At 46.3% G+C, this 70,739-nt stretch overlaps 3 protein-coding genes and 3 long non-coding RNA genes across 7 annotated transcripts; 3 read left to right on the top strand and 3 right to left on the bottom strand.

The window, feature by feature from the left end:
• Window positions 1-16,102: 16,102 nt before the first annotated feature.
• LOC120679233 lies at window positions 16,103-28,010 on the top strand. Of its 2 annotated transcripts, none has more exons than XR_005677053.1 (4): window positions 16,103-17,252; window positions 17,335-17,413; window positions 17,497-17,625; window positions 27,818-28,010. It is a non-coding gene; the product is annotated as an uncharacterized LOC120679233 (long non-coding RNA). The 2 variants fall into 2 exon arrangements; XR_005677054.1 differs by having other exon boundaries at window positions 17,497-17,576.
• Window positions 28,011-32,016: 4,006 nt separating this feature from the next.
• Window positions 32,017-33,204, bottom strand: LOC120678266 (BTB/POZ and MATH domain-containing protein 1-like). The gene is made up of 2 exons (XM_039959406.1): window positions 32,985-33,204; window positions 32,017-32,528 (listed from the first exon to the last, which is right to left on the bottom strand). Exons 1-2 carry the CDS (start codon window positions 33,202-33,204, stop codon window positions 32,017-32,019), a joined length of 732 nt encoding a protein of 243 aa, XP_039815340.1.
• A 15,870-nt stretch (window positions 33,205-49,074) lies between these two features.
• On the bottom strand, window positions 49,075-51,447 carry LOC120677277. Its single transcript, XR_005676242.1, has 2 exons — window positions 51,356-51,447; window positions 49,075-49,246 (listed from the first exon to the last, which is right to left on the bottom strand). It is a non-coding gene; the product is annotated as an uncharacterized LOC120677277 (long non-coding RNA).
• Window positions 51,448-52,776: 1,329 nt separating this feature from the next.
• LOC120679833 (protein FAR1-RELATED SEQUENCE 5-like) lies at window positions 52,777-56,913 on the top strand. Its single transcript, XM_039961498.1, has 8 exons — window positions 52,777-53,225; window positions 53,409-53,576; window positions 53,692-53,862; window positions 53,949-54,213; window positions 54,382-55,072; window positions 55,156-55,613; window positions 55,716-56,003; window positions 56,108-56,913. The coding sequence occupies exons 1-8, from the start codon at window positions 53,050-53,052 to the stop codon at window positions 56,720-56,722; spliced, it is 2,832 nt and encodes a 943-aa protein (XP_039817432.1). The 5' UTR covers window positions 52,777-53,049; the 3' UTR covers window positions 56,723-56,913.
• A 6,225-nt stretch (window positions 56,914-63,138) lies between these two features.
• On the top strand, window positions 63,139-63,695 carry LOC120679835. The gene is made up of 2 exons (XR_005677335.1): window positions 63,139-63,214; window positions 63,290-63,695. It is a non-coding gene; the product is annotated as an uncharacterized LOC120679835 (long non-coding RNA).
• A 2,254-nt stretch (window positions 63,696-65,949) lies between these two features.
• Window positions 65,950-70,069, bottom strand: LOC120679832. The gene is made up of 13 exons (XM_039961497.1): window positions 69,781-70,069; window positions 68,944-69,699; window positions 68,702-68,854; window positions 68,349-68,618; window positions 68,086-68,275; window positions 67,865-67,996; window positions 67,647-67,781; window positions 67,118-67,559; window positions 66,834-67,029; window positions 66,650-66,748; window positions 66,314-66,567; window positions 66,165-66,240; window positions 65,950-66,092 (listed from the first exon to the last, which is right to left on the bottom strand). The coding sequence occupies exons 1-13, from the start codon at window positions 69,787-69,789 to the stop codon at window positions 65,982-65,984; spliced, it is 2,823 nt and encodes a 940-aa protein (XP_039817431.1). The 5' UTR covers window positions 69,790-70,069; the 3' UTR covers window positions 65,950-65,981.
• Between the last annotated feature and the right edge of the window lie 670 nt (window positions 70,070-70,739).

Consider the following 70,739-nt stretch of genomic DNA (forward strand, 5'->3'; position numbering starts at 1 on the left):
TATAAGGTTTGAACTGAGTAAACACCCTGGGAATTCAACTCCCAGATCAATGAGTCTTTTTCCTATGAAAAGGAGATGCGGCTAGCAATAGCGAATAACTCCTCCCAGAGATTCATAAGATGTTCAGATACAATTCTTTCTAAAGGTCATCTTTAGGTTGGTACCATCCCAAACATTTGCAATGGAGGATCCTTTCTCATTAATGAGAATGTAGATCTCCCAGTACTGAATTGCAAGGCTTGAGGTGCCAAACCATTAATCCTCCCAGAACCTTATATTTTTTACCATCTCCCACTTTTCATTTATTGCCCATGTGGGCAGCCTTTGCTGCCCAGAGCACACCCTTCTGTTGACACCGTTTTTTGGCACGTGTCAAAGGATCGGTGGAAGAGAGAAATGCCTGGTTGGAAATAATGATGGTACACGGAAGGTGAGGATTGGGTACAGTTTGATGCCGATCAGACGTCTCAGCATTTTCTAGGCAAGTTTTGATACGAGATGGTCTCGATTTGGAAGGCGGTGTTTTCGTTTGTTAGAATAAGTTTCTTTAGATAGAGTCAATGCTTTGCCGTAATCGGCTAGGACTGTGTTAGCGAGGGGTATAAATATGAACCCCCGGCCATTGTAAAAGATTGATACACATTCAAATAAATAAATTTGACTATTTGCAATTTACTTTCTTGTCGGCGACTTCGCCACCTTTTTTTCTTTTCCTGCGAGTTCTTTCGAGCTGATCAAGGACGCCTCACATTCGAGCGACTTGGTTTGCTGGTGAGTTTTCGTTTACCGAGTAAATCTGAGCTTTAGCTTCCGGGCGCATCGCTGTCGATTTGTTCAGATCTATTCAAAATTTATTGAATTTATCTAAGCTTTGATCTCTGGGCGCATCGCTGTTTTCTCGTTTAGATTAATTCACAAACTACCCGGCTTAGTGATCTATTTAATCGGCTGTATTATCACGATAAACCTTGTAAAGCCGATTAGATCAAATCATAAGTTTAGTTTTGTTCAAATCCATACATCTGTGGGTTTGTACATTGTTACCTGGCACGTGTCGGCTTTAGATCTAGCCGTCTAGTTGCTCATCGGCATCAGCAGTTTATTGCCGTTCCGTAGTAGATCACTTTTATTACACGCTCATCTTTCACGATCTTTTGTCGTCTTCTGTATCGGCAGAGCCCTACCGATACACTCTTGAATTTGACGGTTTGCTGTTTCTTTGTCAATTTATAGGTCAAATTGATTGGCATGCTTGGTCTGTATTCTAAAGCTTGGCGAACAGTGCCTTCATATTTCAGTGTGTTGATTTTGCGTCAACATATCTTTTGGCACGCCTGGTGGGACCAGAAACATCAAGATGTCAGAGAAGGCGGAGATTTCGGGACATAACCAGATCCCAATTGATAAGGAAAAGTTGAAGGAAGAATACAAGGCAGAACTTAAAGCAATCACATATGCTTTTGAGCAAAAGTGCCTTTTGTCCTTCAGCACCAACAGAAGTGGAGAGGTAATCAAGAAATTCGATTTTCCCACTTTTGTATCACATGAAGAGTCACAGAAGGAGGACAGGATGATTCATCAGATGAATCAGGTGATTGGACATGCTTTCGTAAATCATGCTCCACTCATGGCCAACCACATCCACAATGCTGTGCTCAAGACGCTATAAGATAGAGGGACACCTGGCTTTATGGGACCAGCTTATTATCAGGGTAGTCAGATGGTCTTCTCTCCTGTTGGATCGGCTACTGGAACACCACAGATTGACCCCCAAGCTCAGGCAGAAGGGAAAGTCTTAGAGGTACAACCGATTAGCTTTGTAGCGACAACTTAGATTCCTCCAGTGTACACCAATTCCACTCCTGTGGCTACCTATGCACAGGGAGGTTTCATGTCAGGATACTCGGCTGGTTGGGATCCAACTACTGGTTTTAGTATGCCTCCAGAGTTTATGGTTCCATCCCCAACAGGGCAACCAAGTACATCAGTTGAAGCCGATGAATCAGCAAGTCAGTGCGTCGGCTCCACAGCCGACTCAACCTCAAGATACCGCACCAATGTCACAACCAGTGGTTACACCTACATCAGTACCTTCGCCAGCAAGTCCAAGCAACGTGTCGGCCTCGTGGCTGACACCTCAACAACAGTATCTGGCGATGATGCTGCAGCCCAAGTCTCCTACAGAAGTTCTGGCGAACAGATTTCCTCATGCTAATGGTGTCACATGGGTTTTCCATGATCTTGCGACTGGCGGCTTGCGCCATGTGGATGTGCCCAATGTACCTAATATTGCACAGCGTCAGCCGGGTCAGAGGTCAGCGCAGATTAGTCAAGGCAATGAGATGGTACTGTACCAATCACCATCCAATCAACCCCCTCAGCAAGCTACACAGACCACATCGGCTGCTTAGCCGATGACCTCGCCAAACGTCCAGCCAGCATCGGCAGCCTTGCCGTTAACTCCACCAGCACCACAGGCAGCATCGGCTGGTGGCCAACAGATCGACTGGGCATCTAAGATTGCTGAGGTGATGAGAGATCAGTTTGGTCTGAGGCCAAAGCAGCAGAATCTGATGTACAGAACTCCATATCCAGCTGCTTATGATCAACTGTCATTGCCCCACAAGTACAAGCTTCAGATTTCACCAAGTTTTCTGGACAGGGGGAGGTCTCCACTGTGGAACATATCAACAGATTCATCATGCAGTGTGGAGAGGCAGCTCAACAAGATGCATTAAAAGTGCGTTTATTTTCTATATCTTTGTCTGGATTGGCCTTTACATGGTTCACCACGTTGCCAGCCAACTCTATTATATACTGGGCCGATCTGGAGAAGCAATTCCACCAGTTCTTTTACTCTAGTGTAGAGGAGATGAAGCTGACCGATTTAACCAACCTGAGGCAAAGAAATGATTAATCAGTCGCTGCTTTCATTCAGAGGTTCAGAGATGTCAAGAACCGGTGCTTTAGTCTGGTTCTATCTGATCAACAGCTAGCAGAGGTTGCTTTCCAAGGACTCCTGCCACACATCAAGGAGAAGTATGCTTCTCAGGAGTTCTACAGCATCAGTCAGATGGCTAACAGGATGACAGGGGAGGCAAGACTGTATGAGCAGAAGAGAAGCAACTTCCAGAAAAAGGTCAATTTCGTTGACTGCTCAGATTCTTCTGACTCAGATGATGATCAGATAGTGGGGTCGGCTGAATGAGTTCAGAACAATAAGAAGCCGATCTCATGTCCTTTCGGTAACAAAGAACTCGAGAAATATGGGTTCGATATTACTAAGGCTGACAAGATCTTCAACCTGCTGCTGTCAGAGGGACAGATCAAGCTGAAGCCATACCATAAGATCCCGATAGATCAGGAGTTGAAGAATATCAAGTACTGCAAGTGGCACAATACAACATCTCATGACACCAATGAGTGCAAGGTATTCCGTCAACAAATACAATCGGCTATAGAGCAGGGTAGGCTCAAGTTTGAGACACCCAAAAAGCCGATGAAGATTGATGGGCCTCCGTTTCTAGCAAACATGGTAGATATTGGAAAGAAGGGAAATGCGTTGCAAACAAAGATGCTCACGTCGCAATCGGCCAAAAAATCTGGTGCTGTTGATCCCAAAGCACAGATAACGGCCGATAAAGTCAAAGGTAAAGGGCCGCAATAGAGAGAGTAATCAGCGGTGCCTAAGAAGAAAGTCACGTCTCAGATGCTGTTGAACAAATTCCAGCGTGATCAAGAAAGAAGACAGTACCGGGAAGAGTCTGCACGACGACGTGAAGGACATTGGAAGTGTCCTTTCTTTGTGTACTGTTGGGAAGAAGGGTTGACTCTGCCGATAGTAGATAATTGTCCAGAGTGCAACGGATTCTATCGAGAAGACCGATCATACAAGAATCCACATTTCGATCAGAGGCCTCGAGGGCCGATCATTAGAGAGAGAGAGAGAGAGGTGATGATAGACACATCTCTGTACATGATTGGCTGGGGGGGTAGGGTTTCAGTACATGATCGGCTGGGGGCAGGACCATGCTATGTGATCCTGCAGGAGGAAGGATTTCTGCTGATGAGCGGGTTGAACAAGCTGCTGCTGCTCAAGTTCCAGATGAGTACCCGCACCGTAGAGATCCAGAAAGAGTGCATGTTCATGATAACATTGATCGACCTCGATGGTGCCCAGGAGGTTTGACCAGATCACAGAAGAGGCGAGTTCAAAGACTGCGTTAGACAGAGGCACTGGAGGAAGAGGAAAAAAGAAAGGCTCCAAGGAGGGGAGTCAGATCTGAAGTCTGGCGTGTCAAGCCAAAGGCTGATGAAGAGCAATCATCAGTATCATCGGCTGCACCTATTAATATGGTCTTCATGTTACCTAGTGAGTTCATGGCTCCAGATAATGGTTGTGAGGAGTAAGACTTGGAAGAAGCTATGGCTCAGTTAAATTTGGAGCCTATACCAGCTACTTTTGAGAAACCAGAGGATGAAAAAATCAAACATTTTAAGGCTCTGTTCTTGAAAGGATTTGTTGATGGTAAACCTGTCACGAAGATGCTGGTGGATGGAGGAGCAGCAGTGAATATAATGCCTTAGGCCATGTTACGCAAGCTTGGAAAGAGTAGTGAAGATCTGACTAAGACAGACATGATGCTCAAGGATTTCGAGGGAGTTGTATCTCCGGCAGTGGGAGCATTGTGTGTTGATTTGACCATCGGCAGTAAGACCCTCCCTACTACTTTCTTTGTCATCAATGGGAAGGGGTCATACAGTTTGCTGTTGGGAAGAGATTATATTCATGCTAATTGTTGCATACCATCTACTATGAATCAATGACTTATACAATGGATCGGTGACGTTGTTGAAGTCGTTGCTGCCGATTCATCATTCAGTATTGCATCGGCAGAAGCTTGTGAGGAGAGCTATGAAAAAGTAAGGTATTTTTCTGGCCAAGCATGGGAGGCAGAATTTCTGAAAGTCGCCGATTATGAGATATCATCAAGCTCAGCGATTGGATCTACAAATGAGTCTTAAATGACATTGTAAAAGCTGATGATATAAACATCGGCTAGGTTTTAGTATAGCCGACAATGCAAGTGTCGCCTTTAGAACAAAAATGTGAAGGAAAGCCAATGATGTTGTGATAACATTGGCTATGGATGGCCGATATAATTTTGTATTGACCTTAGGGTGATTAAATCCAAAAGGAAAATGATGTATTGGATAGGAGCAGAGATTGTAAATTAAGTATTGTTTGCAAATACATCAGATTAAAGTTTGTCCAACACGACAAGAATGAGTGACAGTTCAAAGGGGTCCCAACTCATTCTGGATTACAGAGATAGCACGTAGACAGATATCATCGGCTTTCTAGATCTCTTGAATGTCAGCCTCGGCAGAACCTGGTGTTGCTTTGATGCTCTTATGAAGTTGACAGGTTTGGCGGGCTTGTTCTTGTTTCTCTGCCTCAAGTTGCTGAAGAGCCATTGGTAGCTGGGATAACTTGTTATCCACATCGGCAATCTCCTGGCTTACTTGTTCCAGTTCCTTGATGAGGCGCACCCGTTTGGCTTCTAGATCTCTTTTAGACTGCTCTATATCTTCCTTGGACCGAGACAGAGACTCTTTAGATCATCTCTTTGTTTGATCGTTTGCTCTTGGTGGAGTCGATCAGAGAGGCGCTTCTGGGTTTTGATAATAGAAATTTGATGGCTCTCAATATAAGCCACAGGGTAAAGTGCTTCTTCCAGAGATTCGGGGAAAACGCCTCTAAGAGATTTCAAGATAATGCGAATCGGCTCAGCATCTTGGACCAATCGGCCAATATTTTGGTTCGGTAGTTGCAAAATTTCTTGGAGTTTGGCCCTGGTCTCTTCAGACAGTAAAGCCGATTATGCTGAGGATGTAACTTCATCGTCTGCACTGATAGTCCCAAGCTGAAAGGAAAACAGACTGTTGTCTGGACTGTTTTGTGTCTGGTCAAAGAGGAAAGGATGTCATTATCTCTTTCTGAATTTTTAAAAGACGATGAAATGCCTTACTTGAATTCGAGGGATTTCATCAGTGATTGGTGCAAAAGAGGATGCAAGTAGCAATGCTGAGGCGCTAGAATCAAGGAGAGCATCTTGAGGGATGATTGGTAGTTCTTGTGCAATGCTTGATGTTTCCTGAATAAAAAGAAAATCAATATCAGATGCAAAGATAGATCAGAAAGGGTGTATAAGTTATGTTACCTGAACTGGTGAGGAAGTTGTTCTGGCCCTCTTGGAAGGAAGATGTTGAATCTGATATGATAATGCAAGTATCAGATGTTTGTCAGAAGTTTATGAATAAGCAAAGAGAATACCTGGACAATCGGAGATGTTTGAGGGGCAATCTCCTAAATTTCATCTTCATCCGTATCTTCGGCAGCTATGTCTAAGTATGCCGAATGACAAGGTCAGTAAGAAATGCATTACAATCAGAAGAAAGGGTAAAAGTTATCCATTACCTTCTGAACGAAGAGGAGAGGCATATGCTGAAACATCGGCATCTGGTGCCGATGTGATGGTCAGGGTTCGACTGGAGGAACCTGAAGTCTTCTGGATTATTTTCTTGGTACTAGTTATCTTGCGCTTTTTGCCAGCAGCCACATCAGCAAGGGTTGGTGCATTATAGCCGATAAGAGGGTATTCAGTTGGTGGAGCATATCTGATCGGCTGTCCACTTTTGCTTACTATTAGGGGTGTAGTACCATCGGCCTAATAAGAAGATTTATCAGGATACAGAAAAATAGTATAACATAAGAATGCAACGGGAGAAGTTTTATGTGTTTACCTCATCATCAGCACCTTGGTAGTTCTCATCCAAGGCAATGCAGTAGACCTTCAGTGATCCGCAGAAAAGGTGCTCTTACCATTCTGACCACCATTGTGTAAAAGGGATGGTGGTAAGTGGTGCTACTTGCAAATCGGCTAGCTAGGACATGTCAACGTCAGGCTCCAAATTCTTCAATCGATTGTATGTGAGAGCAGTGCCGATTGGGTTTCTTGCCTACACCTTGTCCGCAAAGTAGAAAAGAGGCGGTACTTGGGTAGCAGAACTCATAGCCAATCGCACTCTTTCCAGAGGTGAAATTGGCAGGTAGAATTCTTGGAGATATGGCCTCTCTCATGATATTTGTGGCTTCTTCATCATTTTTCCAAGAATCAAGATTGAACTTGAAAGGATTCTCATACTCTCTGTTGTCATCGTGGTATGCAAACCAAATGGTAGAATCTTCGGTGAAGCCATTGTAGAAGCATTTGAAGAAATCAGTTTTGCTGAAGACATTGGAGTCATTGGCAATCATGATAGTTGCTTCGCCGAAGGAAGTGCAATGGCGGGTGATTGGATCTTCCTCTTCATCAAACTCTTCAGATGGGAAGGACAATTCTGACAATTTGATGCCCATGGTCTTGTGCATGTACATGTTCAGCCATAGTTGGATGAACCACCAGGGACCTCCCAGATTGGAGATTGGTTGATCGGCCCTTAATTTGGCCGATACTTGGTGAAGAAGGTGATAAACTGATCCTAGCAGGTGTTTGCCAAGAGGCACTGGGTTTCCACTAGCCAAGGTTTCAGCCATCTTCAGAGTATTGTTAGTTGGGCCTACTGTTTTACCACAGAAGATGAATTTCTCCAACCACATGTTGAGGAAGGCAGTATGTTCCCTGACTGACACCGAGCCGGTTTTCATATTCTCAGTGACATATCCGCTCCAGCCACCGATGGCTCTGGTCTTTATCTTAAAAGAGGCCGGGTCCAGAAAATTAAAAGCTCTATCAGAGGCGGTGATGTTCAGACCCGTCAGCATCATGACATCTAGCAAGGTTGGGGTCATTAGGCCATGACCAAACAGGAAAGCGTTAACAGCATCAGACCAAAAGAAGGAAGCCGATATGAGCATCGACTCATTCTTAACCATTTCAGACAGAGATAAATTGAGGCATTGGCTGATGTCATATTGCTCCCAGGTGGCTCGGTGACTACCTGCTACTCTACGAAACCAATTTCTCCACCCAGGAGTGACATTTAGCCAAGATCTGAAGGCGAGGAACCAATCTGATGTCATGTTTGAAGCTTTCAGTGGGATTTTACCAGTTTCCAGATTGATTATATTAGTTGGATCTGGGTTTCCCATGGGGCCTAAGCAGACCATGCTGGGTTGCTCGGACAAAGGAATGAAGATCGAATTCCTAAGAGCCTAGAAATGATGGCGGGAGAAGGGAAAATCAAGAACAATCATAGGTCGCAGATTGAAATAGCAGTGCATGGGAATAGTGGGTTGTTGTACCTGGGGAATCTCGGAGATGGAAGCCATTCGCAGAACTTGGGAGGAATCTTGGGTGTTCGGAGAAGATACGTCGGAGTTCGCAGGCGGCGGCGCAGATGAGTTCTTAAGTGGAGAGGAAGATGGCCCAGGTGTGAGGGGTTGCAGAGAAGAGAAAGGGGAAGATACCCTGGTGTATTTATAAGGTGATCCCACCTCACGAGTCGAGATGCTGAATTGATAGTTGCAACAGCATGAAGCGCTTTTGGGGTGACTGCTTGAAGGAAATAATTATAATTGGGAAATAATTTCGGAGCAAAAGGATATTTCACTCCGAAACTGGGGGGCATGTGTTGACACCATTTTTTGGCACGTGTCAAAGGATCGGTGGAAGAGAGGAATGCCTGGTTGGAAATAATGATGGTACACGGAAGGTGAGGATCGGGTACAGTTTGATGCTGATCAGACGTCTCAGCATTTTCTAGGCAAGTTTTGATACGAGATGGTCTCGGTTTGGAAGGAGGTGTTTTTCGTTTGTTAGAATAAGTTTCTTTAGATAGAGTCGATGCTTTGCCATAATCGGCTAGGACTGTGTTAACGAGTGGTATAAATATGAACCCCCGGCTATTGTAAAAGATTGATACACATCCAAACAAATAAACTTTACTACTTGCAATTTACTTTCTTGTCGGCGACTTCGCCACCCTTTTTTCTTTTCCTGCGAGTTCTTTCGAGCTGATCAAGGACGCCTCACATTCGAGCGACTTGGTTTGCTGGTGAGTTTTTGTTTATCGAGTAAATCTGAGCTTTAGCTTCTGGGCGCATCGCTGTCGCTTCGTTCAGATCTATTCAAAATTTATCGAATTTATCTAAGCATTGATCTCTGGGCGCATCGCTGTTTTCTCGTTTAGATTAATTCACAAACTACCCGGCTTAGTGATCTGTTTAATCAGCTTTAAGCTCCTTGTTTATCACGATAAATCTTGTAAAGCCGATTAGATCGAATCATAAGCTTAGTTTTGTCCAGATCCATACATTCGTGGGTTTGTACATTGTTACATGGCACGTGTCGGCTTTAGACCTAGCCGTCTAGTTGCTCATCGGCATCAGCAGTTCATTGCCGATCCGTAGTAGATCGCTTTTATTACACGCTCATCTTTCACGATCTTTTGTCGTCTTCTGTATCAGCAGAGCTTTGTTGATACCCCGCGTAAGAGTGGTTTGGAAATCCAGCCGATACACTCTTGAATTTGACGGTTTGTTGTTTCCTAGTCAATTTACAGGTCAAATTGACTGGCATACTTGGTCTGCATTCTGAAGTTTGGCGAACAGTGCCTTCAGATTTTCAGTGTGTTGATTTTGCGTCAACACATTCCAAAAGGGTGAAACCCCCACCTCTAGACAACAGAAAATGTTAGGTTTATCAGTTTCACATTTGAAATCAATAATATTTCTCCAGAGAGTATTTTCATTCAGAAGGTACCTAGAAACCCAAGCTCCTAGGAGACACAAGTTAAGGTTCCTGAGATCAGGGAAGCCTAGACCACCAAACTCTTTCTTTTGTGCAATCAGCTGCATATTAGCCAAATGATAGTTGTGCCTATCTTCTTGGTCGTTCCCAAAGAAGTTTGCCATTTGTGAGTTAATGGCACAAATAGCCCACTTAGGAAATTTTATAGACATGTGAATAGATGGGAATAGTTGCTAAGCAGGACCTAATTAAAGTAAGTCTGCCTCTCCAGCCTGCTATCCTTTTAATTACTTTGTCCACCACAGGTTGGATATCTTCCTTCCTAAGTTTAGCGAAGTGAAGAGGAACTCCAGAGTACGTAATAGGAAGCTTGCTACTTTTACAGCCAAAAAGTCTGGCAAAATAGTTTCTATCCTCTTCATTCATATTTAAGGTGATAAGATCACTTTGTCATAATTAATCCTCATTCCTGATACCTGTTCAAAACAGGCCAGGATCCACTTGAAATTTCTAGCTCTATCAAGATCTTTGTCTAAGAAAAAAAAGGTGTCATCAGCATATTGAAGGCTGATCACATCTCCAGGGATAGCTTCAGTCACCAAACCTCTAATGAGGTTTTAATTAGCTGCTTTCATCAGCATCCTAGTATTTTATCCCGCCCTCCACCTCCTTTGCCGACTGCTCGTGCCCGAGCCGCCGCGTCCGTGGTGGCACCCTCCACCTTGTGGCAGAACCACCTGAATTATTTCGGCTCAAGTGCGCTGGCCATCACCATAAAGGCAACACCGAATCAAACGCACTTCAAACGGAACAATTCTTGGTCTGTCGGGTAACGTCCCGATACAACCACCTGGTTCTCAGATAGAACAAGCATACCCCGCACGAAGGCGAGTACAGAGATATTACAACCATATATTTTACAACACAAGCATATCAGTTATTACAACAAGTTCAAAGTATTATTACAAGTCCAAACTCAGTAAAACATTATACATAATATAAGTTTAAAGTTTAGAGTTTAAGCAGCAGAAAGAAAACACGATGGCTACAACACGTCGCAAAAGTATACCAAGCTAGCCCAAGCAAGGTATCACTCGTCGGGGTCATTGCCGGCCAGAGACGCATCCCACTCTACGGACCAGCCAGAGGGTAAAGAGCAGGGCCAAGTCAGACTAGCGGTCTGGTCCTCAAAACTCATACCTGAAATAGGATTCAATAGCAAGGCTGAGTATACTAATACTCAGCAAGACTTAACCGTCAACGGATATACTTAGTCCACTTAGCTAGACTATGTAGGGTTCTGTGAGGTTCTGGTTTTCCTTTTGCTGAAAAGCAATAAAGAGTAAGTCCTTAATTTCACATTTTAGCTTTAAACATTCTAGTTGATTAACCATTTCATGTAAGTAACTAATTCTAATCAACCATGGTAGAACTTCAGTCAAACATCAAGATTGATCATCATAACATTTCTCTTATTACTCTGTGTGGCAAAGGAATCAAGTAGTCTCAATATCCGCGAGAGACAGACGATTCGAATCGGATTTCCAACCTTGCAAGGTAAACCTAACACACACGTTTGGAACACCGTCGGGTCATTCTCAAACAACCGTTGACCTTTCATTCCGGCCTGTGGATAGGGCCACTCTCCCCGACTACAGGGCACCAACTTTCTCCCTGCACCCGTGGTGTTGCGCAACATAAACATAAAAACCTATCTCTAAGAGAGAGTGAAAGGTATATCCACTCACCAGTCCGATCAGCTACTAGGCTTACCGCGTACCATATTTACGGCATGTGGCTAGTACGTTCAAACACTTAACCACAGCTACCACACACCGCGACCTTAGCAGAATTCATCAATACAGACAGGGTCTCACCCAAGGTCATGATATCGAACATGACCCCGTCCGACGTCCTTATAGTGATTGCAGAAAGTAAACAATCAACTCCTATAAGCTCGCGAGTGACAGGCAATCACTCGACTTTTACCGGTCCTATAAGCATAGCAATTACTCGAACTCAAATCTAGTGTTCAATACATAGGTTCCTAGGATCATGCATCTAGGGTTTCAATTCAAATCCTAAAAACTGTAAATGCACAAATAAGTAGCATATAAAGTGCATAATTTGAAATACTGGGTTTATGTCCGGGGCTTGCCTGGGATTAACACTAGGTCAATGTTGGTTAGAGAACAATCGCTCGGCGAGCATCTTCCTTCTGTCGTGCACATCGGGATCCATCCGTCCATCTTCTAGACGTGTCCACCATTTACCGTCTTCTGACTCGGTTCCAACGTCACATCCTTCACGTGGTACATCTATCGTACCTAAATGAAATGCAACAATGCATATGTATGAATGCAAAGTTTCGAGTTGCTCAACAATATAGATGTTATTATTTTTCCTTCACGATAAAGTTGTAGTCTAACATAAAGTGAGTTGGATGTGAAACTTCTTAATTAATATTTCCTGGGCAGTCATTTATAGAGTAGTAATTTAATACCATTTAGTTCATAAAGGAACTAGGGGTGAGTTTCAAAACATTACCAAACCAGGCAACTCCAAAAACTTGATTTTCACTTAACAAACATGCATAAATCAAAATCCATAGTTTCATACACCCTCTGTTCATGAAATTTTTACACAAAAGGAAATTCATGACAAACAATCTACCATAAATATTTCAGTCCAATTCATGCTGTAGAAATACCATGAAAAAAAATCTTCTACTTAGCCTCTGCTGAAAACAAGATGAATTTGTACAGGTCAAAAGATGCAATTTATGGTAATGAAAATTTAACTGGAGATTAGAATCCTTAAGATAAGCTTGTGGTAAAAGTTTCAGAATTAAATGAGCTACACAGCAAGCATGAGAATTAAGATTCCTTTTCTAGGCATTATCAAATTAATATTCCACAGAGCAACCTACTCAGTTTCACTTGCTCAAAATTTACAGGATTGGTCAAATACTCAAAACCAAGCTTTAGTAAAAAAATATCAAATTTTTCTATGCAGTGGAACTGAGGTTCTTGATTTAGCATTTTATTAAAGCTATTAATTGGTTAGACTAGTTGGGATTAACAAAAATTTCTCAAACTTTTTATACACTAACTAGGTAATGAATGACATGCACACAAAAATTTGTAGTGTCAGGAACTAAGTGCAGCAACATGGAGAAAAGGATTTATTTATCCTAATCATAAAACAAAACAAAAGTAAAACAGTAGCTACACATGTCAACAAGACTCCAAATTTTTACAGAAGCCTACACTTGCATCCTAAATCTTACTATCCAAAAATCAACTACAACTCATGGCTAGAACTTGAGATCTAAATAAATGGCATTTAAACTTGCAATTAATCTAGAGCAAAAACTAGTGACCAAATCAAAAAGTGATAGTAATGAAAAGTGTAGATCTAGTTACTAGAAACTCAAAACATTTGGGTTTGCATTTTTCCCGATTTTTCTATGATTTTTAAATGAATTTACAAGTTTGCTGTTTGAAACTAAAAACTGGAAAGACAGATTTATGAAAGGGCCCTTGCATCATGCGCAGAACCCCCTGGGAACTAAAAACAAATTGCAATGAGGCCTTTGGCCGGAGGTAGGAGAAGGGGCGGGTGGGGCCGGCCGGTTTCAGGCGGTTTCTCTCGCCGGCGGCGAGGGATAGGGTGGGGAAAAGAGAGAGGGCGTCGAGGCGCACCGGTGGGTGGTGGTTTGGGGGCTCGGGATGGCCGGTGGCAGGCTCACCGCGGGCGCCGGCGGCCGGCGGCGGTGCTCTGCCGCTGCGGCGGCATTCCGGCGAGGCGTGGAGGTGCCGGCCAAGCCAGTGAGCTTCATGGAGAGGCTAGGAAGGTATTAGGGTACTGGATTTGGGCCATGGAGAGCGGCCGGCCGGCTCCACGGCGAGCAGGGGCTCGCCGGCGTTCATGAAGGTGGGCGGCGGCGCTTCGGTGGCTTGGGGTGGTGGTGGAGGGGTCGTAGAGGGCCAGTGAGCCGAGGGGAACCTATTCCCGAGGGTGGCTTAGGTCGAGGGAGGGCGGAGGAGGGGCTTCCGCGTGGAGGCCGTGGGCGGTGGCGATGGCAATTCGGGCGTGCAGAGGCGAGCCCAATTCGGCTCGGGGATGGGAAAGGAGTGGAGAGGGAGGTCAGGAACGTCTGCTATGCGGGCCAAAGGGGGAGGAGAGGGGCGAGGGCGCAAGCGAGCTGAAGAAGTTGCGCATAGCACGGCTCGGCGCGTCATCGCCGTGGCGCGTCGAGCGGCCATCCTCCGCGTGTGCGTAGGGAGGTGGCGCCGCGTGGAGAGGTCGAGAGACTTCGGGAAAAACTGGGGATGGGGGAGGGCCGGGGGCTCGGCACGTGGCCGATGGCGCCGGCGTGCGGTGGCGAACACCGTCATCACGGCGAGAAACAGAGAGGGAGAGATGGAGTGAGGGCAATTTGGTAATTAAACTAAAGTTCAAAAAATTCCAGTTTGTAAACTCAATTTTTCTCCTTCTTTTTAGCCTCAAACGAAAAACTTTTGAATACCAAACTTTCTTAAAATTTCGAGATCTACAACTTTCGTTTTAGGCACTTTTTCATTTGAAGAATGGTTTGAAAAATAAAATTTGAAACTTGAGTGCATTTGAAAATATCCTATACTTTTCGGAAATCCACTTTTTCTCCCATTTTTGTGTGGTAACTAAAAAAAACTTTGAACACGAAAGTTGTTCGTCTTTTGAAAACCTATAACTTTGGTTTTGGGCAAAAGTTTGTTTGATCTATATTTTAGAAATCATTTTCAAAGCATATTTATTTTAAAATTTGAAAGATTGTTTAAAACCTCGAATACTATGGTTCATTTGACCTGTCATTTTATGTGCAAAATTTCATATACACATAAACACACATTCATACACATGCATACTCATACATACACATATTTTATTATCCAAAATAAATGCATAATTTGAATTTTTCTTGTTTATTAAGTATGAAATCATATTTAATATTTCTTGCTTAGCATTTTAAAACTCTGGGATGTCACACACCTCCTCCGCCGGCTGCTCGCATTGTGCTGCCACGTCTATGATTCCGCCCTTTTCCACTGGTCTGCTGCATCTCGCGCCTCCGGCAGCCTGCTCGGGGAGGGCCGGTGCCGGCGCAGCAGAAGCAGAGGAGGGGGGAGACAGGATGCGGAGGAACAGGGGAGGGGGAGAGAAGGGAGAGGGTGGAAAAGCTGCGGTTGTGGACTCTAGTTTAATTCAAGATGCAATACACTCAGACTGAATTTTGCTAACAACAAAAGTGCTCGGATCACGACGTACGGTGCGTGCCGCACGCACCTGCGCCGTGCGTGATGAGGAGCCCCCACCCGGATATAGGCCATGTTTGTTTCCGCTTATAAGCGGATTCTAGATGAAAATAAGCTAAAAGCCCACCCAAACGCCTCGATTAATTTTTGCTTCTACCGGCCGCCACTTCCCAGGAAATCGTCAAAACAACTGAAGTCTCGATTCCCCCGAAGCATCCCGGACCTCGCGTACCTGGTAAGCGAGCGATTTTTCCCTCACTGCCCCCTCTCACCCTCAGCCCTCTCCTCTCGACGCCACTGTCGTGCACTACTTCTCCGCCGCCCCTCTCCTTCTCCGCCGCCCCTCTCCCTGCGCCGCCTCTGCTCGAGCTCCGGTGCCTACTCCGTGCCCCTGCCCATGACTTTGGATCTGCGACGCCGCCGAGCAGAGCTGTGCCGCCATCCCTGAGCTGAGCTACGCCGTCGACCTTTTTCCCCCTGACTGGAGCAACACCGCCGGCCCCTGACTCCCGCCCCTATCCTCTCCGATGTGGAGCAGTACCGCCGCCGGCCCTTCCGTCCCCCAACCAAGCAAGCAAGCTTCAAGCTCGGTGAATGCTTGTCTTGTTGCTTGTCTGCGGGTGCCGTGTTTAATTTGTGCTCGTTGCTTCTTGTCTTGTTGCCTCTGTTCTAGTAGTTCGGTGCTTGCCTTGGTTCTACTGTAATTCATGAAAATTTGGACAGGATGTTTCCTTTCTCATTTCTAACGGTGTGAATTATAATTTGTAATATAATTATATGGTCAAAATATTTAAAAAATATAAGAAGTATTGAATTATGTTTGTATTCCGTACAAAATAATATCATCAGCCTCAAGAGCATTTCAGACATTTTACCACTCAACTCAGATAATCGACTCAGAATAATCAGAGTTGCCAAACACTCAGCTTATTTAGATAGCCGATTCTTCAGACAACAGACTTATCTCAGAATCTTGCTTCTCAGAAAAGCGAGATCCAGAAAAGCGAAAACAAACAAGGCCATAGAAAGCTATATCACGAGCGACTCCTCAGTCCCCATCTATCCTGGGACTCGCAACGTTCGTTTGGGGCTCGAGGAAGGGAGAGACCGCGTGAAAGTCTGCGACGGGCCGTTGGTGACCGTGGACGTCCGACCTCCGGCACGACCACACACCACGCCGGCCGCCGGCCGTCGGGACGCCACCTTATGTGTCCATGAGTTCATGTTAGTCTGAAACTCTGAATATTGGAGCACGATTCGCATGCTTCTCTGATTTCCATGTCTCTCCATCGCCGATCAAGGATCAACTGAACAATCCTATCAATGTTCATGTTTTTTCTTCATTTTCAGCAAGCAAAGGAGGATCAGAGGCGTACGTCAGGCGAGCGGCGAGCCTAATAGTACCAGCAGGAGGAACGAGTTCAACCGACCCAATCCGATATCTTGTGCAGGAGTCAGGACCTCACCAGCGACCAGGTATTGATCGTGTTTCTGGTTTTTTTTCTTCTATTCCGTGTGACTTTCATGCCTTTTATTTCCACAAGCTCCAGCAGGAATGGTCAACAAGGACAATCAGCATGCATGGTAACAATATATACTATTTTTTTGAGTGGGAAGTGGATCCTCCCAAATTAGCTTGAAATACGCGAATCCAGGAGCCACATATGCCGACCTATAGCATCATATACAAAGAGCTCTCTCTCTCTCTCTCTCTCTCTCTCTCTCTCTCTCTCTCTCTCAGGCAAAGTGCTCTTTTTTTTTGCCTATACAAAGAGCGTTGAGCAGATGTATACGTACGGTTCCAACCCAACGGATCAGCAAACAATACAAAGCAATTGCTCAGCCCAAAACAACAAGCGGCCCACAAGGCCACGACAAACCACACAGCGCTTTTTTTTTCCTGCATACGAATTGCCCAACCCTCGGCGCATGGCCAGCAAGACAAGTCCTCCCATCCCGTGGCGTCCTCCACACGGTGTGCCAGCGTCGTCTTCATTTCATTCAACCCGTGTTCACACCGTGCCATCCTGGTTCCTGGATGCGACCGGCTACCGGGAATCTTCCTCTCCTTTCTTCCCCTTCCCCTTTCTTTCTCTCCAATCATCTCCTTCTGCCTCACCTCCCGCGTTAGTAGCTCTTGAGCTCTTCCGTTCCAGCATTGCTCCCGGCATGTCGTCAGCTTTCGCTTCCCGGCGTTGAGGTACTCTCCCCGTCCATTGCCCTTTTACGCAACATTTTCCTGCTCTTTTCCCTTACTGCTTCTTACCTAGATCAATTAGCAGCAGCTCTATTTCCAGCGGGTTCACATCGCACGGTACCTGCTGTGTGCTCTTGTTCTTCCTCTTCCGTGAACATCAGCAGGTTTGTTGCCATGTTTATTATGGTCTGTTCTTGCAATCTGCGTTTTCCATGCCCACATTGCTGATACACTGTTCTTTTCCTAGATCTGTTAGCTATTTTCAGCACGCTCCAATCGTCCTGCAGTTGAGTGTTCTTGGCCTGCCTCTTCAGTGAGCGTCAGCAGGTCCATCCCCGTGCTCTCAAATTCGTCTTCTGTTTACAGGGACCACCCCGTAAGTATGTACAGTAGTGCTTTAGATTTGTCATGCAGTGGAACCTACATGCAGTTCACTAGATGCTCTGGATTTGGTGCATCTTTGCCACAGGGACCACGCCACGGGCTAAATCTGCTTTGTCGTGATTTGTTGTCCTTGAGTGGTCCAAATCTTTGTTGGCCTTTTCTAATGCTGGGGACGCAGCCACAGAGGCCTTTAAAATTATATTGCTATACTTGAAAGTCTTAGATAATCCTGATTCTCCAAAAAAGCACACGAGATCTTGGAGTATTTTAAGCTTCTCTGACTTTATCACCATTTCCCTGCTCACGTGTGGCCTCACCTGAGGAATGTTGAGTACTCTATCCTGCTTGTGATGAGTGAATTGTCAACCGTGCGGTGTGATCATGCGCTTGGTCTTTGGATTGCAGGTACACGGGCGTCGAGTGTCGACGGGGAGCTGCCGTAGAGGTGCTGTGGCCGATGGACCGTGCGGTGGACGGCGGTGAAGGGCAGCCGGGATCGGAGCTCGGACCGGGCGGCAGCTGTGGCGTCCACTCCTGAATCGAGGGCGCAAGCGGCGACGGAAGGCGGGTTTCTTGGTTTGCGCCACAAAACCAAAGAGGCGGACGGCGGTTGAAGATGCCAAGTCGTGGAGGCACGGGCGTTGGTTTCGGGACTGACGGAGGCGACGGGCGTCGACGGCGTCTAGGGCCTCGCCGCGGGCGAGGAGGTGACGGGCGTCGGGCGGCGTCTAGGGCCGTCAGAAGGCCGAGGCGGGAACGGCGTCTAGGGCCACGGCGTGGAGGCGGGAATCTTCCCGCGCGTGAGGTTTTGACGGTTTTCTCAAAACCGGCCACCTACCCGGGTTTCGCGGACCCTCCAAAACCGCGGACCGGATCTTCGTCGACGTGGCGGCATCGCAGCAAAGACTTCGAGTCGAAGAAAGAAGCTCCGCCGTCGATCGAGGCTGTACAGCGGGGTGCTGCTGCCCGACCGGTCTGACCGGTCCCCTGGACCGGTCTGACCGGTCTGACCGCAGCAGCCGGGTATAAATACCCCCACTTGCCCGTGGCTGGATGAGTCTCTTGAGTCTTTTGTTTTCTCTGGGTTTTTCCTTCTCCCAGCCTCTGCTCTAGGTTAGGGCCAAGAACTCCAATGCAAAAGAGGGTTAGGTATAGCTAATCTCTCAAATTTAGAGGGTGGATGATGGGCGGATGGCTCTAGCTTTGTATAGGTGAATTCCTCTGAAATTTATGAATGAAATCCTGTTGAGATTCACCTTTGTGTGCTGAGTACTCGTCCTCTCCCTTCCCTTTGCATTTTGGTCTTGATTTCTCCTCTTTTGGGATGTTTCGTGTTTAGAGGAATCAAGCTCTTGAATTCGTGGTTTGATAGACTCGTTATGACGATTCTAATCTATCTAGCCTAGTGCCAAACCTGCAGGAATCGCGAGTTCTCACGGATTGAGATTTTTGGGTTCTTGAGAAAACCCCAATTCTCTTTGTTCTTACCTCGATTTCTCTTGATCCGTGAATCTTTTGGGTGAGATCTTTTGGGGGTATGTTCACGGGGTAGTTACGAAGCTTTCCTCCAAGTTTCGTTGGATTTGGACTTCGTTTGCTCGAGATTTGACCTTTTGAGCTTTGTTGGCGGGCTGACTACGAGAGACCGGTCTGACCGGTCTGTGCGACCGGTCTGCAGTTTGAAATTCCCAGCCCGACCGGTCAGACCGGTCCAGTACACCGGTCAGACCGGTCTGTGTGTGCTGTGCTGCAATTTGTGAAGTTTCATTCGCTTTGCTTCCGCGCTGCAACTTGGGTCTTCTGTTTCGAGATAGCTGGTCCATAGCTATTCTCGCTGACCTAGGTTCGAGGGCTTGCGGTGATTTTGGGACATAGGCCGACGTTTCAGATTTCGGAAGAAATTTTGATCGGCTCCCATTCAACCCCCCCCCCTCTGGTCGCCAGTTTCGGTCCCACAATTGGTATCAGAGCTCAGTTGAGGTTTTCAGTACCTTAACCGGTTCGAAAACCACTCGGCGACCATGGCGAGTCTTGGTAAGATCCCGGTGTTTTCCGGCGAGGACTATGCCTACTGGAAGGTTCGCATGAGAGCCTTCCTGCAGAGCATGGGAGCCGATGTTTGGGAGATTACCACGAACCAGCTTTACGAGGTGCTTGCTGTTCGGACCACACCTCTCCAGGTGACCCAGCACGAGGATAACGCCAAGGCCATCAATGCCTTACTCGCTGGCGTTTCTCGTGTAGAGTTCTCACGCGTCCAGGGCTTTCAGGAAGCCCACAAAATTTGGACGTGCCTTGAGAACTACCACGAGGGTACACCTCAGGTGAAGGCCAGACTATTCGAGACTCACCGGCGTGAGTACGAGAACTTCACACAGGAGCCGGGTGAGAGCATTGACATGATGTTCAGTCGTTTTCAGTCGATTGTGAACAAGATCAATGCGAACAGATCTGCTGGTGCCCTTGAGTACACAGAGCATGAGAAGGCCCTTAAGTTGCTTTACGCACTTGATCGCTCTGTGTGGGATCTCAAGGTGAATACCATCATTGAGTCTGCTGGTTATGAGACTCTGACGGTGAACGAGCTTTTCAGCAAGCTCAAGGCCATGGAGGTGGATAACCAGACACGAGCCAAGCTCAATGGTGCCCCTCCTTCCAAGAGCGTTGCTCTTGTGACTGGCCCAGGTGGTGGATCGGGCTCTAACGCTAACTCTGCTCTTGGTTTTTCTCTTGCCTCTTTGCCCTCTGTTTCAGATGAGCAGCTGGAAACGCTGGGCGACGATGACTTGTGCCTCCTCATCAGCAAGTTCCAGCGCGTCTACCACAACAGGCAGAGGAAGAAGAAACCCCGGGTGCTACAACTGCGGCGATCTGAACCACTTCGTCGCCGATTGCCCCAAGAAGTCCGGCGGTGGCCAGAACAACTCCTTCGACTACTACCGCCACCGCGACGAGGGACGCTCCAACAAGGAGCGTCGGTGCCACAAGCACCGCAGTCGTGACTGGGGAGGATGCTTCGACAAGGAGTCGCTCAAGAAGCGCTTCCAGTACAAGGCCAAGAAGCGGGAGAAGGCCTTCCTGGCGCAGCTCAGCGACCTCGACAAGAGCTCCGACACCGACCGCTCTTCTTCACCAATCTCCGATGACGACGACAAGAAGAAGAAGAAGCGGGACAAGGAAGCCACCGGCTTCATCGGCCTTTGCTTAGCGGCCGGTCGGCGCAAGAGCTTCTGCACCATGGCGGGCGAAGCCAATGGTGCTCATGCGTCTTCGGGTGGACATGCTACACCGACGCACTCCGGCTCTTCTCCTGGATCCGAGAGCGATTCAGAGGTAAACTCCACGATTGACCTGCTTGATACAGAGGTTAGGGAGTTGTACGCCGCTCTCGACATCCAGAAGAGGCTGCTTAAGGAAGCAGCTAGAGAGCGTAGAAAGCTTAGGGCTGAGCTGGCTTGTGCTAGGGAGAAATCTAGTGAAGATGAGTGCGCTGGCTGCATATCTCACATGAATGATCTTGTTGCTCTCCGTGCCAAACATGATGAGAACGTCGCGAACTTAGATGTTGCTAAGACTTCGCTTTCTGACGTGTCTCACGAGCTAGCCAAGGCCAAGAATGAGCTTGAACTTGTCAAGGACGCTCCCATTGTTAGTGATGTGCTTGAATGTGATGAGTGTCCTATCTTCAAGTCTGATCTAGCTTCTTTGCAGTCCAAGTTTGCTACTGTTGTTTGTGAACTAGAGGAGCTTAGATCTAGGCCTGCTTTGCTTGGCGCTTGTAAGCTTTGTCCCACGCTTAGGTCGGAGCTAGAGGAGAAGAACGCTTTGATCAAGTCTTTTGGAAAGACTAAGGTCGTAGAGTCTAGCCCACCTATTGACTGCTCTGTTTGCCCTGGTTTGATTGCTGATTTAGATAGTCTTGCGGTAGAGAAAGCCAACTTAGAAAATGAGAATACCTATCTTAGGGTGATTCTGAGTTGGGTTTCTAGCAGTGAGCCGCAGTTGGGCATGATGATTAAGCAGTTTAAGCGTGGTGATGGGTTTGGGGTCGGTTACACATACACGAAGTCAGACTTTGACAGGTTGTATGGTAAGATTGGCAAGGCTGCTGGAAACACTGCTAGCACGAGCACACAGCCTTCGCTTGTTGACCTCGCGGATGGTGTGCTTAAAGAACCACCGAAAGCACCTCCGCAGAAGCAGGTTTGGGTTCCAAAGCCCAATGAGCTGAGGAATTCCCTCGACACGCTCCCTGCTGCCACAGCTTAGGTTGCCCAGAAGAAGAGGGCTGCTCCTCCCCGTCCGCAGGCTAGGCCTCCACCTCCCAAGCGTGAGATGAGGTACCACTGCGAGTTCTGTGACAGGGAAGGTCACCTGGAGGAGTTTTGCTTCAGGAGAAAGCGGGCTGTGAGGAGAGAGCAGGAGAGACGGAATGCGGACATGTACTCTGCTCGGGTGCATGGTCCTTCTCGACGTGGTGATAGGCGAGACGCTAGGGCGCGCCGTGTAGGTGGAGGTCAGGGAGACGGTGGTGGTTACCGTGCTCCAGCAGGTGGTTGCTTTACCGGCCGTGCTCCTGGTCATTTTTAGTACGGCTATGGACCACGGGACCGAGGCTTTGGAGGAGGTTTTGAGGCTCCACGCTTTCCTCGCGGTGGTGTTCGTCAGTCACGCGGTAGACGGGACGGGGGATACACTTTGTCTGGTTTTGCTAACCCTTCTGTAGAGCAAATGGCTCGACACTGGTTTGCTTCTCACTTTGCTAACCCCAGTGTTGAGACATTTGCTCACCCTTTGTCTCACTACTGATGTGCAGGTCGGAGGCTTGGAGAACAGGTGGATCATGGACTCCGGTTGTTCGCGCCACATGACCGGAAATGACAAATGGTTCTCCATCCTCACCCCGATGCACTCAAAGGAATACATTGTGTTCGGGGATAATGGAAGAGGAAAGGTACGTGGACTTGGTGCTGTTCGAGTTTCTGATCGCTTTACCCTGAGAGAAGTTGCTTTGGTTTCGAATCTTGGCTTTAATTTGCTCTCTGTTTCGCAACTTCTTGATGAGGGGTTTGAGGTTCGCTTCAAGGAGGGTTGCTCGCGTGTTTTGGATTCCAGGGGAGATTTGGTTTGCCGGATTACACCTCGCGATCGGGTTTTCTTGGTTGACTTCTCTGGAACTCCTTTTGGCCCTTCTCATTGCTTGATGGCAGGTCCTTCTTCTGATTTGTGGAAGTGGCATAGGAGACTTGGACATTTGAGCTTCGATTTGTTGTCGAGACTGAGCTCATTTGGCCTGATCCGAGGATTGCCCAAATTGAAGTTTGAAAAGGACCTCGTTTGCCATCCGTGTCGCCACGGGAAGATGATTGCCGCTTCTCATCCGCCTTTAATCATGTGATGACCGCTCACCCTGGAGAATTGCTACACATGGACACAGTTGGTCCTTCTCGGGTGATGTCTGTTGGTGGGAAGTGGTATGTTCTTGTGATCGTGGATGACTTTTCTCGCTATTCTTGGGTCTTTTCATGAGAACCAAGGATGAGGCTTTCGAGTTTGTTCGAGACTTGATCTTGAGGTTGAAAAATGAGCTACCACAGGCCATGAGAGCGATTCGCAGTGATAATGGCACAGAATTCAAAAACGCTCGTTTTGACACCTTTTGCAGTGATCAAGGGCTCGAACACCAGTATTCATCTCCCTACACTCCACAGCAGAATGGAGTTGTAGAGCGGAAGAATCGGACGCTGGTTCAGATGGCGAGGACGATGCTCGATGAGCATAGGACTCCTCGCAAATATTGGGCTGAGGCGGTTAACACCGCTTGTTACGTGTCCAACTGCATTTTCTTGCGTGCTTTCATGCACAGGACTTCTTATGAGTTGCGGTTTGGACGCCAGCCCTGTGTTGATCATCTCAGAGTTTTCAGTTGTCGGTGTTTTGTGCTGAAAGATGGAAATCTTGATAAGTTTGAGTCTCGCTCGTCTGATGGTATTTTTCTCGGTTATGCTTCTCACTCTAGAGCGTACCGTGTGCTGATTATTGATACTAACATCGTCAGAGAGACTTGTGAAGTCACTTTCGACGAGACTGCACCGTGCAATTCTTCTGTTTTTAAAGTTACAGGAGATGATGAGCTCGGCACCTCCATCTTTGAAGATGAGGAGGAAGAAGTTGCAGATGGCGACGCTGAGGCTACCACACGTGCTGTGGACCCAGCTATCTCTGCCACGAGCTCGGACGATGACGACGGCCTCGATCCGACTACGTCTACTTCACGGGGGCTGATCGAGGAGGTGACTCAGGCTTCACCAGCTGCACCTGAGGAGACACCAGCTTTGGTTGATGAGGAGGCGACTTCGACACGGGAAGCACCTCGACACATTCAGCGCCGCCATCCACCTCAACAGATGCTAGGTGATCTCAACGAGCGAGTCACCAGGTCCAAGGTAATAAGTATCGCTGGCTTTGCGCATTCAGCGTTTGTTGCCTCTTTTGAGCCCAAAGATATTGGACACGCTCTTTCTGATTCTAATTGGGTCAATGCCATGCATGAGGAACTTGAAAATTTTGAAAGAAACCAAGTTTGGGTTTTGGTCGAGCCTCCACCTACTTGTAATCCCATCGGAACGAAGTGGGTTTTCAAAAACAAGCAGGGTGAGGATGGTTTGGTTGTTCGAAACAAGGCTCGTTTTGTTGCCCAGGGGTTTTGCCAAAAAGAGGGTATTGATTTTGAGGAAACTTTTGCCCCTGTTGCTCGATTAGAAGCCATTCGAATCTTTTTTGCATTTGCTGCTTCCAATGGTTTTAAGGTTTTCCAAATGGATGTTAAATCTGTCTTCTTTAATGGTTTTATTGAAGAAGAAGTTTATGTGAAGCAACCCCCTGGTTTCGAAAATCCCAAGTTTCCAAACCGTGTTTATAAACTTCAGAAAGCTCTTTACGGTTTGAAACAGGCACCTAGAGCTTGGTATGATAGATTGAAAACCTTTTTGCTAGCTCAGGGCTTTAAAATGGGATGTGTTGATAAAACTTTGTTCCTCATGCGATCTGGCACTGATTTTCTTTTAGTTCAGATATACGTGGATGATATTATCTTTGGTGGCTCTTCTCACGCTCTTGTCTCCAAGTTTTCTGAGCAGATGTCCAGAGAGTTCGAGATGAGCATGATGGGTGAGCTGCAGTTCTTCCTCGGGCTGCAGATCAAGCAAACTCCTCAGGGCACTTTTGTCCATCAAACCAAGTACACTAGAGACTTGCTGCGGAAGTTCGACATGAGTGACTTGTCTCCTCAGCCGACTCCGATCAGCACTTTGACAGCGCTTGATGAGGACTTGGACGGCGAGGCGGTGGACCAGAAGGAGTACAGAGCATGATCGGCTCGCTCCTGTACCTGACGGCGACGCGACCGGACATCCAGTTCGGCATCTGCCTTTGTGCGCTCTATCAGGCTTCTCCGCGCACCTCCCACAGCCAGGTGGTGAAACGCATCTTCAGGTATTTGAAATTCACCCCTAAATTTGGTCTTTGGTATTCTGCGGATTCTTCTCTGGTTTTGGTGGGCTTTTCTGATGCCGATTTCGGTGGGTGTCGGTTGGATCGCAAGTCGACATCCGGCGCTTTCTTCCACAGAAGCTGAGTGTGTTGCCGCTGCTAGCTGCTGCTCCCAGATACATTGGATGAAACAAACCTTGCAGGATTATGGCTTGAGTTTCGGTAGGGTTCCCATCTTTGTAGACAACATGTCAGCCATTAGCATTGCAAAGAACCCTGTCCTACACTCCAGAACCAAGCACATAGACATCCGATTCCATTTCCTGCGAGATAATCACGAAAGAGGACACATAGACTTGATCCATGTCCCATCTGAGAGGCAAACCGCAGATATCCTAACCAAACCGCTAGAGCAGGACACTTTTGCTCGCTTGCGAGGGGAGCTTGGGGTTTGCTACCCCTTTTGATCGCTGACTTTTCTTTGGTTAGTTTTTGTAGGTCTTGTTTGCTCTTCTTTTGTTTTCTAGGTTTGGTAGTTGCATTGTGCATATGCATTGTACATATTTGCATTTTGCATTGTCTCACTTGCACTAGCATTCTTGTATACATTGCTATGATCTTGTAGTACCTGCTAGTGTGAGTTGATAAATTTGATCATGTATAGCTTGCTCCACTGTGTATATGTCATCATCTGAGTTAAGCTATTTTGATTTGAAAATCTGAAAACATGATCACCCTGTCTTGGCTACTAGCATGTTAGGGTGTGTTGATATGCTTTGCTATCTTATTCATGCTAGTGTGGCTTTTCGTTCAGCAATTCATACTTGAAATGATTTAAATCTGATAAAATTGCTTGAACTGTTCTTGAAATGGATTGAAAAGATCCAGGTGGGATTGCTTGTCGCACTGATCGAGCTTTCGGGACGGCTCACTTTGCACTTGTGAGAACCCGGACAAGGCTGTGCATGACTGAAACGAGTGTCTTAAGCTTCTGATTGTCTTTGGCATAGGCTTGGCCTCGTTGCTAAGTAAAGCATGACAAGCTTTCAACCCCTGGCATTAAGAATTGCTTGATATAAATTTGATCGAAAAATGATTGTTTGCAACATGCTTTTGGCTGTTTTGGCTCACCTGTATGAGTATGATTAGCACTGCTTTCCTTTCCCTACTTGTTAGTGCTAGATCTTGGGTGATGCTTTTATTTCTCCTAAACTGAACTTGCCTAGCTCTAGATTGATATGATATACCCTGTTGAGCTAGATGCAGGTCTTGTTTATGGATGCACACGTGAGCCGAGGGCCGTCAGAAGGCCGAGGCGGGAACGGCGTCTAGGGCCATGGCGTGGAGGCGGGAATCTTCCCGCGCGTGAGGTTTTGACGGTTTTCTCAAAACCGGCCACCTACCCGGGTTTCGCGGACCCTCCAAAACCGCGGACCGGATCTTCGTCGACGTGGCGGCATCGCAGCAAAGATTTCGAGTCGAAGAAAGAAGCTCCGCCGTCGATCGAGGCTGTACAGCGGGGTGCTGCTGCCCGACTGGTCAGACCGGTCCCCTGGACCGGTCTGACCGCAGCAGCCGGGTATAAATACCCCCACCAGCCCGTGGCTGGATGAGTCTCTTGAGTCTTTTATTTTCTCTGGGTTTTTCCTTCTCCCAGCCTCTGCTCTAGGTTAGGGGCAAGAGCTCCAATGCAAAAGAGGGTTAGGTATAGCTAATCTCTCAAATTTAGAGGGTGGATGATGGGCGGATGGCTCTAGCTTTGTATAGGTGAATTCCTCCGAAATTTATGGATGAAATCCTGTTGAGATTCACCTTTGTGTGCTGAGTACTCGTCCTCTCCCTTCCCTTTGCGTTTTGGTCTTGATTTCTCCTCTTTTGGGATGTTTCGTGTTTAGAGGAATTAAGCTCTTGAATTCGTGGTTTGATGGACTCGTTATGACGATTCTAATCTATCTAGCCTAGTGCCAAACCTGCAGGAATCGCGAGTTCTCACGGATTGAGATTTTTGGGTTCTTGAGAAAACCCCAATTCTCTTTGTTCTTACCTCGATTTATCTTGATCCGTGAATCTTTTGGGTGAGATCTTTTGGGGGTATGTTCACGGGGTAGTTACGAAGCTTTCCTCCAAGTTTCGTTGGATTTGGATTTCGTTTGCTCGAGATTTGACCTTTTGAGCTTTGTTGGCGGGCTGACTGGGAAAGACCGGTCTGACTGGTCTGTGCAACCGGTCTACAGTTTGAAATTCCCAGCCCGACCGGTCAGACTGGTCCAGTACACCGGTCAGACTGGTCTGTGTGTGTTGTGCTGCAATTTGTGAAGTTTCACTCGCTTTGCTTCCGCGCTGCAACCTGGGTATTCTGTTTCGAGATAGCTGGTCCATAGCTATTCTCGCTGACCTAGGTTCGAGGGCTTGCGGCGATTTTAGGACATAGGCCGACGTTTCAGATTTCGGAATAAATTTTGATCGGCTCCCATTCACCCCCCCCTCTGGTCACCAGTTTCGGTCCCACATCACCTAATCATAAATTTTGTTGTGCTTCCAATCCACATCTAATCAGAAATTTTAAGTAAGTGTGCGTCCTCTATGATTAGCTGGCCAGGCTCCATGCCCTCTAAAGCCTGAAATCTTAAATTAATTCTTGCCTATTTTGACAAAATGTTAACTCATCCTTGTGTTCTATGTGGCCTTTGCAGGCTTCGCCGCGGATCAGCTGCGTTTCAGCTTCGGTTTGCTCCTTTTCAAGTTGCTTTCGGTATGAGGCAGAAGCAACCTGGATTAAAATTCCTCGAGAACTGTTATTGATGCCTAAAGAAAACAAGATAGCATCGATTGTTGATTCTGTTTATAGAGAACTGCCTTCCAAATACAAAGATGTAAGCTGTCTAAGAGGTCATGCAATTCTAACACCAACAAATGAATTAGTCGACGAGATAAATAATCACATTGTTAGCCTTCTGCCAGAAGAAGGGAAACAATATATTGGCTGCGACAAGATTATTAAAGCCCTGGTCAGCCATGAATTGTTAGCCTTCTGCCAGAAGAAGGGAAACAATATATTGGCTGCGACAAGATTATTAAAGCCCTGGTCAGACATGAATTGTTAGCCTTCTGCCAGAAGAAGGGAAACAATATATTGGCTGCGACAAGATTATTAAAGCCCTGGTCAGCCATGAATCGTTACACCTTTTATACCCAATTGAATTTTTGAATTCCATAAATGGGAACAACTTCCCAACACACGAGCTGGTGCTAAAGAAAGGAGTGCCAATAATGTTACTTCATAACCTCAATCAGGGCCTCTGTAATGGAACAAGGTTGATTGTTACAGCTTTAGGGAATATGATAGTACATGCAGAAATACTAACGGGGACACACGCAGGCAATTCTGTTATAATACATCGGATAAGTCTTATTCTCGAAAACTTCAAATAAACTCCTATTTGTTATGGAAAGAAGGCAGTTCCCTATAAAAGTTTGCTATGCAATGACAATTAATAAGAGCCTGGGCAAACACTCCACGGCGTTGGTGTCTACCTAAAGAAACCGGTTTTCACACATGGACAATTTTATGTGGCTGTTTCTCGAGTTACTTCCAAAACAAGCCTCAAAATACTTATTGAAGATGAAGATGGTAATTGCACTGATACAACTAGGAATGTTGTGTACCTAGAATTTTTAAAAACTATATCTGTTTAAATGTGCTAAGTTCATATCATATATGACTATGGACCTTCGCTAGAAACCACCACGTCACTTGCTAATTGTACCTGTAAATACCTGCTATTATTGGTGACATATTAATTCTTCAAAACAATATGTGAATATTCTTGCTAGCGTTTAACATTGTTACCAATGATTCTGCAGCACAAAATGGCCTACAGTCCGTTATCATCTTTGTCGCCACAAGACAGGTTGAAGACAATATGCGTCCGTGTTGTGCGGAAATGGGAGTTCAGAGGGCTGAATGATGACGACCCTTTACAACACGTCGACCTTATCTTAGCAGACGATCAGGTACAAGTGTTATTAGACAAACAGTTTGCAAGCTCCTTTGTTCTTAAATGGCCTAATCTTTCTGCAAGAGACCAAACTTATGAGGCCTTTGATCATGCAGGGAAATACCATGTATGCTGAGATACCAGCTGCTGAAGCTCAGCGCCATGATCCTGTCCTTCAAGCAGGAAACAATTATGTAATCAGCAGATTCAGAGTTTGCAAAGCTAAGGATTACTACAGGTCCGTTCCAGGCCCATATATGCTTGAATTAACTTGCCATACTCGGATCAGCTCTTCAGACCACTCTGGATCCTTCCCTGAATACATCTACAGCTTGACACCATTTGGAAATCTTTCAGACTTCATTGGGGACAGGAAAAAATTCTACGGTAACTAAATATTCCTACTACATATTTTGGTGCCTTCTGCCTAAGTTCTACACCACTTCTAAATGCTCTCCTAACACAACTACCTACACAATTAAATTTACATTTTCTCTTATAATAAATCAGCACCATACACTAGTCACCATCCAGCCGAACAGAGCGAATCACACTCGATCTGTTTTCTTTAGAAAAAAGAAGAATAAAGAGAGTGTCGCAAGAGGCTTTGTAAATAAAATGATTGCACCTAATAATAAAAAAAAAACACTCGTGACTCTCATGAGGTTTCAGACGTAGCGTTATAGGAGGATAAGAAGAATGACGCCACAAATGCCCGCAAAAATAATTCCAGAGAGCTCCATGGATGATGGATGAGCACGAAGCAAGCGCCGTTCCTGCTAATCAGAATCCGCCCCCAAACAAGCGCTCAAGGGCGGATCTAGAGTCCAAGTAGAGGGGTGCGGATTTAGAATCCAAATAGAGGGGTGCTGAGTTTCTCCTCTTCTTCTTTCCTCCTCTCTTTTTCTTCTTCCTTCTTCTTCTTTTCTTCTTCATTCATGACTAGAAATTGTAGAGAGGGATTAAGGGACCTCCAATGGACTGCTTGGGGGTAAGGGAGGCTCCAGACCCCCCCCCCCCCCCCCCCCCCACACACACACACAGAGGATCCGCCCCAAGCGCTGGAAGCTTGGAACGACATCACGGGAGGTCTTGTTGACCACAACACTCATTCTGAGATCGCATCGGCATTGTGAATCCTGACGGCCACTGGCCAGTGGCGGAAGCAGAGTTCAAGGTTGGAGGGGCTTGATTTTTTTCTCCTTCTCATCTCCACTGATTTCTTATCTTTTTCTTCCTCTTTTTTCTCTTTTCTTCTCATATTTCTCTTTTGATTTTAATGGAGCTGTAGTAGGGGCTAGAGCTCCCCTAGCCCACTCATAGATCCGCCCCTATTGACGGCTACTGCTTGATCATAAATGGTACACTGGTACTCTCTTTATTCCTAAGAGCAAGAGCAATAAGAAGCCCTTTAAGCTCCTTTCATGTCATCTAGAGACACCACTTGAAGATATATACTACAATAATTTGTAAATTGTCTCTTGTGGGATATAAAAACATTACATTTTTACATACAAAAATAAATAAACCTCAAGAAATGCGTGCGCAAGAGATGGGTTGGGCTCCAAAATCGACTTTTGTGTTTTATTTTTCGTGCTGAATGCGTCTGTTAGATAAGAACCCATGATACTCTCTCACCTCATTTCTTCCTCATCCACGTAAGAATGTTGCTGATATGGACAAGCTAATAAAACCTTATTATATCTGCTCTAAATAATTGTTGCTATTGGTATGTGTGCCACAAATTTGACTCAATTTAATATAAAATATATACAAAATTTGTATCTTCAAATAAATATATTAAAAACTAGATTCAAATATCTTTCTAATGATACTAATTAGGTACCATAAATATCTTTTAATGTATATGTATTCAAAGTTGTTTCTCCGGAAACGAAAACGACATATATTTAAGGATAGGGTGAGTTCGTTAGGGGAGAAAAAAGCTTTGTTTGCTTCCACATCTCACTTGCTACGATCACTAGTCAACCGTAGCGGGTTCTCAACTCCCCTCTTGCCCACGACGACGAGGTGACAGGGGACGATGATCGACGGACCCTACCAGCCAGGGACGATGAGAAAACAGACAGAGAAAGAATTGGATGTACTAACAACGACTTCATAAGCGAATTGTTAACTCGTCGATTGTAAAAAAAATGAGACGAGACAATTGTAGAGTTTGACTGATACAGATACAATCACTGTCTCAAAATAGTTGAACTACATGTAGGTTGCCATGTGTGCATGTCTCTTTTTTTTTTTTTTTTGAGCATATGTGTGCATGTCTCTACGATGCGAGGCAAGTGCCGCAAAGACACGGGACGCGGGTCTCCCCCGCTCGGCCTCGCTTGCATGGGCCACGAAAGGCGCGCGGCCAGCCTTTCAATCAGGTACGCACGGGCCGCGGAAACTAGCTATCTGCGCGCGCGGGCTGCGGCCAAGCTTCTCCGTCGAGGCACATGAGGCCCAAAAAATATGGGAAAGTCAAGGAAGTCCGGAAGTCCCGGCCTGCTACCCTACGTCTGACCGTGAGTTTGCATTTTTGTTCAGACTCTGAGCGTGCGTGAGTCTGCAAGCAGGTTTCACTCATGCAAACAAATTCATGAGAAAACAGACATAGCAGCAGTATAATACGAAGGTTATGCAGATTGCAGAGTCAACAGACATAGATGCATAACGACTCTTCATCATTAATCAAATTGTTAACTGGACGGATAGTAAAAAGTTCAGACGACGACGATACAATTGAAGTCTGAACTCTGAAACTGAAAATACGAGGGCTTCATCAGGTACAGATAGATAGATAGAACTACTGATCAGTCTCAAAATAGAATTGCATTGCATGCGCTGCATACAAATGAATGTCCCTATGCCCTGACGACCTTCAACCTAAGCTAACCGAGAATCGACGGGAATTTCTGCACCAGCTGAACAAAACCATCGGTCAGCACGGCCTTCTTGAAGTTCTTCTCGTCTGCAAAGAAGTCGACGCACTTCTTCCTCCGCTCCGGGCAGTTGTAGGTTTCGGCACAGGCCAAAGTAGCACCAATCGTATCGGTAGACACATCATCCCACAGCTTCCTAGCACAGATGAGCTTGAGGCGGTCAAGTGCGTAGCGGTCGGTCGCGGCGAGCAGATCTTGCAGCTTCTCCATTGGAGTTGGCGCATCCCTGGCGAGCAAGCCGTCTGCGGGGAACACGTCGGTGTAGATGAACCGAAGCACGAGCTTGAACGTCGTGGGCGCGATGTCGTGCAAGGTGATGGATGACATCTTGGAGTCCGCCATGGAGCCCAGGAGCTGCGCCTTGAAGACCGGCGAGCGGGCTGCGAGCACCGCCCGGTGAGCCGGGAACTCCTCGCCGCCGACGACGAAGGACACGTCGGAGCCGTCCGCGGAGTCCAGAATGTTGGAATTGATCTCCACCAGTTGACCCAACGGCCAATTGGCCCTTTGACCTTGCGCCCTGATCGGGGGCCCAGCCCAAGACGAGGCTGGTGGGCCCCCGTCGCGCAGCCTATAAAGAGGAGGTGGGGACTGACGGCTCGTGTAAAGAGGTTCGCCTGTTGCCGCAATTCCCCACCTCAAAACCCTAACCCGATCAGAGAGGGAGGCTGCAGCGACGGGAAGCGCCACCGGCTCACCGTCGCCACTGCACCGACCGTCGCCGCCAAAGAGCGGATCCTCACCACCGAACCAGAGATGCCGGATCGAGCTCCAGTGGCAGCGAGGGTTTCTTTTCTGTCCCTCTCTCTGTGTTTTTGTTTTCCTAGATTAGGACCAATTGTAACTCGTGAAGAGAAAAGTTGTACAGAAACCCCAAATGATCTATTCACTGGTGATCCTAAAGTTTTGACACAGAAGGGCGCCGAGGTGGCTCTGTATGTAGGGCGGGATGTCGTCGAAGGGGTCATCAGGCACGACCTTAACCACGCACATGACGATGAAGGATCCATCCGTCACATAGAGCGACTGGAGGACGCTTCGTTCCACCAACTGTGTCCAACCCCTGGTGCCCTTTGGCGTGTAGACATGCACGCTCCTTTCGCAATGGGACGAGGATGGAGCACCATCTCTGTCCATCACGAAGGCCTTGAAGATAGCTGTGGCGTCTTCGGATTCGCTCTCATGATAGAGGAAGATAGATGAGCCAATTTCCTCAATGCCATTAAAATTTTAGCCAATCACTTGATTGCCATTGACCCCACATGTCATAGACACAAAAATAATCCCTTCAATGCTATTTAGTGGCATTCAAGAGATTGGCGAAAATTTCAATGGCATTCAGGGAATTAACTTGGTCCTTGTTCTTTTGTTTATTCCCACGGGGGTACCATTTGATCTTCCAGAGGTGCCCCCCAGCGGAGATGTCGCCCGGAGCTGACGGCGTGGCCGATGGCGACGTTTCTTCGTCTCCTCGAAGTTGAGCTTGAACTGATGCGTGAAGCTACAGTAGCTGACCAAGCTGGTGCTCATCTTTGCAGTAGTAGAGATGGACGGGATTGGATTTTCGTGGAGAATGAGAGATTGGGTGGCCTGGGACTGGGAGGAGTGCACTCCCAGTGACTCGGTGTATATATAGTGCTGCTGGGTTGATGGATGGTCAATGTGCGTGCCTGGCCAACGCATGGAGTCTCGACTCTCGAGCCGCGGAAGAGAGAGAGAGAGAGAGAGAGAGAGAGAGAGAGATTCTCGGAACAAAGAAACGACGACCTTGTTGGTACTAGCGCTCCAAATTGAAATTTGACGGCATGTTGAATAGGTATTAATATAAAGTAGTAAATGATCCAAATAAAGAGAGGGCATAGATCCATCGACGAGGCCGTCGTCTCGTATTCCTTCAAGTGATCGAGAGTTGTTGCTCTCTGATGTTGTTGCCATTACTGGGGTGCGTAACACTCAACTAACACACGGGAACCACTACTACAAAAACGTTGATTTGTCCCGGTTGGGAAACCGCTGTTGTCCCGGTTTCCCAACCGGGAACGCCTGTCCGGGACAAAAGGGGGTGCCCTTTTGTCCCGGTTGTGGCAACCGGGACAAAAGAGGACCTTTTGTCCCGGTTGGTAACACCAACCGGGACAAAAGGTGCAGCCAGCGCCCACGTGGCTGGCGCACCCTTTTGTCCCGGTTGGTGTTACCAACCGGGACAAAAGGTCTCTTTTTTTTTCATGTTTTTCTTTTCTCGATTCTTTTTCTATTTCAATTATACTTTTGCATTTCAATTAAACTTATGTATTGGAATTCAGTGTGTATGATCTCCACTAATATATACATATATATATAGTTACTTATATAATATTTGTCCTAGATAGTTTTCATATATAAATTAATTCACTTATATATATATGTATACACATATCTATACATGTGAATTCCTTTACATATGAAAATGTCTAGGACCAATATTATATAAATATATATATATATACACATATATATTATTGGAGTGCTTATATATATAATACATACATACTCCATCATATTTGCATAGGTATATTCGTTCTTAATTACATAGTAGAATTTGCCTTTTGGAAATTTAATACATACATACATACTCATAAATAGAAATTTAATACATAGACACACATATATATTTACATAGTTATATTCGTTCTTAATTACATATATACGCGTATATTGTCATATTTACTGTGATTGTCAATATTAGATATTCCATCATAGTAGAATTCGCCTTTTGGATCGAGGACTTGCTCAACAATAAATCCGGAGAATTGTTCTTGAATCGCCATAACCTTTTCCTCCGGTATGAGTTTATCGCGCATCTCCCCGACCTATGGAAAAAGGGGATAATTAATTTCGACTAATTAAAATACGAGTTCAAATATTAACAAGTTTTTTTACTTACTTCCTCCTCCCAATCTGTCCAGCCCTTTGGAGGACCTACCAGACCATGGATGTTCTCGCATACATAGTATGCGCACAATACAGTGCCTGGTTTCTGCCTCATACACTTTAAGAGAGAAGAAATTATCAGGTATTTACATGAATATATAATAAAACTAATGAATCGTGCAACGAATCATCCAAGCGCGTACCGGAAAATCTGTCTTGATCTTCAATTCCTTGTCAAATTTGCCTGGATGATTTTTAGCGAATTCTTTCCAAACCCTGTGCATGATTAGAACAATTATAGTCAAGTAACAAAGTGATTCAAATTATCAGTCACCGACGGAGTAGTGGTAGATTTACTTTTTCATCATGTTAAGAAGATTTTCGTATTGTTCTGGAGGTCTCCTCAATGAGTCCATAACCACGAGTAGGCTCTTCTCGGGAATTATGACAATTAGGATCCAGTGTTCACTGCAAGATTATACGGAGGCAGTTCTTGGTAGTTAAGGTTTAAACAATTCGATTACAGAATAGAAAGAGTTAGACGGAAGGAATCACTCACGCAAAGTTGTAAGGAAACAATATCATTTGCTTGTTGTGATAAACGCTTATGTACTTGAACAACATTTGGAATATCTCATCGGTATTGTCGCGTAGAAGCCTCCAATTACAAGTAATTGGGTCGATGAAGCCGAGGTGAGAGTATCCCTTTCTTCTGCAAGTATGTATCTCCATTCTACATGATACCGAATAAATCAAGAGATCAGTATGTTGAGATCATGCAAAACAATACGTAAGGAGAGTAAAATACTTACAGAACCCACAAGGCGACCATAGAGATGTCGAGGGCCTCCTGATGGAATAGTTGGTAAATTTCTTCCCAGTTTATCCATAGAATGGCCTCCCCCCGTAAGAAATCATCATCTTTAATCTTTGCGCCCTGCATGAAGATGCAATCGGCCATCGCACGCATGTAGTGCTGGTGCAGCTTATACATTTGCGTTGGAAGCACAGACACTACTTCGGGGGGTACAAGAGTTTTGCCGATCTCAAACGTCCATTTGACGACCACATCGGCCTTTGGAATATCTTCTCCCCCTGCAATCTGAGCGGCCGTCAGGTTTGATTCTTTCAGAAATGTAACAAAGTCTTGTTCTTGCGTCGTCTGTCCCACTACGAGAGGCTCTATTGATTGTTTCTTTTGGGCTCCGAGCTGTGGAACGTCGGACGACGACGACTTTGATTGTCTCTTCTTTTTCTCAGTAGTTTTGATAATTGTGCGTTCGTAGTCTGAAGGGGGGTCTCTCGGAATGAATTTTATCTTATTTGCTTCGCACATTCCCTTAAAAAATTTCAAATCTATCGGATTTATCACTTTCTCGGGCTCCGGCTTCGGCTTCGGCTTGAAGTGCTCTTTAACTCTTTCTTGAGTTATCCGATCGCATTCTTCAAGGCTCATGTCCCAGGGTTTAATAGGAGCCTCCTTGGTTTTCTTCTTCTTTTCCTTCTTCTTTGGAGGCTCCCTAGCCGGTGCAGCTACCTTCTTTGCCGGCGGCCGTTTCTGCTTCTTTGCCGGCGGCGGAGGGGGTGACCATGGAGGCGACGGTGACGCTTGAGTGTTCATCGGCGCATGAGATGATGGTGATGGAGAATGTGCCGGTGAACCTTGCCGAGACAGTGCTGCCCTTGGGGAGTTTTGCGGAGATGCCGGTCTTGGAGAGGCATGCTGAGATGCCGGTCTTGGTGTTTGATCATCCGACTTTAGGACAATGTAGCGCTTATCCCATAGGATGTAGCCATGAATGGCTTCTGCTAGTGTCCTCTCCCCATCGCCTCCAGGAATATCAAGCTCGAGCGTCTCCCAACCCTGGCACACCTGCTCCACGCCAACTCTTGTGTATCTAGGCGGAATTTGCTGCCCGTGGTACACGTCGCCTGGTTCGGTTGGCATGGCGGTACCGTACGCAACAGTGAACATTAAGTTCTTAACGGCAGTCTGCAGGTCACAAGGTGTCCGGTGGGTGATCTCATCCACTGGAAATCGCTGCGGGGCCGACGCTTCAACTGCGGCCTGGATCCCCGTGGGCTCGGCAGCGGCGACGTCTGTGGAAGCGCAGCTACTTTTCCGCTGAGACAGGTGATCGGCTGCGACACTAGGCTCTGGAGGCAACGTTTGCGCTTGCTGTTGCTGGCTCATTGCTACGGCCACTTGGCGTTGTACCTCTTCCTCCAGTCTTTGATCGTGTGACATGAGCCGTTCCTCTAGCCTTCGCAGGTGCTCCCGCTCATCATTCTTTCTTCTTTGCCGGCTTCTATATGAATCAATGTAATCCCTGAACCCATACTTCCACGGAACCACGCCTTTGCCTCTTGTGCGGCCCGGATGCTCTGGATTCCCAAGGGCGTAAGTCAGCTCGTCCCTCTCTCTATCTGGCTGGAATGTTCCCTCGGCCGCTGCTTGTATGGCCTCCTGTAGTCTCTGGGCTGCTCGCTGGATGTTTGGCCCATAGATGCAGTTGTTCGGCCATCTTACTCAGGGTCCAGCGCTTGCATATCTCTTCGGATTCAGCTGGAACCGTGAAGTTTTTCTTAAGCTCCCGCCAGCACCATTCTTTTTCTCTTTCGGGTACCGCATCCCGTTCCTCGCTTGGATTGGAAGCTTTCCAGAGCTTGAAGCTGATCGGGATGTGGTCCCTGACAATACATCCGGATTGTCTTATGAATTTTTTGGCGGCAGCTTCTGGAGCGATCGGTTCGCCATCTGGACCAACTTCCGTTATAATGAACCGCCCTTCCAGTTTTTTTGTTGGGCCTCGCTTCGTCTTTTTCTGCTGCGACGATGATCCAGACGGCTATAAAAAAACATTCATAGTATTCATATAGATTCAGATGAAAATATGATTGTCACTACAAATAATTATAGTTGTGATATGTACATTAGCACTTTGTTCAGCAGCAGCGTCATCCTGAATAGATGGTGCCTCAATTCCATCACCGGACATATTCAAATATATGTCGGTATTGCTGCCATCATCAGCTTGTTCAGCGACATCTCCTTGACCTTCGCCAATCATATTCAACAAGAACTGTTCGTCTTCCGCGTCTGTGTGTCGCGGGTCCATCGTAACTAAAATATGAATACAAATAAAACCCTTAAAAAATTATCTAAATAATCCACATATTTGCGAGCATTTGACTAAGTAACGGAGAATTGTTTGCATGTGTGCGCGTTTGTTGAAGAGTCATGCATGTGCCAGCTAAGCTGGGCCAGTTTATGATGTACCTGTGTTTGTATTGATCTCGTACGGATGCTATTTTGAAATTCCCCTCAAGATTGAGAGAAGGCTATTTGCTTTGTGAATCGACATAATGAATCATCTTCTTTAACTCTCCGTTGGAGAACCCAATTGCAACAAAATAATTGTATTTCTTTAGTCTCCGTTACTGGGTTAATTAGTACTTTAGTCGTCAAATCACTGCTTCTGCTGATATCTTTACTGTTTCTCTCTTTTAATTTATTCATTTTTTTACATAATACCGTTGTTGATATTCTGTAGTAATTTGTGGAACCCTAAGTATATGTCTTTTCACCCCTGTTCAAACTTCATCTATCTAAAGACTTATTAGTGTACCCTTTTATCACTACTACAAAAATAATTTGTAGGAACACCCCTTTTTTTTAAGGAGCGAATCAAAAAATAACTCATTTCTACTGCTACAAGAAATCCTTAAATGTATGATAGATTTTTGGTGAAATTTACGAAAACTGCCATAAATAGACAGGATCTATGACAATTTATAAATTTTCATTATATATTTGCAAATAATCCATATGGACTCTAGTTTGGGCCCAGTTTCTGTGGCAAACATCTGAAAACATCACAAAATGAAAGTAGAAATCGTCACGAATTTAATATCTTGCTCAAATCACAATAAAATTTTTGCATAAGAATATTGTTGTACAAAAATATGAGGTGCCGAAATTGAACCTCTAACTCCCTTAACGATGCAAAAGTTTTACTACTTCTTTGCACTAAATTTGAGCACCTTGGCGGCGGCGTGAGGTCGGGGCGGGCTCTGGGCGGCGGCGTGAGGTCGGGGCGGGCTCTGGGCGGCGGCGTGAGGCTATGGCGGCGGTGCTCGGCTCGCGCGGTGGGGGGAGCAGGACGGCGGCGGCGGTGGCTCTGGGCGGCGGCGTGAGGTCGGGGCTCTGGGCGGCGGCGACGTCGATGGCGGCGGTGCTCGATCGGCTCGCGCGGTGGGGGGAGCAGGACGGGCGCAGAGATGAGAAACCAAGTGTTAGGAGAAGGGCGAAGGAGGAAGGAAATATATGGGGGGGGGCCTTTTGTCCCGGGTTAAGCCACGACCCGGGACAAAAGGTCCTTTTGTCCCGGGTCGTGGCTTCACCCGGGACAAAAGGCCCCCCCTTTTGTCCCGGGTGAAGCCACCACCCGGGACAAAAGGACCTTTTGTCCCGGGTGGTGGCTTCACCCGGGACAAAATGGGTTTTTGGGCGGGCCGGGAAAATTCCCAGCCCGCGGCCCACCTTTAGTCCCGGGTGGATCTACCACCCGGGACAAAAGGGGCCCGTTTTCCCTCGTTCCCGCCTAATGTTATGTTTGTTTTTGTTTCTTTTTTACTTCTCATTTAAAATTGGCTTTCATATGTTAATTCAGATAATAAAATTATGATTCCAAAAATTATGGAACAAAATTTCTTATTATCTCTATATAAACTTGATACACGCAACAAAAATAATTAATTTTCATTCATTATAATTGAATGAAAATTATAATTGAGTCTAGTAATTAAGTGAAAAATATATAAAATAATATAAAGAACACATAAAATATAATTGTACAGTACATATATAATAAAAGTATTCGAATTGCGATTATGTTTTTATACAATAATATAAAATGATTCAAGTACATGAAGGATTAGCGGTAACAGACTTTCTCTTCACAAATGTCCCTTGATTATGATCACGGCGCAAGTATGGAGCATCATCATTGGCTAGCAGGATGCATGGATCAGCATTTACTTCGAAAGCTGGAATGGCAACAAAATTATTATATTCTTCTGAAAAGTCTGTCTTGTCCTCCACTCCAACGATGTTTCTCTTTCCTGATAGAACTATGTGTCGCTTAGGCTCATCCTTTTGCTTGTTGATCCCCTTCTTTGGCTTGCTGGACATGTCCTTAATGTAGAAAACCTGAGCGACATCCTGGGCTAGGACAAATGGCTCGTCTCTATACCCAAGATTGTTGAGATCAACTATTGTCATCCCATACTCATCTTTTGTTACCCCTCCTCCAGATAGCTTAACCCATTGGCAACGAAATAGAGGCACCTTGAAATTGGGACCGTAATCCAGCTCCCATATCTCTTCAATGTAGCCGTAATATGTGTCTTTTTTTCCATTATTGTCCGTGGCATCCATACGAACACCGCTGTTTTGGTTGGTACTCTTTTTATCTTGGGCTATCGTATAAAATGTGTTTCCATTTATCTCGTATAAAATAATGTCCAAGAAATGAGCTAGCTACACATTTTCTCTATTTCTAAAGTATGAAATGAGCTATACAAGCCAAGGAAGAAGAGAAAAACAAGCCCCAAACCTTTAGAGCAGATGGATGGACGGGGAATCAAAGATCTTCACAAATGTGGTGAAGAAATGAGCAAGAACTCCTCTATCCCGAGCCAAGAACAGAGAAAACAAGTGAGCTGAATGGCTCGGGCGGGGGGAGAGGGAAGGGGATAAGGGAAGGCCTTTTGTCCCGGTTGGAGGCACGAACCGGGACAAAAGGGGGGACTTTTGTCCCGGTTGGTGGTTCCAACCGGGACAAAAGGCTACGCGGGCCTTTTGTCCCGGTTGGAACCACCAACCGGGACAAAAGTCTCCCATTTTGTCCCGGTTGGTGTCTCCAACCGGGACAAAAGGCCCCCGTCCCCCCGCTGGCCCGGCTAGCCGTTGGACCCGGGATAAAAGCCACCTATTGTCCCGGGCCCAAAGGCTGCCGGGACAAATGGCCAGGAACAAAGGCCTGTTTTGTAGTAGTGAACGAAGATTACTGAAGCTCGCTTGCGTCCACTGTGTGTACGAACTGATGACGATCGACGCCTAGCGCTCATCACTCGAATATGACTCGTGATTCGAACTCGAACGAGTCCTTCAGTGTCAGTGTGGATGCACAGCTCCAGCAGCCATGCCAGTCTTTGGTTTGTTGATGAAGGAAGGACACGTTCCTGGATTTGCGCATGCATGCACACGTACGTTCCCAAAGCAGACGACGATCGCGATGCACGCCGCGCCGGCCATTATTGGAAGATCATCGCTAGGTTCTCGAGGCGTCGAGTTTCCAGCTGGCCTGAAGATCCCCACGATCAGGTGCGGTGCGGCAGCGTCTCGTACTCTCGTCGAGAGAGAGAGAGAGAGAGAGAGAGCGAGGCGCTCATATATCCTGGGATTCGCGTCATTTGGGGGCTGAGGAAAGGGAGAGACGGCATGCTGGAGTACGCCGTTCATGCCGCGCGTGGTCGGGTACGCAGCATCAGCGGCACGGCGCGTTGCATCTCTGATTCCATGTCACCGTCGCCGATCAAGGATCAACTGAACAATCCTGTCAATTTCACCATCAGGTGCGGCAGCGTCTCGAGAGAGAGATCTTGTTTCTGCTTTCTTTCTTTTTTCCTATTCCGCGCGCGTCACTTTCATGCAGGGATGGTCAACAACGAAATCAGCATAGAATGTTGCGGAGCATGTGCAGCTCCAAACCATTTTTTCCCCCAAACACAAGATCGTTAAGAGCACACATGCTTTGAGCAGATACATACAGTTTTTTTTTTTTGAGGGGGTAGCAGATACATACAGTTGAGCCCAACGGAGCAGCAAACAGTACAAAACAAGGTGGCCGGCCCAAAACAAGAAGCGGCCAACAAGCCCACGACAAATCACAGAGCGCATTCATTCGACTGAAACGTAGTACTGAATAAATAATCTCGCCTGTCCTGTTTTCTTTTTTTTAAATAAAAACCCGAAGAAAATATGGGTCAGAGTGTCGCAAGAGGCTTTGTAAATAAAATTGTTACACCCAAAAATAAAAATATGGGACAGAGTGTCGCAAGAGGCTTTGTAAGAAGAATGACGTCACAAATGACCGCAGAAAAGATCCAATCCAACCACCGCCATGTATGACCACGAAGCAAACTATGGGACTTTTTGGCAGGGCTTCAAAATCAGCTCCAGCTGAGCCCTGCCAAACAGTTTATTTTGGAGCAGTTCCAGGCAAGGAGCCGCATTTGGAGCCCCTTCCGGCTTTCACTGGAGAGGTGGAGCCATAAAACAAGGCTCCAAGCGGTTCCATGAGTAGAAACCACTATTAGAAGCTATTTTGCCAAATGTTTTTCAAAGCGGCTCCAGCTCCACCCGAAAAATCGCTCCACTAGAGCAGCAGACCTTGAGCTATTTTTGGAGGAGCCGGAGTCCTACCAAACAGACCCTAAGCATCGTTCCTGCTAATCAAATCCCCCCCCCAACTGGAAGCATCAAACGACATCACGGGAGCTTAAGCTTGTTGGCCAAGCATGCAGTGCAGCAACACTCATTTTCAGGCCGAGTCAGGCCGGATGTAATCGTGCCCAACAAATAAATAATCAGATCAATCGGGCGGGATCTAATCGTACTGGGGGCTGAGTTGAGCCTAGGTTGGGCTGTGCCGAACAGCCCGAACGGCCAACTATAGCACCCTAGATCCTAACGGCTACCACTTAGAGCATCTCCAAGAATTTAGGTATAATCTTTGCTAAATTTGGAGTTTGAGAGCTATGTAAAAAACAAAAAACTTCACAAATCATAGGCAACTCCAACACTCTCCAAAAACGCCCTCTATCTTCAAAAAAGGAGCGGCTTCCCATCGTCTCGTCCCTTCTCTGCCTCCTCTTCCATGGAGCACCACGAGCTGCTCTGCCTCCCAACACCATTTTCCACTTCCTCCATCTCCCCTCGCAGCCATCGGCCACTGGCCAAGAGCGGGCGCACAGCCAGGCGGGAGTAGGCGAGCAGCCATCGACCAAGGGTGGGTGCGCGGCTGGGCGGGAGCAGCCCTCGGCAAGCGCGGCTGGCACCGGCAAGGGAGGAGCGCGAGGAGCTAGGCCAGGCCTGCGCGGCCAGCTAAGTATCACCGATACGCGATACGCCGATACGGGTACGGGTACGGCGATACGGCGATTTTCAAAAAATAAGGATACGCCGATACGACAAGTATATATATTTTTAAAAATATAAATTGCCAAATAATTCGTAAGAACGAAATAGATAATAAATATTACATTTCCAAAGAGCCAACATACGTAGTAAATGTTCAAGTTCAACCAAATATAGCTAAATGATTAGTTCAACCAGGATGGGCCTACGTTGATGGGCTCCCGATGCTCTTTCAAATGAGGTGTTATTGGCCCAAAAGTATCGGGAAGTATCGGACGGAGTATCGGGAATTAAATCTTTTATTTTTAAATCATAATTTTTCGATACTTCCCGATACGCGTATCGGGCCGTATCGGGGCGTATCGCCGTATCGGGCCGTATCGGATACGGGTACGGCATCCATTTTGAAGTATCGGTGATTCATAGGCGGCCAGGCCCGTGCAGCGGTCGGACGATGCGGCCACGGGCAAGCGGGACATGCCGACGCGGCGGCCGGGCGACCATGGCCAGATCCGGCGGCAGGCGGCCAGATTGGGGCAGGTGGGCACGACATCCATGGACGCAGTCTCCGATGAGGGTCAGGGTCGCACGACGAGGCCGGGACGATGGCAGCGGCGGGCGGTGGCCGCGACAGCGCGAAGGCAGGAGGACGGGAGCGCGACGGCAGGAGCGGCGCTCGGGGACGGCCCGGGACGACGGCGGTTGGGGCGGCGCGGGAGGGAGCGGGTTGCCAGTGGTGCGTGGGGGAGCGGGGCCGTGGAAGATGGCGAGCGGACAGGTCTTCCTTTTTTTTTCCAGCAAGGAGGAGGAAATAGAAATCAAGATAGCTAGCCAAGCCAAATACAGAATCTGTTGGATCCTAGTTTTGATGAAGTTTTTCTTCTTTTAGCTAACTTATCAAATATACCAGAGCTCTTGGAGATGCTCTTATCAGTGGTACGTTAGGGGGGAATGAAAAAGCTTTGTTTACATCCACATCTCACTTGCAATGACCGCGCCGACCTTCACTGGTCAATATAGATGGCCAAACAGGCGGCCCGACACGGCCCGGCACGGGCCCACTAAAACACGGCCCGTTTAGGCATGGTTAAGTTCACAGGCCGTGCCGTGCCCGCCCATGGGCTGAGCTGCCAGCCCAGGCACGGCTCGAAGGTGCCTCGATCGTGCCGTATCAGCCCGTTTGGCCCGATAACCTGGTCGTGCCGCGGCCCGTCTGCACCTGCCCATCGTCCCCCGTGCACGGCTGTTTCGATGTAGACTGGCAGATCGCAAGGCAACTACCTTTGGATCGAGGCTGGCAACTGCCAACTGCCAAGACAATATTGAGCCCGTTGACTGCCGCGATTTCCTAGGGAGCACCAGCCGGGCAAACTTGTTTTTGGCTAGGGCCGCCGCACCATGACAGGTTCAGGCAGCAATTCTCAACCGCATGTGTGCTACCCGTTGTACATAGTGAAGGAATGGACGAAATGAAATCAGTGATTTCAATTTACCAACGACGACTGGCAGTGTGTAGTTGTGCAGGATGACCGTGTGCCCGAAATGCATGCCCGCAGTAGCATTTGATTGCTGACTCTACAACAACCATTATTAGCATGGGGTATGGGTCTCAAGCCTCCCTACCCACATGAACTCCATGAAAAGAAGTTAGCAATAGTACCCAGGACGGATCCAGCGTGGGGCAGGGAGGCTCTATGAAGCCCACGTACCAATATGAACTTCATGAAAAGAAGAGAAAAGGAGGGGACGGGGGGCTCAAGCCCCCCTACCCACATGAACTCCATGAAAAGAAGAGGAAAGGAGGGAGAAGAACAAGAAAGAATTGAGAGAAGAAGAAGAAAATGGGCTGGAGAAAGGAGAAGGTAGATGAGCCCCCCAAAGCACAAATCGTGGATCTACCATTAGTAGTACCATGTTGTGAGACAGCTCCTGTCCAAAGTGTAAAAAAGTGGTGTCACATCGCTTGTAACCTGGCTCTCTCTACCTCGCCTCGAGGCTTTGACTCGTGAGAATTGCATCGTTCTGTCAGTAGTGACTGACCGCTAGTCTTCCTTCAAAGCTGCACCGCTCAGCCCTTCCAAGAGGCGAGACGTGTTACGCATAGCACCTTCCTTACAAGTACCATTAGAGATTAGTTATAGAATATATTTTTACTAGGTGTATGCCCCTACGTTGCTACAGGAAGAAAAAATAGAACGAGCATGTTGTGAACATCAAATTAAACACTAGATAGTTCTATTTAATATTAGCAACATAGTGTTTAAGTCATGCACACAATAACAAATAACAATTCTACAAAACTGTCAAAAAAACATGAACAAAAAACAATAAAATATATTCAAGTACAAGGTGGTGTCCATTGCAAAAGGAAAGATTTGATACATAGGCATTGGGCAATGTTCATGATAATCACAACATCCTGCCAGTAAATACATGAAAGTATATATGCTATTGCAAGCGACAGCAATAATTGCAACAAAATAATAAGTGTAGATTCATCTATGCATCTATATCTGACACACAAACAGGCAAGGAGCGACAATACCAGAAAATAAATAAATTTGGATCATGGATGGGTACGCCCTTTTTTTCATGGATGGGGATCATCAAAACAAAACCAAAGTGAACAGTGAACTTATATGCATACATATCACACACACAAATATGTAACACAAGAAATTATAAAAAATAAATAACATTTGGATCATGAATGGGATCAAGCAAAACCGCAAAAGCATAACTCAAATGAATCTTTAGAACTAAAATTTTAACTATCTCATGAGAAACAAACACTAAGAGCATAAGTGTAGCCCAGGCGACAAAAGAGAGGGGAAGGAGCACAGGCACACAGTGTTATGCATGACTTTAAAAGCATCTATGGACGTCAGGGCTAACAACATGTGGTGGTATTCAGGAAAAAAAGAGAGGAAAACCTAGTTGATTGGTCCACAATAACACAAACCGCTGCGCTAAATTCTTGCTAATCAAAATCAATTTTGTAAAAAAAAAAAAGGTTAGCTGTCAGTTGCAAATAGAAACTCATCAGTCCCTGGTCATGATGTCAATGAAACACATGTTCCTCCTTTATGTAAATAGCATGAAACAAAAAAACTCGATGAGCTAACACCCTAATTACTAAATTCTAATTAACCAAGTTTTAATCAGCTCACAGTTGCAAAGTTGCTACGTGCAACTTAATCGTAACTTCCTGACTGATGCAGCAATATGCAAGAATATGCAAGAAAAATAAGCATGCAAATAAATAGGAGTAGAAATCTTGGAGTTTAATTTATCTTAAACGTATTCAGAGCATCAGAAGCAATGTCGAAGTTTGACAATTTAATGTACTGGAAAACAACTCGAAGCTACTTGACTCCAATACATATATCTGAAAGAGCAGTATAATATCAAATGTATGAAAATTTAATCAATTGACAAATTAATTAAACCATCTATTTGCTTGCTTGCTCAATTAAATAAACACCCAAAATGTAAAGAAAACCAAATATTCATCTGGAATAGGGGTTTATATTTATTCAAAATTTAACTGCTTGAGCAATCTTTATTATCACTTAAAATGAGAAAAGGACTGGAAAAAGTTAAGAGGCCGGCAAGTTTAATTTCTAGATTAGATAGAATGCTCCTATTTTTTTCAATCATTATAATTTTTTTCTAATTTTTAATACCACTTTACATGGTCGTCCATTATTACAGATCTAAATGGTCGTCCAACTACTGCCTGGTTTGTCAAAGTTTCAGCTCAAGAGCCTTGAGCCATCCATCTCTTGTTCATTTGCAGTTCAGAGGCTAGCTGCATGCACTGCCCGTTTGTTAGCAGCAGTGCTAGTAGCAGAGTAGATAATTGTTACTCATTTACTGTCAGGCTAATGATGTCACGATGGCAGGAGATAAGCCGGTTGCCGTCACGAAACACGAATGCCCGCCTGCAAAGAGTAGTTCCAACAACCACCCCCACGGATGGGCGAGCACGAAGCAAGCAAGCACCATTCGTTCCTGCCAATCAGATCCACTCCAATTGTAGTAGTCTGGAGAAGGCTAGCTTTGTTTATTACCTGCGCATCTCACTTGCTGCGGTCACGTCGTCGCTGCCGTCCTTGGTTAAACAATCACGGCAGGTTCTCACAGTAGCTTATTCGGGCAGGTCAAGCTCGAGAGACAACGCTATACTACGTGCAGCAGGCTGCAGGCGAGCTCCCCGGATCGGATTGGCTCGAATCTGATCCTAATCTTTCTTCTTGTGGGTTCCTCAGGCCAGGACCAAATCTTAGCATTGACTCTGCAGATGCCATTTTTGCAGGAGCTAATCAGCGAGGGATCACGTTGAGTTGTGCACGGAATAGTCTCCCCTTCCGCGTCAGCTGGATACACCGGCGATCCGGTCAACTCCTCTACCTCCTTTCGCATTTGCCTCTCTCATTTTTTTTCTTTAGCAAAAGAAGAGAAGAGCTAGTAGAAAACCAGGAGAGACTCTGGCCACGTGCCAACTCGGATGCTCGGTCACCGCTCCATGGCGTATGCACGCGTAGAAACGCGACACGTGGCCCCGGACACGGACGCATCAGGTCTGCACACGGTGGTCAGGTGTCAACGCCGGCGCACTCGTGGCGGCGCCCTGGATCCGCGCATGCGTCACGGACGGGGACAGGCCCGGCCGCAAGCCAGGGGACGAGCGCGCCGCGCCCGATAAAACTAAAGCCGGCGGGCGGCGCCACGGCGTGGAGGCGAGGTGAACCGCCACCCGGCGCGCGGCACGTCGGCTCCCCGGCGATCTCACGCTGAGATCGCCGTGGCGCCCCGGCACCCCTGCTCGGTCCGCAGCGGACAAGGACGCGCCGCGCGCGAGACGGACGCCACAGTGCCACACACCCGCTGACCTTACCCGATCGAGGCGTGCCAGCGCCGCACGCGACGCGACAGGCCGGGCGCGTCGTAAGCCCCGTCGCGGCGTCGCCCATGCATGCCCGCGGCTAGCCGGACCCCGACCGGCGCGGGCGGGGCAGGCGATTGGCCCGTGGCGAGCCAGGTGGCGCTGGTAGTTGGGGGCCGCTCCACCTACCCGGCACCGGCAGCGGCCATGCCCATCCCGGCCCGTTGTCCCTCGCCCCGTCCCCGTCCCGCGCCGGACGGGCCGTCTCCTGCCTCGGCCGCGCGAGCGAGACAGCGACGCGCGCGCGCGCTCCGCACCAGGCCAGCCACGGCCGGCCGCCGTATGCCGTCGCGCGTCCGCTCGAGGGGCGTCGCGCGCGGCGACACGTCCGTTCGTCGGCTCCCGGCGTGCTCGGTGGACCTGCACGGCCACCCTCTGCAACGTGCGGGGTCTAGTCTCCGCTACACGGGCGGTGCTGGCCATTAGGATACGGGTACGATGGCGACGCTGGCGCCTGGCTTTCGGCCTACCACTACACACCTGGGTTCATTTTCGGAGTGTTCCTTAGCCGAGATATGCAAAGCTGCTTCTTCTTACTCCTCTCATTTTTTTTTACTGCCAGTAGCAGTAGAGTGTGAGTGAAGGCTGTTCATCGCCATGCAAAGCTGGGTGCTGTGCAGGGTTTACGTTTTCGTTTTGGAAAAAAAATTCGGTGACCACCGGAAACGGTTTACCGGCCGAAATTTCGCGGTTTTCCGGTAATTTCGACCGGAAAGAGGTTTCAAATTCAAAATTCCGAAATTTCGGTTTTCCGGTCGGAATTTCGTTGCATTTCGCCGGAATTCCGTTGCTTTTCACCGAAAAATGATGGTAATGGTTGGAAAATGATGGAAAATTATGTGTTTATGAAAAAAATTGAAAATTTTGGCGGAGTTTGCCCTAATTATGTCTATATTGATAGATTATAATACACAACATATAATAAACTTCAGCACACAATGAGAAATACAAACACGAAACACATAATTCATGTCTAAAGTTCACCCGTACTTAGTCACAAGTGCAAAGTCTACTAAAATTATTACAATTAAGTCTGTAGTCCGTTTAATACAACATATTGCATCCATTGTAATCGAAAGTATTGTCCATCCATAATCCATGTAGCAAATGCATAGTCTCTGCATACGAAGATTTTGTATGAAATGAATGAAATAACTAGAAAAAGTGAAATATAGATATAAAACATTTTCGGTTCCTTGAGTATCTGCGTTCTTCAGTCATTAAATCTCTCTCCCGGTGGTCCCTCATACGGCTCACTTGTTTCTGGCAAATATGGGTACGTAGGCTGTCCGTACCCCTGACCATAAGGAACTCCATATGGTGTGTAGCCGTGAAGTTGCAAGTAAGGCAGCGCTGCAACTGACCGCGAAACAGATGGGTTCATGGTCCCTGGAGGTGGCCACAGAAAGCCTCCTGTAGGTGGAGAAGTGCTATAGGGGTTGTAGTACTGACCAGGACCCTGATACTGACCAGTGGAGGAGGAGCTAGAGCTATCTTGATCATATGTAAGGAGGGTCTGTCGACCACGTGTATGTGCTGATCTTGTCTGTCGTTGTGATACGGGTGCTCCATGATCTGTATCTTGTGTGGCATGGGTGTAGTCCTCCTCACCAGTAAACACAATAGCACCTCCGTGCTACAAACCCGAAGCAGCACCATCGTTGCCATCACTGCCACCATGGTCATTGTCATCACCACTAGGGTCATTGTCATCACCACTAGGGTCAGGTGTGCTTTCATCACTACCAATGACCTCCTCATCGTCAGTTCTGGTTCTATCCGTCCTGGAATACCTACAGCATGGCAAGCTTTTGCCCATGCCCTCCCAAGAAGCTCCCTCTTAGTCCTCCCCTTCACAGTCCATGGACCAGTATCTATCCGTTGTTGTCGTGGAGCCGAGCTCAACCCAAGGTGGTAGTCCCTTACCCTCTCAGGGACATGTGACCGGCTCCTAGTGAACATGCCCCGAACATCACTACCTCGAGCTCGTGATCCAGAGCCACCACCCCTCTCATATCTTGGGCCAGCTTGCTGCATGAACTCGTACTCCTGCCTTGAATGTCGTAGTGCTTCCTGCAACTCTTCGTCCTCATCGTACCCCTCGCCCCCCAGCTGCTCTGCGTCAACGTTTGATGACCTAGCTGCTGCGTCCCTCAATAGCTTTTGACGGGCCCTTTCTCTTGCTTTATCTTTGTTCCTTTCCAACTGCTCAATAAAGTATGCCTTCACATCCGGTGGAACCGACGGGCAGTCTGCCACATCGCTTCCCCTATGTGCCAAATGTTGTTTGAACCTTGTTGCCCCTCCGCCACTCTTCTCCCTTTCGGCCATGCTGCCACACAATGTCGGTCATTGTCCTACGACGTTGCAAAGAGGTATAGTGTAAGTAAATACGCTAGACATTCACGCAAGCTTATAAACTAAAAATAGCTATGAGCCTATCACTCAACCATTTCTATATGATCAGATATTAAGTAACAAAATTAAGAAGTTACAGTAACCAAAAGACACAAACCCCAACACATCCGTCGGGACGTCCTGAAAGGAACTTCACAGATAATGCAGACCCAGAAGGGCAACAAATGACCAATATTGGTGAAAACATATAAATTTCCAACACAACATCCTATGGCACTGCATTTCTGACAAAGTCCCATTCCTATCACGTGGGGCTGGTCAGATTAAGCAAAGCTTAATGGGAGAGGAACTGAAATGCAGTAACTTACAGATGCTGCGGAGCTATGCCGGCCGAAATACCGCCGCCATTGACAGGTAAACCGTGCCCAAATCGCGGAAAACCGCGCCCAACTCGCGGAAAACCGCCGCCGGCGGCATGGTCGGAAACCGGCCACGTACCTGCCGGAAAACCGGCTCTCGGGTGCGGAAAACCGGCTGCAACCGACGGATCTGAGCTGCGCTGAGCTGAGGGCGCAGGTGAGGTGCCTGGGCTGGGCGTGCCGAGCTTCGGGAGGGAGGGAGCAATAATTGGAGCTGAGGGCTGTCGGTGGGAATGGATAGGGGAGTAGATTTTTTTTAACGGGTTAACGGGTCTGTAACGGGTTCGAACTCAAATCATCAATTTGACCTACCAAATCAACTTAGATTTGAATGATTTCAAGTGCTATAAGCTAATATAAATCCCTAGTTTTTTATCATAATTTTTGCAGATTTTTTTAATGGTTATTTATAAATTATTTTAAAAATTCAAAATTCGGAACGAAATATACCGAAAAACAGCGGTAAACCAAATACCGGTAACTACCGAAAACGAAATTTTCACCGAAATTTCGCCAGTTTACCGCCGAAATTTTAAACGCTGGTGCTGTGTGATCGAGTGGTCGGTAGCCGATTAGTACTAGCTAGTACTAGCTAGCTAGCCGCACAGCTCGGCAGCTCGTACTTTTTCCTTTCTTTGGCCACACAGGTAGCCGTAGGAGGAGAAGGTTGCTTCCAGCTGAGGCCCCTGTTTAGTTGGAGTGCAAAAATTTTTTGTGTTAGAATCTTGCTAATTTGAAGTACTAAATGAAGTCTATTTATAATTTTTTTTTACAGATGAGTTGTAAATCGCGAGACGAATCTAATAATGCTAATTAATCCATAATTAATCAATAATTAGCGGATTATTACTGTAGCATCACTGTTGCAAAATCATGAATTAAGTAGGCTCATTAGATTCGTCTCGCGATTTACAGCCTATCTATACAAAAAAATTTGTAAATAGACTTCATTTAGTACTCCATGCATGTGTCGAAACATTCGATGTGACGGCTTTTTTGTGTTTACGGGATTTATGGGGTGAAAACAAACAGGGCCTGAAAAAGATCGTGGCTATGTTCACTTCCCCCAAACTCCTCCAAACTTTTCAAACTTTCCATCACATCGAAATCACATCGAAACATTAAATATAGCAAATGACCCATGCATGGAGTACTAAATATAGGTAAATAAAAAACTAATTGCATAGTTTTAATGTACGTTGCGAGACGAATTTTTTGAGCCTAGTTAGTCTATAATAGAATAATATTTACCACAAACAAACGAAAAGCGCTACAGCGTGCTACAGTGTTCGATGTGACTTTTCCTAACCGATTTTCGCGGATCTAAACACACCCCGTGGCTCCTCACGTGGAATCGCGGTACAGTCATGTCATCGCTCACTCATGCCATCCTGTGTACGGCCAGGTTTTTTTTTGAGGGGCTACTGCCAGAATTAGTTATCTGAACATGCACCGGTAAACAAGAGAATTATGTCATGGCTCGAGCACCAAACAATTGAAGAGAGGCAGCAATAATTCTGGTAAAATAACAGCATTTCCTGCATGATTGATCTGAAGACAGGTCTGCACGCACAAATCATCTCCCAATTATCAGCAGGGGCCCCTCGGCCATCTTGTGCTTGCAGCATCACCCTTATGCCATGGCAACGTCACGGCCAGATCGGAAAAAGATCAAAAGCGCCCCGGCCACCGAGGTCTACACCCCCACGATCTTCCCCAAGACTTTTTACCACCACTCGTCGATGGCTGACAGCCACGAGTGGAGACTTCGAGCGGCCCTCGGGAAATTAAAAAGAGCCGCCGGGCGCCGTTCCGCCGGTTATACGGACGGTCCACTGGTGCTGGCGCACATAGCTGCTCTGTTTCGAGATGCGTGAATTGGGGGGTTTCGTTTATTTTTTTCCAAAGTATACGGTGTCATGGAATTGAGGAATACGGAGCGTAGGGTCCCGCAAGCGGATTAAAGAAAAAAGAAGTAAACAAGAACTCGGCTTCTTGTAGCCCACTCATCGAAATATCTAGAACAGCGGTACTGTGCAGCTACTAAAGAAGTAAACAAGGACTCGATTTCTTGGAGGCCGCTCCTCGAAAGATCTGGAACATGGGTACTGTGCAGCTGCCCACTAATCTCGCACCTCAACGCCATGGGGGAGGAAGGGGGTTTCGCAGGCACATTCGATCTGGAGCTTTCGCCGATGGGTCCCGGGCTTATCGGCGAGGAAGAACCCGTACCTGGGGGGAGAATCGAATGGGCATGGAAGAACAGGTACGCCAAAGCACAATCTATGGTTGGAGTTGAGTTCATCGGATCTTTGTTCGGGTGCTTCACGAATTATTGATATCTTTGCTGAAGTGAAATTCGAAACTTCCTTTGTTTTCCCGGTAATGATTTGCTTTGGTTCGAGATTGGCAATGGTTTTTTTTGGCCACTGCAGGGGTGGTTGGTTGATTCTTTGTTTGTTGATTAGCCAATGTTGTAATTACGTGCTCCATCCACTTGCAGCGAACAAGTGGACCTTAATGCTCCAACTACAGGGCTGCTTAGCTCTGTAGTCATCGATTTAAACGAGGAGCCGTCAGGGGATCTTAATGCAGTGTTGATGGAAGCCCAGGGAGAAGTTCCAGATGCTGCACGAATGGACAAATCGGATGTGCAAGAGGGATTAGAAAGGTACAATCTGCATCTGCACTATTGTTTGTTTTCCTGTAAAGATTGTGGTTTTCAGATGGCAGTGGTGCATCTTTAATTTGGTGCTGATTGATATATTTTCACATCATTGGGACAGTGAATCAAGTGCTGTATGTGATGTCTCTGAAGATACCACATATGCGGGATATGAATCAGGAAATGAGCAGCGGGAGTCATCACTTGCCTCCAGCGATTTTACCAACAATGAGCATCTAGATGGAGGCAACCACACAGCTGCAGTTCAAAGTAGACAGGGTTGGAAGAAAAGGTACTATTGGTTTGTCCTAAAAAAATGTTCCCGGTGATTACATAGGGTGCTTATATTTAGAATTACTGTTGGCCTTTATTTTGCAGACCTCGAGTAGGACAAATTCCTGATGAGCAGGAAGAAACAACAATGAACCCAACAGCTCTTGAGAAAGCTCTGAAGAGCTATGCAATCCGGAAAAATGGCTTAGTTGTGCAACCTACTGTTGGTACTCATTTCGACTCCATGGCTGAAGCCTTCGAATTCTACAATTTGTATTCATGGCAAATAGGATTTGGTATCCGTTATGACCGAAGCCGTCGGAACAGCCAAAGAACCAAGACAATCCAGGATATTGTTTGCGGCTGTGCTGTAAGTTTCCCTTTCCATTTTTTTTCACATATGTCCTTTTCTGTCAGGAATACTATATTTTGTTAAATTGGACAGTAGTAACAATGTTCTTTGAACTGTACCCTCAATACATTTAGTTATTGTCATTGATTACATTGTTAGCTCCTAATAGAACATGCACTACTGTAGGGTAAACCAAGGAAGGAAAACAGCAGGTCATCACGTTGTGGTTGTCCTGCTATGATGCGTATAGCACGGTCTAATTCCGGGGGATGGTATGTTAAGGAACATATTGCTGAACATAACCACCAAATGTCACAGTCATTTGCTGAGAAACAACTGTGGAGATCGCACAGGCATATTGACACACACACGAAACGTCTCATCAAACATTTACGAGATAACAATGTCAATTTGAGCAAAGTGTTTTCTATCATATCTAGTTTCTTTGGAGATTATGGGAATGCTCCATTTACTAAGAGGTCGGTGCGTTCGCTATGTGCTAAGATAGCTAGAGATAACGCAACTGATGATATAGGGAAGACCGTAGCTTTGTTCAGTAAGTTGAAAGAACAAGACCCCGACTTCACTTATAGTGTCCAGTTGGATGATAAATCTCGGGTTAGGACACTGTTGTGGACTAATGGACGCAGCAGAAGGCAGTATGCCTGTTTCGGCGATGTTATAACATTTGACACAACATACAAGACTAATCTGTATGACATGCCTTTCGGGCTGTTCATTGGAGTGAACAATCATTTCCAGAGCATAGTGCTTGGTGGCGTCCTTATGCGCAATGAGACAATCGAGTCGTTCAAATGGATCTTTACTGAGTTTGTACGCCTAATGGGGGGTAAACAACCTGTTACAATTCTCACAGGTATGTTTTTAATTTTCTTCATGTTCAACTACTATATGGTTTCCCATTGCATGCATCCTCACATATATATATATTTAATGCAGACCAGAGCAAAGCCATGGAAGCTGCAATCAAAGATGTGTTTCCTGAAACCACACATAGATGGTGCAGGTGGCACGTGCTGCGCAAAGCAAAGGAGCACCTTGGTGATCTTTATACAAGAAGAAGTGGCTTCAAGCAGGAGTTCCACAAGATTATTAATAGCATGCTTACGATTGAAGAATTTGAGTATGCTTGGCAACTTATGCTAGTCAAGTACAAGCTGCAGAATAATTCCTTCTTATCTCAGATTTATGAAAATAGATCCAAATGGGCAAAACCTTACTTCAAAGGGAAATTTTGTGCTGGACAAACAAGCACTCAACGCAGTGAGAGTGGGAATAGCATGCTGAAACGGTATGTTGGGAGTTCATGTCCAATGCATCAGTTCGTCCAGATGTATCAGCAGCTTCAGTTTGATCGGGAAGAGAAGGAGAGCATTGAAGAACAAGCTTCTAAATTGGTAAGTTGTACAGTAGGCCCCAAGTTGAATTCATTTACAACTTCTGAGTATGAGTGAATAATTCCATGGGTAATGGGTTGGCAATTTATTGCTTCCGCACAGGATGGGAGGCGTATAAAGTACAATATACCAATTGAAGCACATGCAGCACGCGTGTACACACGTGCGATGTATGAGAAGTTTGGACAACTTATATTTGAATCAGGTAATTTTGTTGCAACTGAGATTATCCCACACATGAGGTATAAAACAAAGCATGTCAGGGCTGACCGCCGTGAGAAATGGGAGAAGGTAGAATTTCAAATTGATGTCATTAACAATGGTGGAGAGTATATATGTGAATGTGGGCTCGCGGAGCACATGGGAATCTTGTGCCCACACATTATTAGGGTGAGTAGCACAAATGTGGTTGAATGTTATGAGCATGTGGTAATCATTCCTGAACATAACTTGCTTACAATGTTTAGTAAACTCTATATTGTTCATATGCTCAGGTGCTTATCCAGTATGGTGTTCAAGAAATTCCTCGGAAGCATATTGTGAAAAGGTGGACTATGAATGCAAGAGACATGTTGCCGCCACACCTGGAGCATTACCAAAAGGACAGGGCTGCTTTACATTCTCAGACCCTCCGGCATTCAAGCTTATATCTAGCTGCTCTAGAAGTGGTGGACCTAGGTGACTCAAACGTGAAAGCTTATGAAATTGCAATGAAACACCTGCTGCAAGCAAAATCAGAACTTCAGGAGCTGTCAGCTGAAAGAGATGGGCTATCATTGTTGGAGCAATGTGCTGATCAAAGCACTCGTGATGCTTGTGCTGCTCAACCTACTGAACCCAATGTGGCCAGTATGTATCCACCAGAGAGACTAAACAAACGTGGTAGACCGTCAAATTCTCGGGACAAGCCACCGTACGAGCAAGGCCGGAAAAGAGTCAGGTGTTACCGGACACAACAGGCAGCAGAGCAGTCCTTTGAGGTTGCAGGAACGACCACCAGCAGGAGGAAGATCACATGCAGCAGGTGCAAGTTACCAGGACACACGAAGAACTCGTGCAAGGGACCGGCGCCCCCCGAATTCCTGCCATTGGATGGACAAATATGGTGAAATGGAACCCAGTATCATATTTTGCTAATGTGATTGTAACTTTTGCTGGCTGCCTAATGGATGTATGACATGAAAATGTAATATCCATGTGACATAAACTGCAGTAATGGTCAGTGGCATTACTTTTGCGCTAGGTGTAATATGCAGTTGTCACTAATGTGTAGGCACTTCACCATGTGCACCTATGTCACCAACTGGACTGAAATGCCTGATGAATGGAGCTTTTGCAACGCTGTTTGTCTGAAATCCCTGATATTACAGAATGACTCCATAGTATGAAATGCCTGATGAATGGAGCTTTTGCATCGCTGTATGTAGCAATAGGTACCGTGCGACTGCTGTGAATCCATAGTATGAAATGCCTGGTGAATGGAGCTTTTGCAACGCTGTATGTAGCAATAGTACCGTGCGACTGCTGTGAATCCATACTATGAAAGAGGGAATGTGCATTCCTGTAGACCCAAACGAAAAAACAACATACTTGGAGATAAACAATTGCAGGAACAATTGAACCTTCAAGTGGCACCACGTGTCCGCGTAAAATACTAGCCCGGCCGGCCGCGCCTTCAGCCTTTTTTGAATCGACGAACCTTCCAGAACTAGCGTATCCCGCCCAAAGCTCCTGTATAAATGTGCAATGGGAGCATTACGTTACCTGCTAGAAGTTATGGAGCCTGAGGACTTTGCAAGCCTACTAGCAAACTCATCAGGAATTACAGGAAGCACACAAATCGCCAGTAGCACGTACGACCTACTTGCAAATGAGGTATATCTTTTCCATCCGCTGTGTAATTTTCATTTGTCACCATAGCTGTTGTTGATGTTCTTTGCTTCGACGACTGTATGTAAGTAGATTGAGGCAGACGAAGAGGATGATTGGTTCCTAGAAATGGAGATGCCATGGCCTGGAATCGATGAAGTGGAAGAACAAATGATCATGAACCAGCGATCTATTTCCTCGGCTGTTGTTTCCGTGCATGATTCCGTGAGTACTAATCAGAACTCTTTTCTTCCCGATTGCACATTTGTTCGTTACCTCGGAGCAGTTCTAATTTAAATCTGTCCAAAATAGATGTCCGTCGTAGGACAACTTGTCGAAATCAACGAGGATGATGCATCAGAGAACGTGCAACAGATTCAGGTAGTGTACCCGACCAAATTTGTTTAAGACCTTGTCTCCTATTTGCTGGCAACAGTCTAACCTCCCTACAGGATCACGCAATAGGAGCTGACGCACAATTCGCTATTGAGGAGGTTGGCGAACATGATCCTGCTGCAAGTAACGAGCAGGAGTCCAAGCTGCAGCCGGTCCACTTGATGCCTGACGATCGCTGCTCTTCTACTGGACCATCCAGGAAAAGGAGGGACGAGTACGAGGACGTCGATAGCAACTCACAGAAGAAATCGAAGGTTCAGTAGTACAAGGGTTGGTAGGGTCTTTTGGGTGCTTGGATGCACTTTAGCGCAATAAAGTTCGTCCTCTGCTAGGCAAGCATGTATTCAGAATAAAGAAAAGTCCACTAGGGTGGACTGATATAGTTTAAGATCTTTTGGTGGCTACCGGGGATAGGATCTTTTGGTGGCTACCGGGGATAGGATCTTTTGGTGTGCATAGATGCACTTTAGCCTGCAAACCCTTTGGGATTGCATCTGTAATTAGGTGGAGGGACACGCTTGCACTTTTCCCAAAAATTTCGGTACTGAAGGGACACGCTTGGACGAGTATATATTAAGTGGGTTCCTTAGTTCACTTGCCTATATTAAGAACTTTGTGCATCTCGAAGCTTTTGTTGATGTGTAGTGCGTTTTTGGGATGGGTCATCTTCTACCTCCGTCGAATCCCAATTCTATCGATTGTGTTTTTTATTTTCAATGGTAGTCTGCAGCCCATTGCAGGTGAGGATGGAATCGAATAGACGCTCCATTGCAGGCGGGCCCGCTCTCGTGTATTTTAGTTGATATTGGTCCATGTGCTATAAAGGACAAACATAGAGACCCTCCGTCTTCCCACTGCCCCCAAATCCGAATCCCACCTCCACCGTCATGCTCAGCCAAGGTACTCCTCTCCGCCGCAGTGCTCGCAATCTTCCCCCAACTCAAACTCCAACCAATGGACCCGGCTCGAAATCCGGTACGCAACCTCGTCCTAGGGTTCGATTTGCCGACCCATTGGCAGCATCTTCCTCTGCAGCGAAGCGCCGGCGGGTCGTAGAGGAGGGCGCTGCGCCGTCCGGAGCGAATCCGGCCGTAGTCAAGAACCGGGGCGACCCAAGTTGCGCAAGTGCCGGAAGCCGTCGCCGCACGAATTCGGGAAGACGCGACGACGATGGCGCAGCGGAAGATGAAGCACAGCGGCCGTGCGTGTATCGCATCATCTCCTATTGCAAGCCCAGCCTGGTACATGACACCCTATCTTCTTTGAGTGATGCTGCTAAAGAGATCGTGAAAGAAGTCGGGATGGGCGGCATGTTGGAAGTGCCAAAAATAATGCTGATCGACCGTCAGTTTTCTTTCTGGTTGCTTACCCGGGTCTCCCCCGCCACACTATCCCTACAGCTTGGCAATGGAGTTCCCATCTCACTGGATGCTGAGTCTGTAGAGCTTGTCTTGGGGGTTAGGAGTTATGGCAACGAAGTTCCCCGTGCAACCAAAAAGATAGATAGGAACCTTGAGATTCAACTCGCCCGTGTCTTGCAACTTCCTGAAGGCACACGACACATCACAACTGCTGACCTTTCTTTAATTTTGGAGCGAGACATGCCACTGAACCCAACCGAGGCAGATAAGGACATGTTCCGCGCAGCAGTGGCTTTGTTTTGTTTCACACACCTTCTCAGCCCGCATGACCGTGGAGCTATAATTCCTAGAGAAATTATGTACTGTGCACTGTACCCACAGACTCTTAGGTTTTACAACTGGGCTCAGTTCATCCTTGAGGTTATTCGGGATTCAGCTGAGAAATTGCATGAAGACCTTCATTCAGAGCACAAAACACTTTTGCTTGGCGGATGTTTGCTATATCTCCAGGTAACATATTCTCAGTAATCCATGTTTCCTTTGGATCATTTGTTTCCAACCAAACATAATTCTTAATTTACCCTTTCACATGCAGGTGTACTACCTCGACAGAATTGACTTCGGGAACAATAACGTGCAGTCAAATGGGTACCCACGTATAGCCCACTATTCCAAGGAGAAGATCAGGCAACTAATTGATCTAGACAAAGCATGCGACCCGAATCCTGCACACATCTCCTTTGGCGCTACACAGGTAGACCATGTGCACATTATTCCTTATACTCAAGCAAGTTGCACTCACGGATGTGCATCCATCCTAACTTTCATTTTCATTCAGATTGCAAGGCGAAACAGCCCTAGTGACCCACGAAGCAATCTTGCATCTGCAAAGATTTCTTCTATTCGTAAGGAAGCAAGTCAAGCCTGCAGAAACCATGAATGCAACAGCAGGGAAGCTGGCTGTAATGATGCAACGGTATGCAGTCGTCATTGTAGATTAACTTATACATGATCAAGGCTTAATACAAAAGTCATTAACAATCCGGTTGCCCGTACAGGTATTAACACGTACAATTATGGATAGAATTGGTGAGGTTGATTCAAGGTCCAGACAAGCAATAAAACAGGCAGCTGAGGAAATACAACGTTCGAATGCAACAAACTTTGTTAACCTTGATCGGTTAATTAGGCAGAGGTTTGAAGCTCTAGAACTCCGTGTAAGCACAACCATTCAAGGTCTACGTCAAGAAATTGCAGGACAACTGCAAGCATTCATGCGATGCAATGCACCAAGTTTCGGTGCTCAGCAAGAAGAGGGTAACATGTCCTTGCTCCATTCCTAATTGATTAATATGTTGGCTTCATCGGACATCAATACTAGGGGTGTGTAATGACTGTACAGGCCAAACTTCAAGGCAGGGTGCATCTACCCCAACCTCGAAGACAACCAAGGCACAGGCAGCAAGCAGCTCCCGTCCGCCCCGTCCCAACAAGCAAACAAGTACGCCTCCAAATATAATATCCACCTAATGCATGCAAGATTTTCCCTGTGTACCATAACAAGCAATCAAGTACGCCTCCATTTAATTCTTTTTTCTAGGTGGATCAACATGTCGGAGTGGTTGCCAACGCCATGCCTATGAGGAAGAAGGAATACAGGTTGACCAACAGGCCCACTCGGACGACCCCATGCCACATATACCGGATGTTATACCAGAATCAGCGACCCAAGCACAAGGTGAAGTACCAGGCTTTGTTATTAAGTGCCCAGTACAGATATCCCAATCTTGGCCGAAGAATATAACGCATATTAAAAGGTGTCGTCATGTTTCTGTATCAGAAGGCACATTGCATCCCAGCTCACCTCCTCATCAAGCTGCACCTGCTGTTATCAGGAGGAATTACAAAGGCCTTGCTTGTCGAAACGCCAAAAGTATTCCATCATCTCTCGCAATTATATATGTCTTATAAATCACCCTAACCAAATTAATGTCATTCATGGTTCATTTCTCTCTTCCAAGGCTGGAGGTGTGATGTGGAACCAAGCGATAAAGTTGATCCAGGCTCACTAGCTACTCCAAATGATGCAACTGTTGTGGGCTCATCTATTTCTAGACCGCCAAAAGTTGAGATGTCGAAGAGCAGAAATGCACGCTTTCATGAACGTACGTGCAGTACTAGCTTTTGGACATTTAATTATTGATGCTGTGTAATGTTACAGTGCTACTTGTGCAGGCAACCGTGGGGAATCGAGTGGTCCACTCACTGCTGCGCACCGAACATGCCCAATAACTAGTACCACAACTACAAGCATTAATATGCTGAAGCCGGTGACAGGAAGAACAAAACACATGGCTAAGAAACGAAAGAAAGGTACAGCTTGTGCGTAATTTGTGATATTTCAATATTCAGATGCATATGGTGCCAGCATTGACTTAAGTTTGTTTTATCTGGTATGCTTTTTAATCCTGCAGATGAATTTCATCCTCAGACTTCAGCCTGCCGTGACCATCTAATGAAGGACTCTGGCCAAACAAGTGGTATCCCTGCTCCTCTTTCCAATTCTTTGCTTGCTTCAGTCAAATTTTATTTCATTAATTCATTTGTGGTAAGTTCAAAATATCCGCATAGCACCGAACTGATAACCCTAAATCCACTGTAGCCTATCCGGATGAGAACGTGCAACCAAAAAATGCATCCTTTGCAAGTGAGTATGTTGCAAAAACTCAAAAAAAATTGCATCCTAATGTACACCACTCGCTGTCTAGTTTTAATTTTATCCTGGTCAGGCCCATGCATGCCTACTCCCAAATGCAATAGGGACATTGTTATTCATGATGCACCAGAACTTTTGCAAGTGATCGAACCAAAGAGGATCCCATACAGCAAGCCCCCAAACAAGCTGGGTTTGGAAAGGCCAAGTATTCGGCAGCATGTGCTCGAACGTTTCTACCAGAATGTTGCAGCATGCTCTCAATCTGAGCTAAGCAGGTATGATGTTACTGTGCATTCTGACCATATAGTAGGCACTAATTTTCTGCAAATAAGGATCTAACTACAACCAAATGTTAGCAGAATTTGGGTCTCATTTCAGTCACCTACCCCAATATCAATTTCTGGTGCAAAAATAGCTGAGCACATGATATCACAAGGAAAACACAATGTGATGCCAATAGACATTTGTGCTGCGCTGGTTGGGATGCTCCAAAGCCATGAAATGAAGATGTACTCCAGATCAAAGCACGCACGTTGGCGCCATTTTCTGCCTCCTGCCTGGGCGGTATGTTTCGAAACAAAAAACTTCCTACATTATGTAGTTCATAAATATGGTGATCCTGCTAAATGTATTATATCTCAATGCACCCCCAAGATTCATATCCTCAAATGTGCTGGAGCATCTGATGTGCACTCATTGATGAGTATGTTTGTTTCTGAGTCGGTTGGCTACCGTATAGAGCAGTGCCGCATGGTACTTTTCTTCCCACTTGTTCCATTCACATACTCCCAGCATCGCAATACTAGTCGTACTACCATTTAATTGATATTTATTCCAGATAATTGCCCCAGTGGTTGTTGCTGGTTGGTGGGCCTGTTACATATGGGACATGGAAAGGAAAGAACTTCATGTCCTTGACCCTGTGCTAACCTCCGCATCAGATGTTGAGCAGAATAAGCATCATATAGAAACAATTAATCTTCTCCATGAAGGACTGTTCTCTTGCTTGCATTCAATTTTTGGAAAATGGAATGTCTCTAGATATGGGTGGGAATCGAAATACTACAGCTCATTCCACAAGCCCACTACTACGTAAGTATACTTAAAACTCAGCAGTCTTATTTACGTACGTAACCTACTGCATCTCATGTACGATAAACAAGCTGTGGAACCTAATATGCAGGGAATATTCTGGATATTATGCAATATACTATGCCATGGTATTTAACGGGAAAAAAATTTGCAAGTCTATGTTCAAGGTAATCGAATTAGCTAATCTAATAATCGTTTGAACAACCTCATTGTTAGTGTTACCTTAACGTTTTCGTTTGCAGGATCTACAAACCAGAGTGAAGAAAGAACTCATGTACCGTCTTGTCACGAGCCCTATGAATCTGGAGAAGCTTCCATCATTCATGGTTCAAGAAATTGAAGATTGATGGCATGGCCCACTAGCCTGGGCCTTGGCACCTTTTGTTTTTTATGACTATTTAGTAGAACTCAGTTTCATGCAATGTTTGTGGGATGCAGCAGACTTGTGAAGCACTAGTGCTTTTTGTGCCTACATATGATTGGTCAACCAATCACGAAATGGTGATGATCTTTGTAGATATTAATCTGTGCTCAGACATGTAATGCCTTATGAACATGTATGGCTGTTAGTTGCTTGCACGAGTAATGAATATGCATTTTCGTCCATCACCTATGTTGTTAACAGTTTCAGAATGTTAGATCCCAATATTTTCCATGCGCCAACCAACACTAACATCAGATAATGTATCATTGTACCACATCTTACATTGCATCAAACACCAGGGCATAGCACAAAGTAGCATAGGTAATATGGAACAACTTCTTGCATATTACATAGCATTACGTGGTCACCCCAGTTTGTGGACATCACATAACGCGTTGGCTGCTAGCACTAGCTTCCTTCTGAAACAGACATGCATCTAGACTCTAAGATGCTTAATTCTTCCCTACCACATCTACATGCGTACATGCCTACATCCCCGTACTAGCTTCCTTCTAAAACAGAGATGCATCAACCACAACTTCGGCAAACACATGTGACCAAAATAGCAGCCTTCATCGTTCTCAGGATGGAGTTGTGCTACGCGAAGCTGTAGGCCAGCAGCATGATAATAACAAAGAACTGGGCACACACCAATAGGACGAGGTAGCTTGGTGCGGCTGCTTCTGCTGCTGCATGAGCTTGCGCTGGACCGGCTGGTACTGCCGCAGGAATTGGGTCTTCAGCGACACCATCTTGAACATACACGTTGGTAGAGCTATCTCCGCACCCGAAGTATGCCAGGTAGTCTGCAACCGCCTCCTCTTTCGACGGGTAGCTACGGTATGAGCATCTTGAAAACCCCGACACCTGATCTAGGCAAGACTGCCAATCAGAGTAAACTCCTGGCTTGCGCCCACGGAAGACCACGTACCAAGGCATCTATGGTGCAAAATAAACTCAGTCAAATAGCTAGATAAAAGATTGAGTGCTGGGAACAAATGCGCATAACTGTAGCTCAGATCTAGAACGTAGAACCCGTTAAATATGCAACAACAACCGTGAAATAACCTCACGTCATGTACGAACACGAAGTTAGATGCCAAGGAAAGAGGAGATTCACACACCCGATTAGCGAGCAACAAAGATCGCCGGCTTGACGTCCGATCTAGAATCCAGCGTGCGCAAGGGACGGTGGGAGGTGAGAACAGTTAAGGGGCTAGTGCTGAGTGGGAGGTCGTATTTATGATGAGAAGCTCGTTGGGTTTCCTACCTCCTGGAAGCTTCTTTTATTTGATACTTTCTGTTCCCCGCACCTTTGCTGTGTTTAAAAAAAAACGTGCAGCTCATATTAATAGTAAGGGCTTTGCTTGATTGTGTCGCTATTTTTTGGCCGTACCAACATCTACGCTTGCCAATAATATTTGGTTACCTTTGATTCATGCCTAGAAATTGAACATTTTGACATAAACCATGGCAAGTTATTAGGGATTTTGTAAACCTTTACTCCCTCCGCCCCAAAATAAATGTAATTTTTATCCCACACAGAGTGCAAACTTTTACTCACCTACCACAAAAGACGACATAATTTTCGAAAGATTCCCACAAAAACCAACTAACACATCATCCACTCCTCACGAAAAAGAAAGGGTATTTTGGTAATTTTACTCATACTATTGGTTCGCGAAAGATTCTCACAAAAAACAACTAACACCTCATCCACTCCTCACGTGCAAAATTATCTGTTGAGAGGAGTGGATGCGGTGTTAGTTGTCTTTTACAAGAACATTCCGGAAATTGCCTTGTCTTTTGTGGTACGTGTGCCAAATTTAAGAATATTTATGGGGTAAATTTTGAGCTCCATAGTTACATTTATTTTGGGACGGACGGAGTAGAATAGTCTATTGCTTGGCAGCGAACCAAATGTTCACCTAATTTTTTTTGCAAACCCTTTGGAATGCATTGATTTTGGTTAGCCTTTCCATGATTTTGTCCTGGCACAAATTTGATTGAAACCAATAAGTCGATAGGTTTCGTGTGAATAGATTTATTATATCCACCAGATGTTGGCTACAAGGTTAATCTTTTTGTTATTGGTTTTGTTGCGAGTACACGATTCCGCAGGTCCACGACGATGCACATGTATCTATGCATCTGATGTTTACATATTCCAAGTAAATCGGCCGAAAATGTAAACCAACGCATCCAAATGCTTACTTGACAGTAGGATACATAGCCTCATCACAGGTTACAAGTCCACTGTGCGCACAGCGCACCAAAATAACAGTTGTTGCAGCATCATGTTCATCATACATGCAACTACGATGCTCAACCCATTTCGTGGCCATCTAACAAACTCGCATGAAGCAAAATACGCTAGTTTGAACTGATCCATTCGACTTCACCCATGGCATACTTATATTACAAAGGATACTAGTGCTTCTACAACCAGACTGCCTGCTAAGCAAAAGGCTAATAGGTCCTCGAGAACCCAGTCCCGACCTAGCCCATACTTACTCGAACCTGCTCATGGCTTTCACAACATCATCTGGTAGCGTCGACATGTTTCCTTCCAATTCAAGGAGTTCATATAGCAACCTTTGTTGTGTGCGCGCGTACACCTCCTGCAGATTGGCCTTATTCATTAGTTCTTACATCCATAGAATCATCTACAAATCTAAATAACACCAGCTGACCTCATCTATTGCAACATCCACAGACTTCCCGTCAAAGTTCCTTGATAGGTAGGCTGCTACAATCCCAGATTCTTTCCTGCGGAAGCAACATTGGTTTAGTTTTCAGTAACATTACTAATGTGAATTTTGCAATATGCAAGTGATCTTACTCAGAAAAATTTTTCCTCGCAAGCATAGGGTAGGTCCGCGACCATGGCGCCTCTGAAAGCACCCAGTCATCAAAATACTGCGCCAAACATCTACAGAGTGCACTATGCAGCACACTAGTTATGTCTTCATGCAGCGACCGACGATCATCACTAATCTCTGTAAGATTCAGGGGGTCCAGAACATAGATGGTCTTGTGCTTCATGTCCCATGCATAACAGACCCACCCATCAGCTAAACTGGCTGGTACAATCAACTGTGTCCCGCATAAAAAAATCATTAGTCATACCCATCTAGATGGGAAAAACAAACGAGACCCAAAAGTGATAGATATTTACCATCTCTGTACGAGCCAGGTTGTATGACACGCAATCTCCTCTAAACTGGTTCTGTATTGATAGCAACTGTGAAACATCATTACCTGCAAGTGCAAATGCCTGCAAGTACCAAACACTTCATTTACAACCCACAAAGAATCAAGCATCCAAGGACTACTCATAAGTTCCGCAAAAATTTACTCACCGCAAAATCTGGCTCCAGGAAATGCCTCCACCGCAGCTCAGGATTTCCAGTGCTCATGCTCCCATCAAGTTGTGCAAACCTCCTCACAATCAAAGCAAACATGTCTGTGTCCATCTTTTCTGCTCCAGAGAATTGACGCTTGATTTCAAAACCAGTAACTTCAATATGACGTGGATATGGGTGCGTCACCCATGGCCTGCATACAAATGAAAAGCTCATATTATGCAACCAGCTCACACCTGAACCGAGGAGTCTGCATCAAGGTTATCACACTAATGTCTAACCTGGCTAAAGCCGTAACATATTGTCCCGTCACCCATATAGACAGAGACAGAATGGATTCAGGGGTTGGTTTCCGATGCACATGACCATTGTAGAAAGGATTAGGTGCGAAGTCCCCAAATGCAAGCTTCCGTCTCGGAAGTGGTGTAGTTGTGGATGCACCAAACAAAACCTTACCCTCACTACTAGTCCCTTTGTCATCCTCAAGCATTAGCATCCCACCTATCAAAAGCTCGCTGTAGTTTTTATTCGAAGATCTTGGAGACAATTTTCGTTTTGCTGCTGCGCTACCGGTAGGTGTCACAGTCAAGGGACTAGATATTTCTCCCCTGTGTACTTGAGTTACCTCAACCTCAACATCATCATCAATTCCTAGATCAAATGATGGCATATCAGATCGATCTTCCAGCAGCCGTGACTTCCCCGATTGAACAGACACACTTCCTGTGTTCCAGGTAGCAATAAACCCACTTAATCATGCAATTTACCTAAACTTATTAGCTATTAACAATGCAGAACATCGAATCACACCTTCCGACGTAAAACGCTTTATCCTATCTGCATCGCCACCTAAGGAGTTGAAGCTGTCTCTCTTTCTACGAATATCCGATGATGGATGTCGATTGTCATGCAGCATGCTGTCCATCATTGAACTCTCCCCATGTCCTGCAATATTACACCAAAAATAGTAAAGATTGCTACTGTTTATCTGAATACAAATATGTCACCAGGCTTCAAATCTATCATACCTTCAGAATCACTAAACTCCAATCTATGGCCCCTCAAACTTTCAGCAATAGCTCGCCTTGTACCTTCAGAATCATCCACCTCCAATCTATGGCCCATGAAACCTTCACTACTACACCGCCTTGTACCGATACCTAAATTAAATGACACAAAAAAAGCGTACATATGTCACCAATCAGATGAGAATGTAATCCACAAACTGCTGACCAACAGAGATACATACCAGGAGGAGTCTTCAACCTCGAGACCCCTTGACCCTTCTCACTGCTTGCAATACATTCCTGGCCTATCATCTCAATTAAGCCCTCCGCCAACAATATATTTTCCTTTATAAGCTGACGCTGATGTTCTACATAATGCCTTACACAATTGGCATTGTGTCTCTTCAGAAGGTTGACTACACCACTTCCGATCTATAAAGCACAACCACCCATAAGAATGGAAGGCAAAATGTGGACACCAAAATTATACTTGCATTTTACTTACAATGTTTGGATATTTAATCTTCAAGTACTCAAACAATCCTCCTGGGTTCAGGAACTTTCCAATGTCAGCAACCTGAGGTGTAGAACTCCCAAATCTGGAGGTCCCAGCATGAGCACATCCATCTGGATCACCAGAAGCAGGAGCAGTTTGTTCAGCTGGTGTGCTGTACGCTCTTCGTGCAGTGCGGCACTTGGGTGTTAATGCTTCACCCCTAGACATCGACCTCTCCACACGTCTCCTTTGGTAGCACACGCTTTCAGCAACCCTAGGCTGCAGCAAACACAGACATGCATCAAATTGTAACCACTAAATACGTTGTACTTCAATAACAGCACCATCTAGCCATCACTTACCATAGCAAACGCGCATATATCATCTGACCCGCCACAAATAACACTCCGCTGTATCATAACCCTCATCCTATCATTATCAAACACACTTATCCTTGGGAACACATTGTGCGGCAAATTGTATGGCCCAACATCAATATTGTCCAAATAAAACACCTGCCAGCACATTACATGCATATAAGTACAAGCCTTCACTTATGCTAAACAAAACAAATCTCAGTAGGTCAAATTTTGAGCTTTTGTACCTGAAGGAACAGATGGCATCCTGGAAGTTGTATTGTTCCCTTCGCAGGAGATGCCGACTGAACTTTACTTGCAGCTTCCAACACACATCTGATGACGTACTCACACCAGTTATAGTGGACTATGTGATCAGCACACTTCAAAGCGCCCCAGTAGTCTATGCTGACATAGTCATGCTTTACTGATGGTGCTAGTAGATGGCCCATGACATAAATAACAAAAGCAATTTGGAAACATTCGTGCTCCAGCTGGCTAGAGCTTTCTGTTAGTTCCTTTGTCAGGAAACTCTCGATGCGTTTCAAACTGTGGGATTCCCGGTCGACTAGACCAAGTGATTCCCGCATAAACGCCACTGCTTCTTGCGATACATGTGCATCACGTCCATCAATTTTCCGTGGCCCACATGGTATTCCAAACACTTTGTGCACATCACCATCGAAGAAACGGATCATATGGTTATCACCAACCACAATTGCTTGTGATTCGATATCAACTTGATTCAGCAACCATAAGCTAAGCTTCAGGTTCAGCTTGGTCAGATTAGGCACATTCAGCATACCACCGAAACCAATTGCCTCCACAAGCTCCCTTTTCCTTGGTGAAAATGACTGCACAAGCCGATAGATCTGACCTGGGGAAACACGGGAGCTACCAACCTCGATGTGCCCTTGCACCAAAGCCAGACTTCCATGTTCCTTCTTCCCGGTGGCTACTTCTCCCCCACCTTGTCTGCTCCCAGATCCGGCCGCATCCCCTCCCTAGAATTACATCAAGGAACACATTTCTCAGAAAATGTAGCTGTGCTTGAATACGGAAAGAAATCGGCACCGAAAACTCACCTCCGCCATGCTCTGACGATCACGCGCGACACAACTGCTGCCTGATCCTTGTCACCGATAGCTCATGCCGTTCAACAGAGATCTCCGTTGAGTACTAGGATGCCACAATGGATCTACAAGCAGCTGAAGCGCCGGGTTCTATTTCCAACGTCCGCCAAGGCCCCAAGCAAAAAAAAATGAGCTGTAGGATATTCTATCTCCAGAAGACTCCAGCTGAGCCCCGCAACTCCATCCAAAGCCACGCGTCCAACCGACGCCTCGATACATGTGCCTTAGAATATAAAATATGCATTCAAATACGGAATTCGCTGTTATTAAATACAGCACCAGTACGCGCGCTCGTACCTGGACGTCCTAATCTCAACGTGATCCGCGCCATACAGATATCCGGCGCACCGGCGCCGCGCGGCACAAAATCCCCTCTCAGCGGCCCTCGGCGCCCCAAAGCCGCCGCCGGCCAGTGCGTCGGAGTGCGCAGCGCGAGGAGGATCGCGTCGGACGTGGACCGGCCGGCCGCCTCGCTCGGTCGTGGAGGGAGGCAACGACCGGTGCTGGCCGTCAGTTCAGAGGAGACGACGAGAAGAGGTCGTGGCTGCCGGCTTCGTCCGCCTTAATGGTGGTCGGCACCTGCACAGTTTCCATTTTTTCCCGGCGAGGCTGACCTGACAGCAACCCGGTTTTCAGATAAATTCAGAGCGCCAGGAGAACGACGACGACGACGACTGTCAGGATCCGGTTCGTTTAACCGGATTCGTGGGCAACCGAATTACCGAAAGCGAGAGGCCGGCCGGGAGGCGGAAAGGTGAGATCCATCGCCGGCGTCGCCGACGTGGATTGTGGAGGCCACGCAAGTGGGGGCGCCGGGCTCGCTGGTGTGGAATGGAATCTCGGTGGACCTGGTCTAGAGCCGCGACGTGGACGAGACGGACCGGGGAGCTATGGCTTAGCCATTGTCAGGT

The sequence above is a fragment of the Panicum virgatum genome, chromosome 6N (genome assembly GCF_016808335.1).
Source record: "Panicum virgatum strain AP13 chromosome 6N, P.virgatum_v5, whole genome shotgun sequence".
In the NCBI taxonomy this organism is placed as follows: Eukaryota; Viridiplantae; Streptophyta; class Magnoliopsida; order Poales; family Poaceae; genus Panicum; species Panicum virgatum.

Excerpts from the sequence above, each read along its gene's own strand:
- LOC120679832 (XM_039961497.1), bottom strand. Across the intron at positions 66,568-66,649 it reads ACCTGGCTCGTACAGAGATG|TTGATTGTACCAGCCAGTTT; the intron begins GTAAATATCTAT and ends TGCGGGACACAG. Across the intron at positions 66,093-66,164 it reads TGGATGTTGCAATAGATGAG|GAGGTGTACGCGCGCACACA; the intron begins GTCAGCTGGTGT and ends GCCAATCTGCAG.
- LOC120679833 (XM_039961498.1), top strand. The coding sequence starts at position 53,050 with ATGGGGGAGGAAGGGGGTTTCGCAGGCACATTCGATCTGGAGCTTTCG. Across the intron at positions 54,214-54,381 it reads ATATTGTTTGCGGCTGTGCT|GGTAAACCAAGGAAGGAAAA; the intron begins GTAAGTTTCCCT and ends GCACTACTGTAG. Across the intron at positions 55,073-55,155 it reads ACCTGTTACAATTCTCACAG|ACCAGAGCAAAGCCATGGAA; the intron begins GTATGTTTTTAA and ends TATTTAATGCAG.
- LOC120678266 (XM_039959406.1), bottom strand. The coding sequence starts at position 33,204 with ATGGACAGAGATGGTGCTCCATCCTCGTCCCATTGCGAAAGGAGCGTG. Across the intron at positions 32,529-32,984 it reads ACAGAGCCACCTCGGCGCCC|TTCTGGACTCCGCGGACGGC; the intron begins TTCTGTGTCAAA and ends TCAATTCCAACA.